General features: G+C 41.1%; 3 protein-coding genes across 3 annotated transcripts in view; 2 read left to right on the top strand and 1 right to left on the bottom strand.

Annotated features, from left to right (window-relative positions):
• The window catches only part of LOC101542729 (fetuin-B-like), an 11,764-nt gene extending 1,241 nt beyond the window's left edge, over window positions 1-10,523 (top strand). The window contains exons 3-7 of the mRNA XM_055124793.1: window positions 877-964; window positions 3,723-3,892; window positions 4,770-4,880; window positions 8,591-8,674; window positions 9,820-10,523. Of these exons, the coding sequence (XP_054980768.1) occupies window positions 877-964; window positions 3,723-3,892; window positions 4,770-4,880; window positions 8,591-8,674; window positions 9,820-10,164 (798 nt within the window). The 3' untranslated portion in view covers window positions 10,165-10,523. The remainder of the gene's footprint in view (window positions 1-876; window positions 965-3,722; window positions 3,893-4,769; window positions 4,881-8,590; window positions 8,675-9,819) is intronic.
• Window positions 10,524-28,084: 17,561 nt separating this feature from the next.
• Window positions 28,085-38,973, bottom strand: LOC101542466 (fetuin-B-like). The gene is made up of 7 exons (XM_012936204.2): window positions 38,735-38,973; window positions 38,276-38,392; window positions 35,752-35,839; window positions 32,365-32,534; window positions 31,369-31,476; window positions 29,611-29,694; window positions 28,085-28,728 (listed from the first exon to the last, which is right to left on the bottom strand). Exons 1-7 carry the CDS (start codon window positions 38,960-38,962, stop codon window positions 28,384-28,386), a joined length of 1,140 nt encoding a protein of 379 aa, XP_012791658.2. The 5' UTR covers window positions 38,963-38,973; the 3' UTR covers window positions 28,085-28,383.
• An 8,550-nt stretch (window positions 38,974-47,523) lies between these two features.
• On the top strand, window positions 47,524-59,823 carry LOC101542200 (fetuin-B-like). The gene is made up of 7 exons (XM_055126460.1): window positions 47,524-47,783; window positions 48,126-48,242; window positions 50,562-50,649; window positions 54,714-54,883; window positions 55,773-55,880; window positions 58,153-58,236; window positions 59,119-59,823. Exons 1-7 carry the CDS (start codon window positions 47,556-47,558, stop codon window positions 59,461-59,463), a joined length of 1,140 nt encoding a protein of 379 aa, XP_054982435.1. The 5' UTR covers window positions 47,524-47,555; the 3' UTR covers window positions 59,464-59,823.
• Window positions 59,824-72,089: the final 12,266 nt, after the last annotated feature.

The raw sequence follows: 72,089 nt of genomic DNA, 5'->3' as shown, positions 1-72,089 counted from the left end.
CAGTGATACAGTGACCACCAGAACCCATGCAGAGGTTCAAAGCCAGAGGGGAAAAACCCTTAGATGAACACATTCTATGTGTATGGTAAGATGATGGTAGAAGGCAAGAAGGTAGAGCTTATTTCTTTGATTTCTTTCGCTTGATTTTGGTCTAATGAATATGGATATGTGGTTTAGAGCTGTGGACCAAAAGGGTTGAGGATGAAGTTTCCAGATACGTCAGAGAATCTACAGGGCTACAGATTTCATCCCTTGACCAGGAGGCACAGTAAAAGGGTTGAGTGTGTGTTTTGCATGCTGGAGGCCCTGGCTGTGTGCCTGCCACCAACCCGTGAGTGGCAGTGCAACGACCTCCCAAGCAGAGGACGGGAACACTTCCAGGTGTGACCAAAATAAATTTTTGGTTTCTTTGGTATTTTTGTTTTGGATTTTGGGCCACACCCAGCAATTCTTAAGGGTTGTTCCTGGCTCTGCACTCAGGAATCACTCCTGGCATTGCTTGGGGGACCATCATGTTGGGTGGCCAGGATCAAAATCTGGGACTCATGTAAGACATGTGTCTTACCCACTGTATTACCTCTCTGGCTACTAAAAACTTTTCTAGGGGGCTGGAGCGATAGCACAGCGGGTAGGGCATTTTCCTTGCATGAGGCCGACCTGGATTCGGTTCCCAGCATCCCGTATGGTCCCCTGAGCACCGCCAGGGCTAATTCCTGATTGCAGAGCCAGGAGTAACCCTGGAGCATTGCTTAGTGTGACCCGAAAACAAAACAAAAAAAAGAATTTACTCCCCAAAAGCCAATTTTTCTTGGAGGGATTGAAAAGGTGCAGCTTTTTCTCATCTGTCTTAAAATGTTTTTGTTTTTTTTTTTCTAGGTTTATGGCCAATGCAAAGCATTAGTTTACGTTAACAAACCAAGAAGAGTTCTCTATACAGTGGCTTATAACTGTACTCTTCGACCAGGTAAAAAAAAAACTCTCTTATTTTTTTAATGAAGGTGTGGAGAAGGCACTGAAACAGCACGATCCCATGAGGTAGAGGAGATTCCTTTCCTAATTTCCACTACTGCAAGAGCAGATTCTTAAAACAATAAATATTTTCATTCTCTTTTCACACATAATGTTTCTGAGGTTTACCTGCTGCATGTACTGGATCTGAAATGCAAAATTTTTCAGCTGAGCTAAATGTCAGAGTTTTGCAACAGCTCCCCAGAGTAGCCGTCTTGCCATCTCTGCACTATTTCTCTCCCTGCGCCACCTAGTTTCAATTATCTGGACGCCTCAGTCGACAGATGTTACACTTCCCAATCCCTGTGTCTTTTTGTGCCTCTCCCTGTGAAGACAATGCTCTTCCTGATCATTTTGTCCTTGAAATTCATGTGAATCCCTTAGGGCTATTGAATGCCCTAGAATTCTTTCATAACTTTCTGCATTCAAAAAAATAATGTTGCTTTACTGTTCTACATTCCTACAACACTTTAGCCTAACCATTCATGGAGCACATACTTTTTTTAAATTTTATTGAATCACTGTGAGATAGTGACAAGCTTTCATGTTTGGGTTATAATCTCACAATGATCAAACACTCATCTGTCCTCCAGTGCACATTCCCCACCACCAATATCCCGGGTATACCCCCCCCCCTTTCCCACCCTACTTCTGCCTCCATGGCAGATAATATTCCCCAGACTCTTTCTCTACTTTTGGGCATATGGCTTGCAACACAGAGACTGAGAGTTCATCAGTTTGGTCCACTATCTACTTTCGGCATGCATCTCCCATTCCAACTGATTCCTTCAGCCATCATTTTCTTAGTGATCCCTTCTCTATTCCATCTGCCTTCTACCCTCTGCTCATGAAGTAGGCTTCCAGCTATGGGGCAATCCTTTTGGCCCTTGTATCTACTGTTCTTTGGTATCAATCTAGTGATATTATTCTAAATTCCACAAATGAGTGCAGTCCTTCTATGTCTGTCCCTCTCTTTCTGACTCATTTCAACTCATTTCACTTAGCATGATACTCTCCATGTGTATCCATTTGCAAGCAAATTTCATGACTTCATCTCTCCTAACAGCTGCATAGTATTCCATTGTGCAGATGTACCAGTTTCTGTTATAGGGCACTTGAGTTGTTTCAGAGCACATACTTCTTGACTTAGAGGCTTCTGCAATTATGAATATATTTTGGTAAATGTTTTCTTTATTCTTCCTCCCTTCAATATCTCTCTTATGGTTCGTTATGTGTAATAAGTCCATTGTGTTAGTTAGAACCGTAATGAATAAATGGATTACAATGAGTCTGAAACTAATGACATTTTGATCATCAGGATCCTTTCACACTGGGTGAGACAGCAGCATGAATGTCTTGGGGAAGCAAGATTTGGCTGCTCATCACATTATTATGTGCATGTGAATCCCTATGCTTATTTTGCTCAAGGGAAGATTCTAATTAATAGATTGGGGATGGGCTCTGACTTCTGCATTTCTACCAAGCACCAAATGATAACAGTGCTTGTCCTTTGAGTAACAGGAGAACAGAGAAAAGGTTTTATTAGCCATTTAAGATTCCTCCTGTCACACAAGACTTGCCCAAAAAAACCAGAGACACCCCGTCAAAAATATACAGACATCAATGAGTCTAAATATCTAGAGTCTATATATCTAGATATCTGGTACGTCATAGGTACTAGAGATATGGGAAGGCAGGAAGCAACCTCTAAGAATTGTGCCAGTTGTCCCAGGGTGTGGAATTCTCTAGCATAAATACAGTGAGCCCACAGTTGAGCGAAACAATGTATTTATTTTGTTTTGCAAAACAACGTTTTATTTTGCAAAATCAAATTCCGGACAAATTTTATAACCAGCATTCATATGAGGTTTTCCACGTCTTGTCTCATTACTGTCAGAAGTAGTAAGTATGTAGGAAGTGTAATTGTTCTCTCCAGTCACAGTGAGCTGACCAACACTTTTTCTGTCTTTTTGTATTTTCACTTCTTTCTATCTTCTTTTGTTTTGTGGGTCATATGGTGGTGGTGCTCTTGGCTCTGTGAAAGTTGCTCCTGCTGGTACTTAAAGGACTATATGTAGTGCCAAGGATCTAACCTAGACCTCCTGCAAACAGAGCATACGCCCAGAATATTGATGCATTTCAGCAGCCTCTCAGATGATTTTTTACCAAACAGCTAGTAATTCCATTCTCATTAAGTAATTCACACATCCATTCATCTAGATCAATGAATAAATCACTAAGTTGTGTGTAGTATGTTGGATGTTAGGGACTGAAAGGTAACTAAGACATGACAGTGCAAGATCTCAATTTTTAGAGATACTCAATCTGCCTTAAAGGAGCAGTATGATAAAAAGATACTGAGCTATTGAGGAATGAAGTGTTTCTGTTAAAATGTCACATAATGTGGATTTGAGTATAATTTATAGGGTACTTGTCTGAGTGAAAATATACTCCTTTTGTTTTTAAATTTTGAATGTATGTATGCTTATAGCACAGAAATCTTTGCTGAGTTAACTTTTCTTCAGAAAACAATCTTCTCTTTTTCCAAAATGACTTTCCCTCCATTTCCCTTCTTTCCAGGAAATGACTTTTCACTCTTTCCTAAAGTGACAATTTTATATTTTTATTCATCCTCTATGTTGGTCATTTTTACATGATTTGTAGAATATTGGAAATCATTATATGATACCATTCCATTTTCTTGGTATCAACAGTTTCTCGAAGATCAATCGTAAGGACTTGTCCTGACTGCCCCGGCCCCACCCCCATTGATGGTTCAGTTCCCAAGGTTTTGGAAGCTGCTACTGAGTCTCTTAAAAAATACAACGAAGCGAGCACCTCAAAGCAGTACTCGCTTATTGAAGTCACGAGGGCTTCTAGTCAGGTAAGATGAAAATATCCCAAATACACCATGTGTCTCTGAATTGCTTCGTAAGCTGAGGGTGATTGAGCTCTTGTTAAACAAATCAAGAGTATCTTCTTCATATTTTGCTTTGGCAGACCTTATGCATAAAAATCATGTTTTGGTTCTGGGTATTTTCATTTACTTTCCCCAAAGACAGAGATTTCTACACTTACCTTCATTGGCCTTAGGGCAAAAAAAAAAAATCTTCTTCCTGGTTATAGTACTTAAGCAACCTACTTAGAGATACATCCTCATTCCGGTGGACAGTGGATCAATTAGCAGACCAGCTTCTGCTCAATGCTAAGTCCTGGAGCAGAGGGATATTGGGGTTTTATGCACTGGGGAAAGGTAGGCTCATTTACACTGGATTTTGGTGATCTTAACAATTCTAAGGGAAACCTGATATAATCATAACGTGCTTGAGGAAAAATAAACCCAACCATATAAAGAATTTTCTGTGATGTTTTCTTGTTTTGTTTGGGGACCACACCTTGCAGTGCTCATAGCTTACTCCTGGCTCGGCACTCAAGAAACACTCCAGTGGGACTTGGGGGACATTTTGGGCACCAATCCAGATCCGGATCAGTTGCATGCAAGGCAAGCACCCTGCCCGCTCTAGTCCTAACCATGGCAAGATTCTCAGAGCCCATTCTAGTCTTTTAAAAGGGAAGAATGACATGATTTTTCAAAAGAATGAATCATAAAACAATCTTTGATCATGGTGAGTATCAAGAATAACTGGACACCTGTTTTAAAAATGACTCTGGGAATATGTAATTTAGTCAATATAGTGCTGTAAACAGTGACTCATTTCCGACACGCAAAAGATTGTTGTATCTCAACTCTTACCTTACAGCTGTCGATGATTGGTCCTACATTCGTTGTGGAATACTTGATCAAAGAGTCACCACAACCATGTACCAAATCCATGGATAGCACCTGCGCACTTCACTCTCCAGACCCAGTGGTGAGTGTTTCTGACTGTCTCAAAATATTATATTTATGTGCCAAGATTGATTGCATTTATTACATTTCTGAGTATATCTATGAGCATGAATTTTACATGAGGTGTTATTTTGCATGAGACCCTTTTATTACTTTGTAGAAATTGTGCTGCTCACAGGAATAAGTATTTATTTTTAGGGCAATTTGCTTCAGCAATGTCACATCTTTGCAGAAAAAAAATTGTCACAAGAGCCTGTGAGGTAGACATGAATCTCCTCAGTGGTTATGATGGTTCTGCTTCCATGGGAACAAAACCAGCTGCATTTAGAATACAGCCCAGTGTTCCTTTTCCTGCCTCACACCTCAGGAGAGCAAAGTCAAATGGGCCTTCAGTGTATCCAGCACAGGGCAGGTTGCCTTGCCACCGGTGAAACACACTGAGGAAATAGCATGGCAATTGGCCTGTGTGTTGTACCACAATGGAGGAAAATGCTTCAAGAGCCCCTCGAAACCCCCCTCACCCATTTACCTATTTAATAATTCACAGCCACAAACTTCATTCTCACTTGCATATTTTGTTGTATTTCTTTTGGTCTGGGGACCACACCCAGCATCCCTAGCCCTACTGCTGGCTCTGTTCCTAGGGATCACTCCAGGTGGGGCGTCGGGGACCATATGTGGTGCCGGTGATTATGCCTGGGAAAGATTCATGCAAGACAAATAGCCACTATGCTACCACTCAGGCCCATTACTTGCATATTTTAGTGAATTTTTTAGCATATACAAAACTTTTTAGCAGATACAATCACCACCATCTGATTTTACAATATTTTCTTCAGTCCCCAAAGAAACTCCATTACCTTTGTTAATTATTCCTCTTTCACTCTCACACAAAAAAATCTTTGAAACTGCTATTCTACTAATTTCCATCGTGTCTTCATAAAAAAATTCTTTTATAAGACATCAATACATGAAATCACACTGTATGTGTAGTTAGGGATCTACATTCATTCACTGAATATAAATATTTGTATTGAGGTCATGTTGGTGTTGGTGACAATATTTAGGGGTATAATTTCAAACCTCTTTAAAATATTTACCATCCCTTTCGCACCTTCTCACCACTGCTATCACTCTACTGGAGTTCACTGTGCTTCATCACCCTTTTATCCCCTTCACTCACCCTCTCTGGAAACCTTCATTGTGTTTATTTGATTTTGGGTATTTACTTTCTGTGCTTCTCTCTATTGCTGTATCAGTGAGATAGTGCAGTGCTTATCTTACTGTGGACTTATTTCACTTAGCATGGTATGCTCTGATTCCATCCACCTTGTTCCAAAAAAAGAAGACGTTTCATCTTTTCATTTCTTAGAGATGACTAGAACTTCATTGTGTGCATATACCACATTTTCTTTAGATTCTCATCTCTCAGGGGCCACCAAGTTGTTGTAGATTATACCTGACTTATGTAGATTTTGCTGCAATAAACATAGGTATGCATAAGTACATGTTAAATCTGTTATTTTGTGTTCTTCAGACAGTGAGTAGTGAAATTTCTGGATCTTACAGACTTCTCTTTAATATTTTGGGAATTCACTGTAATGTTTATCATAGAGAATGAGTGGGTTGCATTTGTACCAACCACGTCAAAGAGTTCCTTCCTCAAGGGTTCTAGACTGACCAAAATTTTTGTTTCTGGTATTTTTTTTAAGATTTATTTATTTATATTTAAAATTTATTATTTTTTTATTAATGAATCACCATGCAGGTACAGTTACAGACTTACATATTTTTGTGTTTGTGTTTCAGTCATACAATGCTCGAGTATCCATCCCTCCACCAGCGACCATTCTCCTCCACTTATGACCTCAGCATCCCTCCCACCCACCCCTCACCACCACCACACCCCGCTCTGTGGCAGGGCATTCCCTTTTGTTCTCTCTCTCCTTTTGGTGTTGTGGTTTGCAATGGAGGAATTGGGTGGCCATCATGTTCAATCTGTAGTCTGCTTTCAGCACATCTCTCTCATCCCAAGCGGTTCTTCCAACCACACTTTAGTTGGTGTTTCCTTCTCTATCTGAGCTGCTTTTTTCCTCAGCATGTGATGCTGGCTTTAAAGCCATGGAGCAAACCTCCTGGTACTTATTTATACCATTCTTGGGTGTTAGTCCATCATTGTGTTGTTTTATAATCCGCAGATGATTATATGTCTTCTATGTCTGTCTCTCTCTTCCTGACTCATTTCACTTAGCATGATACTTTCCATGCTGATCCACTTATATGCAAATTTCATGACCTCATATTTTCTGACAGCTGCATAGTAATACATTGTGTAGATGTACCAAAGTTTCTTTAACCAGTCATCTGTTCTTGGGAATTTGAGTTTTTTTCCCAAAATCTGGCTATTGTAAACAGTGCTGCGATGAACATACAAGTGCAGATGTCATTTTGACTATACCTTTTTGCCTCTCCAGGATATATTCCCAGACGTGGTATTGCTGGGTCAAATGAGAGCTCAATTTCTAAATTTTTTTTTTTGCTGTATGGGTCACACCTGGCAGTGCACAGGGGTTACTCCTGGCTCTGCAGGCACAATCACCCCGGCGGTGCCCAGAGGACCAAATGGGATGATGGGAATCGAACACGGGTCAGCCCAGTGCAAGGCAAAAGCCCTTCCTCCTTTATATTGCTCCAGCCCCAATTTCTAATTTTTTTGAGAGGCAACCATATTGTTTTCCAAAAGGGCTGAACCGTTTGGCATTCCCACCAGCAGTGTAAAAGGGTCCCTTTCTCCCCACATCCATGCCAACAAGGGTTGCTTTTGTTCTTTTGGATGTGTGCCTCTCTGTGGTGTGAGGTGGTATCTCATAGTTGTTTTGATCTGCATCTCCCTGATGATTAGTGATGAGGAGCATTTTTCCATGTGCCTTTTGGCCATTCTTATTTTTTCCTTGAGAAAGTTTCTGTTCATTTCTTCGCCCCATTTTCTGATAGGGTTGTTTCTGGTATTTTTAATATAGATCATTATCACAGTCTGTTTTCTCAAAACTAAATATCAATCTCCATGGAAAGTATGGTCCCTAACTCCAGAAGTCATAAGTTAAGTACATGCAGAAGCTCGATCTGTGAATTTTCTAACTAACACAATCTTAACGAATAATTTGCAAAAGTTCAGTATATCCAACCCAGGTTGTTATAGCCAAACTACAGAACCCATCCCTGCATTCTCTGCAAAAAAATTCTGAACCTTCTGCAACTTGTGGATAAAAAGGAGAGGAAAAGAGTGAGATATTCTTATTCCATAAGAATAACTTGCATTAATGATTTTTTTACCTTCAGAAAATTCTAACCTTCTCCTCATATGGTTTTGAGGCAGTAAAACAGAGTATAATTTGAGTAATCTGTCCAATTACAATTAGGAGAAGATACATTCTAAGTAATATTGATAAGGTGAGGTAAGAGTTTTATAGAAACAGATTTTGACCCACTATAAATAATTTTATACTATTCAAAATTTGGTAATCAAGTTCCTGGTTTCTTCTTATTCAACTTTTTAATTTTGTGTCATTATTTCCTATGAATGATCTGGACAAAATGAGCAATTTTGGCTTATTACATGGCAGGAACATAATGTTTTGATTGGCATGTGTCTATACAACTAAAAGAATATTAATTTCTATGTAAGACACCATAATTGTAATACTCATACACAATTATATTCTCTTTCCATAGCCTGTTGGTATTTGCCAAGGTTCTCTGTCACTCTTCCGGGGAAAAAGGACTGTTCGAGTGAACTGTGACTTCTTTGAACCACAGGTATATATATTTTCAGTCTAATCATTAACCTTTCTGAGAAGAACAAGGCAATTATTCACAGTTTTGCTGACACAATCCCATCGTCTGCTTTCATCTTCCCAACACTCTTGGTTACCATTTTATTTGGTGTGTCTTTCCCACAAACAAAGGGTAGATGTCAGAAACGATTAGGCTTCATTTTATTTGTTTGGCTAAATGATTTGTTTAGCTGTTGTCTCACAAATTAAGTTATTTTTAATTTTATTGAATCACCATGAGATAGTTACAAGCTTTCATGTTTGGGTTACAATCTAACAATGATCAAACACCCATCCCTCCACCAGTGCACATTCCTCACCACTGATATCCCGAGTATACCCCCCCTTTCCCATCCTCCCCCTGCCTCCATGGCAGACAATATTCCCCATACTCTCTCTCTACTTTTGGGTATTATGGCTTGCAACACAGACAGTGAGAGGTCATCATATTTGGTCCATTATCAAAAGGAAGTTATTCTTCACAATAGAGACCTGTTAACTTTGATGCCTCAGGTTTCTCAGGCAAAATATTCAGTGTTCCCAAGAACCTTATACTGACCAATACAGAAAAGCTCATGTTCTGGATATTTCTTCACTTTGCAGAGGATTTATTTAGCACTCCCATGAATCTGCCTAGGGGGAAGGTTGACATCAGCCACTTGGGTCTCAGTCCTGCTCCACCACCTGAGAGCTGTGTGACAAGGGCACATCCTGTCTCTCTGTGTCTCGGCTGCCTTCTGGGTAGTTGGGGATGGCAGCATCTCTGGGAGAAGCGCGTGCAAGGTCATGGGTGGTGAGTCTGAGTGCGCCCTGGGAGAGCAGAAACCATCACACAGTGGCTGCCATGGCTCTACTGGAGCAGGGAGGTGGCTCACTGGGGCCGGAACAGGCCACTGTCCTCTCCGGCCTGTTATTCAGATCTAAGTGCATGACACTCCATCAAGTTCTCAGTTGTTGGTGCTCCAACCTTTCCCCCCTTGCATTTATCGCTTTAAGCAGTGGCCCCTCCCCCAATCTGATCTCCCTGTGAACCTTCCCAATTGGAAGGCACAGCACAGCTTAGCCAGCTCCCAGGCAGGGCTGGAATTTCCCTGGGAGGCCCCTTATGTGAAAGTCTCTTTATTTCAGGACGCTGCTGCTGAAGGGGAAAAGGCTGTAAAGCTCCCCAAGGTGCAAGACCCCGAGCAGAAAGATGCTGAGGCCAAAAGAGGACCGAGAGGAACTGTCCAGAAACTGCCTGACTTGGGTGTTGAGAGGCCTGAACAGTCACAGGACGCGAGCGCAGTGGAGGAGTTCCCTGTGCATCTGGATCTGACCACGGATCCCGAGGGACAGGCCCTGGATGTCTCCTTCCTCTTCACTGGGCCTTTGGAGGAGAAGCTGCTTGTCCTACCTTTTCCCTCAAGGGACCAGCGCTCTTTTGAGTGTCCAGGACCAGCCCAGGATGCAAACGACCTTGTTCTTCCCCCATGAGAGCCGGAAAGGAGCAGAATCCCACAGCTGATGGTGGGGAGGGTGATAGAGATAAAGGAGATGTACAAAGTGTTAAATTAAAAGGTTACTATATTTGGTCTTGGCATATTGGCTGGAAGTGAAATACTGACACTACATTGTCCACTTGTATCCTGGGTTGATTCTAAGACCTCCAAGACCTCAGCCAAACATCAGGGTCTTGGTGGGCTTGATGGAAACTGGGGATATTGGTATTGGTGTGAAATGCACAGTGGTGAATGAATAGGTGTTGGAATATTATGTGACTGAAACCCAATCATAAACAACTCTGCAACTGTGTATCACACTGTAATGCAATTAATAAAAAAAAATTAAAGGCTATTGGGCTCTGTGTGTGTGCCTACTTCTCTCTCCCTCTCTCTCTCTTTGGTCTTCAATACTTCATATTTTTCTCCTTTCAGCTACATCTTTGTTGATAGATCTGTATGGAAGCAGTTTGTAGTGAAAGTTTACTTTCCCGAATATCAGAATTTAGAAGAAACTGAGTCCCAGCAGGGATTTCATCACTCTTATGACCTTTTCCACACAGGCTGAGTAGTACCTGAGGACTGATGCTCTTGTTATGTGGTTGAACATTTACCTTGGGTGTGTGAGACCTTGGGTTTAGTCTCTTGCACCAAACAAAATTGTCATGTCATGTCAGAAGTTCGAAATATGACCCATAAATATAAAGGCCATTCTGGTTTCCATCTGAGGAAATGGCGCAAAAATCTGAGGGATTTTGATTTTTGTCTGTTTTGTTTGTTTGTTTTTGGACACATCCTGCCATGTATAAGCATAACTCATGGCGGTGCTCAGGGGACCATGTATGGGGCCTGAAATCAAACCTGTTGGCTGTGTGCATGGGAAATGCCTTCACCTCTGTACTATTCGTCTGGTCCCTGAAGTGCATGTTTTGCACACTGGAGCCATACCTCCAAACCCTGCAACTACCAGGACACTGTACAGCACAGCCTGTACACAGAGTATTATTAATTGTGGCCCCTAAGCAAATAAAGAAAATATTAGCTGGGTATTCCCTCAGACATGACCAACCTTGATTGTTTCTGTCCCCCTGGTATGCTCTTGTTTTTAAACTGTGCAGCTCAGGGTTGGGGATATAAACAAACAAACAAACAAACAAATATATAAATAAAGCTACTATATTAAAAACCATCAAAGAAGGAAACTATTCAGCCCTTTTTGAGTATATTGTCATGGAACTGTGTCTGGTGCCTGTGGTAAACACAGTGGGAACACAGACCACAGGGATTTATCATGTAGATAAATATTGATCATTAATTTACAATGATCTTAAATTTATCTTCAACACCTATGAAAGAACACATCATTGCATCTATAAGAATTTTTTTTATTTGAAAAATTGAAGACAACAGGGTGAGAGAAATCTGTATATCAAAGCCAGGAGTGTTACTGCTACTGCAAACATGGGATCCAAACTTCAGTAATTCAATTTAAAAAGCAATTTTCCCACCAGAGTGGTTTGGAGAGCGATGGAGGAGGACTATGAAACACCTGTGCAGAGACTCTGGCTCTGGTGCTGGATATGGAGCTGGAACATTGTAAACCTGAAATTATTATTTAAGGGTTTTTTAAATCATGGTACCCATATTTTCTAAATAAATATATCAAGGGCACACTCACAAGTTTGGATGAGCCTCAGGCATGAAGGTTACCAGCACAGGAACCCAGGTGTGCGGTATCCGGGGCTGAGATTTCCAAGCCTGCTTGGATTTGGACTGAGCCTTCTCCATCCAGGCCCCCAATTTCCCAGTAGCTTGGCAGCCACACTCACAAACTGCTCCCAGAGCCTTGTGATCCCACCAACGGCCCACATTCAGAGACTATAAGACCAAACTCCCAGAAGTGAAGCACGTGGCCTTGTTCTTCTTGGAGAACCCGACAAGCTACCAAGAGTCTATTGCATGTATGGAGAGCCTGTAAGCTCCCCATGGCATATTTATATCCCAAATACAGTAAAAGATATATATATATATATATATATATATATATATATATATATATATATATATACCTCTCGGAGAGCCTGGCAAACTGCCAAGAGTATCCCGCCTGCACAGCAGAGCCTGGCAAGCTAACAGTGACGTATTCAATATACAAAATAGAGTAACGATAGGTCTCATTCCCCTGACCCTGAAAGAGCCTCCAATCGTTGGGAAAGACAAGTAAGGAGAGGCTGCTAAAATCTCATGGCTAAGTCCAATAGAGATTTTACTGGTGCCCGCTTGAGTAAATCAACAAACAATGGGATGACAGTGATACCATGACATATATACATATTTAATTTTTATTAGTGAATCACCGTTGGGTAAAGTTACAAACTTATGAACTTCCATGTTTGCATCTCATTTACATCCCTCCGCCAGTGCCCATTCTCCTCCACCAATGTTCCCAGTATCCCTCCCATCTCTCCCACCCCAACCCTCACCATCCCATCCTGCCTCTGCGGCAGGGCATTCCCTTTTGTTCTCTTTCCTATTGGATGTTGTAATTTGCAATAGTGGCCACCATGTTTGGTCTATAATCCACTTTGTTTTTTAAAAATTCAAATTACTTTTCATTTTGAAATTTAAGTTAGAAAGACATATACACATATAGACACTAGCAAGCACAAAGCTACATGAAGAATACATTTTTTTGTTTTGGAATAGAACTTGAAAGTGGGAGTTTTTTAAAAAAGAAGAAAGTGTGATTAATGGGGCCGGAGCAATAGCACAGTGGGTAGGGCATTTGCCTTGCATGCAGCTGACCCGTGTTAGATTCCCAGCATCCCTTATGGTTCCCTGAGCATCGCCAGGGGTGATTCCTGACTGCAGAGCCAGGAGTAACCCCTGTGCTTTGCCGGGTGTGACCCAAAAAGAAAAAAAATTACAAATTTATAAGAATTCTAGGGTTAAATTTATTTTGAGGTTAAATTTATTCTGATTCTAAAATTTTTATGTCATCTGAAAATAGTGAGAGTTTAACTTCCTCTTTTCCAATATAAATGTCTTAAATATCTTTATCTTGACTACTTGCTATGGCAAGGACTTTCAATACTATATTGAATGATAGTAGTGAGAGAGAGGACTACCTGTATTTTTCCTGATCTTAGAGGGAATGATTTCAGTGTTTCAACACTGAGTATGATGTTAGTTGTGGGTTCATGGTGGAAATTTTAATAACTGTATTTAGGAAATGTTCTTCTGTCTTCATTCTGTCGAGTATTTTAATTACAAATATTGTTGACTCTTATCAAATGCTATCTCTGCATCTATTGCTATTATCATTTTTTTATATTGATAGAATGTAAATTGGTTGACTTGCACATCTTAGGCGATCAGCTTTTGGAAGCTGTATGATATTTGCCTCACAGAAACTGTTTCTGCAGCTTTCTGGAATAGTCTGAAAAATCTTTAGTTCACTGCAGGAAATCTAATTGTATGTCCTGTGGATGTGAGTTAAGGAGCCATTGGATGGTGTTCTGGAACCAGTGAGAAAGGAGTCAGCCTGGGACAAATAGGCATCGTCTGATTCCAAGGCTCATCCAGTAGATGGGGGTGTTGAGGCAAGGTGGGGGACTCAGCACATAGAGACATGGAAGGGGAGGCACACCTTTGACCTACAACAAAGGTCCTTCAGAAGATGAGTCTTCAAATCCTTCAGATTCTGGGAGGGGAGAGAAAGGTTGGAGACTTAGTGGAAGATAGGGACATGGAGCTTTCATACATTTTGCATTGCATTTTGTTTATGGTATAAAATAGGAGTCCAGATTTCCTCCCTTCCTTCCTTCCTTCCTTCCTTCCTTCCTTCCTTCCTTCCTTCCTTCCTTCCTTCCTTCCTTCCTTCCTTCCTTCCTTCCTTCCTTCCTTCCTTCCTTCCTCCCTCCCTCCCTCCCTTCCTTCTCTTTCTTTCTTTCTTTCTTTCTTTCTTTCTTTCTTTCTTTCTTTCTTTCTTTCTTTCTTTCTTTCTTTCTTTCTTTCTTTCTTTCTTTCTTTCTTTCTTTCTTTCTTTCTTTCTTTCTTTCTTTCTTCCCTTCTTTCTTTCTTTCTTCCCTTCTTTCTCTTTCTTTTATTTTTTCTTTGCCTGTGGTTAAACAATTTTTTCAGTATCATTTGTTTTTTATTAGAATTTATTTATTTATTTATTTAAATTTATTTTATTGAATCACCATGTGGAAAGTTACAAAGTTCCCAGGCTTATGTCTCAGTTATACAATGCTCAAACACCTGACCCTTCACCAGTGCCCATATTCCACCAGCAAAAACCCCAGTATACCTCCCACCCCCCACCCCTGCCTGTGTAACTGATAAATTTCACTTCTTTTTCTCTTTACCTTGATTACATTCCATATTTCAACACAAAACTCACTATTGTTGTTGGAGTTTCCCCCCAAAAAGACCAGCCTTACTGACAGGGAAGCATTTGATAATTAGTTTTCCATTGCTGAGAATGGAGAGATATGAAGTCTCGTAGGATTTCTGTATTTTAGTGATTAAGTCCAGGGAGATTTATGTTAGAAATTGAATAATTTCCCTTCATTGTATGGGGCAATAGCTTAGTTCACACTCTAGAGACATGACTGCAAGCAGTTTCTGGGACCAAAAGTACTCTAGCTGGCCTCTGGATTATGGTCAATCAGCAGCAAAGCTGCCGAACCAAAATGTGTGGCCACCCAGTTCGAGTCACGGCGGAGCGCGAGCTGGTATTGGCCCCGACCCGAGACTGCTCAAGCGTCCCACTGTTCCAAGTACAAAACTCTCTCTTTTTTTTCTCCTTCCAGTGCCACCAAGTTCATATCTTCAGCATCATTTGTTGAAGGCTGTTTCCTTGCTCTACTTCATGCAATCAGTTTCTTATAGTTCCATTGTCCACATATCGGATCTGGGGTCTCAAATCTATTTTACCCATATGAGAATCAGTCTTTATTCCAGTACTAGTTTTTATTAATTTTTAAATAAAATTTTAAAAGATTTTAATAAAATTTAATTAATAAAAACAGTTTTTATTACTATAGCTTTATTGTAGAATTTATGGGGGGTTATGTGGAAAAAAGCCACCCATTTTCTTTTCCTCTTTTAATGAGGCAATTTTATTCCTTCATATAAATTTTAGTGGTATTTGTTTCAAGTTCCTAAAATATGTTATGGGAATGTAAGGGTCTGTATCGGATTTGTATATGACTCTGAGTAGGATGGTCATTTTAGCAATGTTAACTCTTCCAGTTAATCAACAAGGAATTTTTTTTTTTTGCTTTTTGGGTTACACCTGCAGATGCTCAGGGGTTACTCCTGGCTCTGCACTTAGCAATCACTCCTGGTGGTCCAGGAGGACCATATTGGGGCCATATGGGATGCTGGGGTTCGAACTCATGTAGGCCATGTGCAATGCAAATGCCCTACCCACTGTACTATTCCTCTGGCCCAGCAAGGAATATTTTTAAAATGTTATATCTTCTGGTTTATAAAGTGATTTATAGTTTTCTTTGTGAAAATACTCACCTCTTTGGTGGATTCCCAGGACTTTTTGAGAGGTACAACTGTACATCGGATTTATTATATTAAGCTTCTTTCTCTTTGACCTGATTGCTTGCATATGAGATACAAGGGAACTACTGAGTCAGATGGTGCCTGGTAATTTCTAGCAACAAGCTTACAGAGATGTTCCATCATGGAACACATGACCCGGTGGCACTCATCCCTCTCCATTGTGGTCAGGGATACCTGCCTCTTCTCTCTGCCCCCACAGCATCCAGGGGGGAGGGTGGACAGTACATGTTAGTTAATTTTCAATACTTTCAGATTCTATATATACAAATCAAACACTAAAATTTATTTGTAGAACCAAAATCAATATTTGAAACACATTGATGCTTTCAGAGACATGGTAAAAAGTTGAGTCTTTTACTGTGATGCATATTCCTAACTGAGGTCAAATAAGGCATTTTAAACTACTTCTTTCAGCTCTCTAGCTATATACCAATTCATGTTTTGTGTTCTATTTACTACCATATGTCTTGAAATTTTGTGCTTTCTGTTGATGATGTTGATGTGATAATTAATGTGATAATTAATCTCCAATCATAGCATGAAAACACTGTGTAATATTGTACATGACAAGAACTTCCTAAGAACAATGCTTTAAAACCATGTGTTGGATAAACTTTATTCAGGTATGAGGATAGTTAGGTATTAATGAATTACTAAAATGTATGAAAAATATTTAACCAGAATATGTTTAAACAGTAGAACATATTACATAATATTATCAAAATTTGGTGAAGTATTGTGACCTGAAGAGGCCCCCTAGACAAACACACACATACACACACTCACACACAGACAATGATGCAATTTTCTTCGTTCTCAGTGCTTTTCTCCTTGGTCTATCTGTAATTAATGGGTATGGTCAGGGCCCATAGCTCACGTCTCTCACTGCTTATTGTGGGGATGTCAACATAAAATTCTTTAGAATAAACCTAACTTAATTAAGCAAATGCCAACTCATAACTTTGATTTGTTCTCTCTGTTCGTACCAAATTAGGATTTGTGGTTTTGGTTCTCATGCTTTAAGAATAAGATCCTCAACTTCTATATTAAAGAGATTGGTATTTTATTAAGGAATTGGTTCATCTTACTTTTAAAAATAAGCTTTTGTGAAGTAAAATTAACGTTTTAATGTTGACAGCAGTCTCTAAATTCCAGGTGGCCTTTGCAAAAACTTGGTGGCTTACTTTTTTCCTTAGGTAGTTCACTGTGACTTCAGGGCTTCTGCCGTCAACTCAAAAAGTACTTTTTCTTCAGTCTTGACCTCTTGAATTTTGCGGTAACATGCATAGATTCTATATTTATACAATCACCTGGATTCCCTGCAGGCATTGAACTAACATTTATTCCAGCTCTGACTCTTCATCTTTCCCATCAAATCAACACTTTGGTACAACTCTGAAACTAAAACAAGAGAAAGTAGAAAGCCTGAACATATCAATTATAAGCAGGGAAATGAAAACAGCAAATATCAAGAACAAATGTCCTGGGGTTTACTGGTGAGTTCTATCAAACTTTCAGAGAATACTTACTGCCTTTACTTTTTTAAAAAAAAAATGTAATTTTTATTGAATCACCGTGCGATAGTTACAAGCTTTTATGTTTGGGTTACAATCTCACAATGATCAAACACCCATCCCTCCACCAGTGCACATTCCCCACCACCAATATCCCGGGTATACCCCCTCTTTCACACTCTCCCCCCTGCCTCTATGGCAGACAGTATTCCCCATACTCTCTCTCTACTTTGGGGCATTATGGCTTGCAACACAGATACTGAGAGGTCAACATGTTTTGTCCATTATCTACTTTCGGCATGCATCTCCCATCCCAACTGGTTCCTCCAGCCATCATTTTCTTAGTGATCCCTTCTCTATTCCATCTGCCTTCTCCCCTCTGCTCATGAAGCAGTCTTCCAGCTATGGGGAATTCACCCTGGCCCTAGTATCTACTCTCCTTGGGTGTCAGCCTTGTGTGATGTTACTTTCTACTCCACAAATGAGTGCAGTCCTTCTATGTCTGCCCCTTACTTTCTGATTGATTTCACTTAGCATGATACTCTCCATGTTTATCCATTTAAAAGCAAATTTCATGACTTCATCTCTCCTAACAGCTGCAAGTATTCCATCGTGCAGATTACTGCCTTTACTTCTTAAGCTTTTCCAAAATATTAGCGAAGCAGGAATCCTTCCTAACATCTTCTGTGAAGCTAACATTACATTAATACCCTAAGTATGTAGAGACAGTTCTAGAAAAAAAAGTTACACCAATCAAACATTAATTCAAAAATTCTCAAAAAAAACCCCACAGTCAATCAAATAGCATAGCAGCAACAAAACAAAAAAATCATACACCACAACCACGTGGAAATCATCCGAAGGAGACAAGGATAGTTCAACATAGGCAAATCAATTAACATACTCCATCACATCAACTCTCATTCATGCACATCTGTAAGATAACATTGGTTTGTGCTTTCTCCTCTTCACAAGGAGCTTAGGTTTACTGAGTAATACCCATTACAGTGCTTCTAAGCTCTCCCGTTTCCTTGGTATTCATCTTTTACTTCTCTGTGCTCTGCTTTCTCTACTTGTAAATCACTTATTTCTCATAAGCAGTACCTGAGACATGGAAAGTGACTTGTAAAGCCAAATTTCTCAGAAATCTCTGATTTTGTAAGTAAAATATTGCTTCTCTCCTTCCCTTATGTTCTTTGCATACTTTACTTCAGAGCAAAGCTCTTTTTGTATAGACACAGGAAGACAGTTAATGCTATAATTTTGCAACGTGGGAGCTAATTGACCTCAAATAATATTCACTGCTAGGCATCTGTTTTCTCAATTTACGCCTCAGTTTCCCTTAGTTCCTAGCACCCCCAAAGCAAGGTCCCTATGAGGGACTGGTTGGACCCAGGGAAAACTGTGAGCTACCCTGGCATCAAAACGGACCAGGTTAAGCGCCATATACTTAATTATAAGTTAAGAGCATGATCATGGACATATTCTGTCATTATCCAAAGAGTAACAACTGGATTAGGACCCTGGTAAGGTTAGGAAAGACTAATCTGGCCTGAACACTGTATTCTGGGATCTGTAGCGAGATGTCCCCAGGAGAGCCACCCTACAAACTTAATGTATCTCTTACTGTTTCCATGACTAATATTAGCAAGTAGAATTAAGATGAATGTTTAAAAGGTTGTTGAACTAAGGAAAGGAGAAACACACTCCTGAAGGTATTTAGCCCCTGAGCAGATCTCGTGGCTGTAGGAGATCTTTAGAAAAGCATCCCTGGAAGGAAGGGCTTTTGTTGATTGCACTCCCTCTCCTGTGTGGTTGCTACCCTAAATGCTTGTGATGCAGGCAGGAAGATAGGGAAAGGGCCTGGAAAATGAAACAGGTCAGCAAAACGTCTGAGAGGAAAATCCAGAGCTAATCCACTTTATGGATATGGATAAAACCTTCAGCAGCGGACTTGAGAAGATTGGACCCCTCCTCATGAAGGAAATTCATTGAATTCCCTCAGACCTCTCCCTCAATCTGATGAACTTTAGTGATTCGGCCCATAGAAGACCATCATTACTCCCAGCTTCCCGGGTAACCTCCTTAGCAACAGGACTTTTACCTAAGAAGAAGCCACACGGGGGCAGGTTGGAGAAACCCTATAAAAGCCACTGTGAACAAAGGAAGGGTGCACATATGCTGCCTGAGTCCTTGTGCGTTTTGCGCCCACGTGGCCAAGCACATGGTACCTGAGCACCTGTGTCACCCACATCTCACCTCTTTGATGTGTACTCTCATGCTTTTGTGCCTAATGCTAGGCTATACATAGGGGCTCTCTCCGCCCTTGGAGTAGCTCGTGTTTTCTCTTGAGTGTGTTACTCTCTGTCTCTCTGTCTCTCTATGTCTCTCTCACACTCTCTCTATCTCTCTCTCTTTCCTTCCACACCTTCAAAAACCCTACAAATAAAATCTATTTATTTCACTGCTAGTCTACTCCTGAAATTCTTTTCTGCGAGGCGAGACAAGAACCCAGAACCCTGGGTCACAGGTGGCAGAAGCAGATGGGGAGAAAGTGATCGTCTTTCTCCTCCCTGCTTCACATAAGTCACCTGTGGGGCCCACCGACATCACTTCGATGTTGGCTTGAGACCAGGGAGTGTGGGTGGGCAGACTAGCCTGGAGCACAGGGGCAATGGGGATGAGGGGCAGTGTGAGGTTGGAATGGGGCTCTTAGTGAGACTGGAACAGGCAAGTGGGGAGAATGGATTAGATGGCAACTGATCACCAACCAGTCCTGTTCCCTCCTTCATGTGTCTGTTGGTGGCAGCTGCAGGCCCGGGTAGGGGAAGTGGCTCATGGTCACCAAATGCATGTGGCGATGAGAGAGAGACCCCCCGCCACTGGCTGCCAGATTCACTCATCTAGTTTGTGATTGCACACACATCTATGTTAAATTATTAACTCATACTATTCCTGTAGTACTAATTAAATGTCAGTTTTCTTTGTTTTTCTCTTCCAAACTTGGAATCTGGGTACCCAAATAGCAAATGACAAAATCACTTGCTAAAACTACATGAAATAGATCATATATGTATAACCTACACTTTCCAACATGAATAAATAAATTTCCACTTTTTAAACTATGGGTCACAATCCCATGTGAGGTTACATCCCTGAATGTGGAGGTCACAAAAAGTTTGTCTGAATGCATGACCAAAAATTAATCAAAATTAATTGCTTGATGAGTCTGAGGTATTTCTGGCAACACTTGCCTAAGTTTCATTTCTCTGGCAAAAATAATGGCAAGTGGGAAAATTTTAAGAAACCTCAGAACAACATACCACATATAGTTTAATATTTTTCTGCATTGATTTTTTTGTTAGAGTGATAATGTACAACCAAGAATTTTGGTGATTTGTAACATTAGTTCTTCCATGTTTGGTGAGATACTCCTCACTTTTGTTGATCTTATCCAGATCCCTTTGTTCTCAACTTCATTGAGATATAATTGACACAAAACATTGGATGAGCTGAACTTTTTTAATATGTTTATTTGAAACACATATTAAAAAATGATTGCACAGTAGAAGCACTGTAGCACTGTCTTGTCCCGTTGTTCATAGATTTGCTCGAGTGGGCACCAGTAGCGTCTCCATTGTGAGACTTGTTACTGTTTTTGCCATATGGAATATACCACGAGTAGCTTGCCAAGCTCTGCCGTGTGGGCGGGATACTATCAATAACTTTCCGGGCTCTCCGAGAGGGATGGAGGAATCGAACCTGGCTCAGCTGCGTGCAAGGCACCCTACCCGCTGTGCTATTGCTCCAGTCCAAGATTTAATTTTTATGTATTTATTTTTTGGCTTTTTGCGGGGTCACACCTGACAATGCTCAAGGGTTACTCCTGGCCTTTCTCAGGGACTGTATTGCAAGCTATAATGCCCCAAAGTAGAGAGAGAGTATGGGGAATATTGTCTGCCATAGAGGCAGTGGGAGAGCATGAAAGGGGTGTATACCCAGGATATTGGTGGTAGGGAATGTGCACTGGTGGAGGGATGGGTGTTGGATCATTGTGAGATTGTAACCCAAACATGAAAGCTTGTAACTATCTAACGGTGACTCAATGAAACTTAAAAAAATTAAAAAGAAAAGAAGTAAAGGCAGTAAGTGTTCTCTGAAAGTTTGATAGAACTCACCAGTGAACCCCAGGACTTTTGTTCTTGATATTATTTACTGTTTTCATTTCCCTGCTTATAATTGATCTACTCCGGCTTTCTACTTTCTCTTGTTTTAGTTTCAGCGTTGTACCAAAGAGTTGATTTGATGGGAAAGATGAAGAGTCAGAGTTGGAATAAATGTTAGTTCAATGCCTGCAGGGAATCCAGGTGATTGTATAAAGATAGAATCTATGAATGTTACCGCAAAATTCAAGAGGTCAGGACTGAAGAAAAAGTACTTTTGAGTTAAAGACAGAAGCCCTGAAGTCATAGTGAACTACCTCAGGGAAAAAGTAAGCCATCGAGTTTTTGTATAGTGCCACCTGGAATTTAGAGACTGCTGTCAACATTAAAACGTTAATTTTACTTCATAATGCTTATTTTTTAAAATAAAATGAACCATGTCCTTAATGAAATACCAATCTCTTTAATATAGATGTTGAGGATCTTACTCTTATAGGATGAGAACCAAAACCACAAATTTAATGTGGTACAAACACAGAGAACAAATCAAAGTTATAAGTTGGCATTTGCTTTATTCAGTTAGGTTTATTCCAAAGAATTTCATGTTGATAGCCCCACAATAAACTCCTCGAGGAAACCAAGTGAAGAAATAGCTACATGGGATTATTGTGGGAAGTGTCCAATGAAGTGTGATTTATACATATTAGAAATTGGTCATTCCTTTAACCCACTCCTGCTGAGCACTTAGGTAATAAGCATAGAGATATGTGAGCTATGGGCCCTGACCATATTCATTAATTATTGATAGAATAAGGAGAAAAGCACTGAGAACGAAGAAAATTGCATTATTATCTGTGTGTGAGTGTGTGTATGTTTGTGTGTTTGTCTAGGGGGCCTCTTCAGGTCAAAATACTTCGCTAATTTTTGATAATATTATGCAATAAGTGCTACTGTTTAAACATATTCTGGTTAAATAGTTTTTTTATACATTTTAGTAATTCATTAATACCTAACCTCAAAACTGAATAAAGTTTATCCAACACATGGTTTTAAAGCATTGTTCTTAGGAAGTTCTTGTTATGTGCAATATTATACAGTGTTTTCATGCTATGATTGGAGATTAATTATTACATTAATTATCACATCAACATCATCAACAGAAAGCACAAAATTTCAAGACATATGGTAGTAAATAGAACACAAAAAATGAATTGGTATATAGCTAGAGAGCTGAAAGAAGTAGTTTAAATTGCTTTATTTGACCTGTTAGGAATATGCATCACAGTAAAAGACTCAACTTTTTACCATGTCTCTGACAGCAGCAATGTGTTTGAAATATTGATTTTTGTGTTACAAATGAATTTTAGTGTTTTATTTGTATATATAGAATCTGCAAGTATTGAAAATTGACTAACATGTACTGTCCACCCTCCCTCCTGGATGCTCGGGGGAAAGAGAAGAGGCAGGTATCCCTGACCACAATGGAGAGGGATGAGTACCAAGGGTCATGTGTTCCATGATGGAACATCTCTGTAAGCTTGTTACTGGAAATTACCAGGCAGTATCTGACTCAGTAGTTCCCTTGTATCTCATATGCAAACAATCAGGTCAAAGAGAAAGAAGCTTAATAAAATAAATCCTATGAGCATTTTCACCTCCCAAAAAAGACCTGGGAATCAACCAAAGAGGTGAGTATTTTTGCAAAGAAAACTATAAATCACTTTAAAACCCAGAAGATACAATTTGAAAAAATTCCTTGTTGGGCCAGAGCAATAGTACAGTGGGTAGGGCATTTGCCTTGCACATGGCCTACATGGGTTAGAGCCCCAGCATCCCATATGGCCCCAATATGGTCCTCCAGGACCACTAGGAGTGATTGCTAAGTGCAGAGCCAGGAGTAACCCCTGAGCATCTCCAGGTGTAACCCAAAAAGCAAAAAAAAAAAAAATTCCTTGTTGATTAACTGGAAGAGTTAACATTGCTAAAATGACCATCCTACTCAGAGTCATATACAAATCCAATACAGACCCTCACATTCCCATAACATATTTTAGGAACTTGAAACAAATACCACTAAAATTTATATGGAGGAATAAAATTGCCTCATTAAAAGAGGAAAAGAAAATGGGTGGCTTTTTTCCACATAACTCCCCATAAATTCTACAATAAAGCTATAGGAATAAAAACTATTTTTATTAATTAAATTTTATTAAAATCTTTTAAAATTTTACTTAAAAATTAATAAAAACTAGTACTGGAATAAAGACTGATTCTCATATGGGTAAAATAGATTTGAGACCCCAGATCCGATATGGACAATGTGGACAATGTGGACAATGGAACTATAAGAAACAGATTACTGCCGGGAACCAATGCCTGGGAACAGCCAGAAACTTATGCCTGGGAACCAATATGTCAGTACAAACTGACCTGTAACTAGGAAGAACCGCTTCTTGGAAAAGGTTGCAGAACAATGCCCAGAGAAACTGCCACCAGGGCCCACATCCAGTTTGGTTTAACGTTTGCATTCTTTGCTATTTTCCCATTCTGCCCACTTCCTCACATAATCAATTATAAAAGACTAGCTTAAGAGAAATAAAGTTGGAGCTTTCTCCCATTCTTGTGTCTGTCTGTGTCTGTCACTTTCTCTTTGCGTCTGTCTCCTTTTCATTCTCGCACTCTCTCCCTGCTACCCACGTTGAGCAAGACTCGTGGGACAAGACAGATTACAGGAACTAGAGCAAGGAAACAGCCTTCAACAAATGATGCTGAAAAAACTGTTTAACCACAGGCAAAAAAAAAAAAAGAAGAGAAAGAAAGAAAGAAAGAAAGAAAGAAAGAAAGAAAGAAAGAAAGAAAGAAAGAAAGAAAGAAAGAAAGAAAGAAAGAAAGAAAGAAAGAAAGAAAGAGAAGAAAGAAAGAAAGAAAGAAAGAAAGAAAGAAAGAAAGAAAGAAAGAAGAAAAGAAAGGAGGAAAGAAAGGAGGAAGGAAGGAAGGAAGGAAGGAAGGAAGGAAGGAAGGAAGGAAGGAAGGAAGGAAGGAAGGAGGGAGGGAGGGAGGAAGGGAGGGAGGGAAGGAAGGAAGAAGGGAAGAAGAATGGAAGAAAGAAAGAAAAGAATCTGGACTCCTATTTTATACCATAAACAAAATGTAATGCAAAATGTATGAAAGCTCCATGTCCCCACATTCCACTAAGTCTCCAACCTTTCTCTCCCTTCCCAGAATCTGAAGGATTTGAAGACTCATCTTCTGAAGGACCTTTGTTGTAGGTCAAAGGTGTGCCTCCCCTCCCATGTCTCTATGTGCTGAGTCCCCCATCTTGCCTCAACACCCCCATCTACTGGATGAGCCTTGGAATCAGACGATGCCTATTTGTCCCAGGTTGACTCCTTTCTCACCATTTCCAGAACACCATGCAATGGCTTCTTACCTTACACCCACAGGACATACACTTAGATCTCCTGCAGTGAACTGAAGATTTTTCATACTATTCCAGAAAGCTGCAGGAACAGTTTCTGTGAGGCAAATATCACACAGCTTCCAAAAGCTGATCGCCTAAGATGTGCAAGTCAACCAATATACATTATGTCAATATAAGAAAAAAAAAGTGATAATAGCAATAGATGCAGAGATAGCATTTGACAGAAGTCAACACCATTTGTAATTAAAACACTCGATAGAATGAATACAGAGAACATTTCCTGAATACAGTCATTAAAATTTCCACCATGAATCCACAACTAACATCATACTCAGTGTTGAAACACTGAAATCCTTCCCTCCATGATCAGGCAAAATACAGGTAGTCCTCTCTCTCACTATCATTCAATATAGTATTGGAAATCCTTGCCATAGCAAGTAGTCAACATAAAGATATTTAAGACATTTATATTGGAAAAGAGGAAGTTAAACTCTTACTATTTTCAGATGACATAAAAATATTAGAATCAGAATAAGTTTAACCTCAGAATAAATTTTTCCCTAGAATTCTTATACATTTGTAAATTTGTTTTTCTTTTTGGGTCACACCCGGCAAAGCACAGGGGTTACTCCTGGCTCTGCAGTCAGGAATCACCCCTGGCGATGCTCAGGGAACCATATGGGATGCTGGGAATCGAACACGGGTCAGCTGCATGCAAGGCAAATGCCCTACCCACTATGCTATTGCTCCAGTCCCATTAATCACACTTTCTTCTTTTTAAAAAAAACTCCCACTTTCAAGTTCTATTCCAAAACAGAAAAGTATCCTTCATGTAGCTTTGTGCTTGCTTGTGTCTATATGTGTATATGTTTTTCTAACTTAAATTTCAAAATGAAAAGTAATTTGAATTTTTAAAAAACAAAGTGGACTATAGACCAAACATGATGGCCACTCAATACCTCTACTGCAAATTACAACATCCAACAGGAGAGAGAACAAAAGAGAATGCCCTGCCGCAGAGGCAGGATGGGATGGTGGGGATTGGGGTGGGGGTGATGGGAGAGATACTGGAAACATTGGTGGAGGAGAATGGGCACTGGTGGATGGATGTAAATGAAATGCAAACATGGAAGTTGATAAGTTTGTAACTTTACCTCATGGTGATTCACTAATAAAAATTAAATATGTATATATGTCACGGTATCACTGTCATCCAATTGTTTGTTGATTTACTCAAGTGGGCACCAGTAAAATCTCTATTGGACTTAGCCATGAGATTTTAGCAGCCTCTCCTTACTTGTCTTTCCCAACGATTGGAGGCTCTTTCAGGGCCAAGGGAATGAGACCTATTGTTACTCTATTTGGCATTTTGAATACATCATGGTTAGCTTGCCAGGCTCTGCTGTGCAGGCAGGATACTCTTGGTAGTTTGTCAGGCTGTCCGAGAGGTGTGTATATATATATATATATATATATATATATATATATATTTTACTGTATTTGGGATATAAATAAATATGCCATGGGGAGCTTGCAGGCTCTCCATACACGCAGTAGACTCTTGGTAGCTTGTCGGGTTCTCCAAGAAGAACAAGGCCACGTGCTTCACTTCTGGGAGTTTGGTCTTATACTCTCTGAATGTGGGCCATTGGTGGGATCACAAGGCTCTGGGAGCAGTTTGTGAGTGTGGCTGCCAAGCTACTGGGAATTTGGGGGTCTGGATGGAGAAGGCTCAGTCCAAATCCAAGCAGGCTTGGAAATCTCAGCCCCGGATACCGCACACCTGGGTTCCTGTGCTGGTTCCTTCATGCCTGAGGCTCGTCCAAACTTGTGAGTGTGCCCTTGATATATTTATTTAGAAAATGTGGGTACCATGATTTTAAAAACCTTTAAATAATAATTTCAGGTTTACAATGTTCCAGCTCCATACCCAGCACCAGAGCCGAGTCTCTGCACAGGTGTTTCATAGTCCTCCTCCATTACTCTCCAAACCACTCTGGTGGGAAAATTGCTTTTTAAATTGAATTACTGAAGTTTGGATCCCATGTTTGCAGTAGCAGTAACACTCCTGGCTTTGATATACAGATTTCTCTCACCCTGTTGTCTTCAATTTTTCAAATAAAAAAATTCTTATAGATGCAATGATGTGTTCTTTCATAGGTGTTGAAGATAAATTTAAGATCATTGTAAATTAATGATCAATATTTATCTACATGATAAATCCCTGTGGTCTGTGTTCCCACTGTGTTTACCACAGGCACCAGACACAGTTCCATGACAATTTACTCAAAAAGGGCTGAATAGTTTCCTTCTTTGATGGTTTTTAATATAGTAGCTTTATTTATTTGTTTGTTTGTTTGTTTGTTTATATCCCCAACCCTCAGCTGCACAGTTTAAAAACAAGAGCATACCAGGGGGACAGAAGCAATTAAGGCTGGTCATGTCTGAGGCAATACCCAGCTAATATTTTCTTTATTAGCTTAGGGGCCACAAGTAATAATACTCTGTGTACAGGCTGTGCTGTACAGTGTCCTGGTAGTTGCAGGGTTTGGAGGTATGGCTCCAGTGTGCAAAATATGCACTTCAGGGACCAGACGAATTGTACAGAGGTGAAGGCATTTTCCATGCACACAGACAACAGGTTTGATTTCAGGCCCCATACATGGTCCCCTGAGCACCGCCATGAGTTATGCTTATACATGGCAGGATGTGTCCAAAAACAAACAAACAAAACAGACAAAAATCAAAATCCCTCAGATTTTTGTGCCATTTCCTCAGATGGAAACCAGAATGGCCTTTATATTTATGGGTCATATTTCGAACTTCTGACATGACATGACAATTTTGTTTGGTGCAAGAGACTAAACCCAAGGTCTCACACACCCAAGGTAAATGTTCAACCACATAACAAGAGCCTCAGTCCTCAGGTACTACACAGCCTGTGTGGAAAAGGTCATAAGAGTGATGAAATCCCTGCTGGGACTCAGTTTCTTCTAAATTCTGATATTCAGGAAAGTAACTTTCACTACAAAGTGCTTCCATACTGATCTATCAGCAAAGATGTAGCTGAAAGGAGAAATATATGAGGTATGAGGTATTGAAGACCGGAGACAGAGAGAGAGAGAGAGAGAGAGAGAGAGAGAGAGAAAAGCAGACACACACACAGAGCCCAATAGCCTTTAACATTTTATTTATAAATTGCATTACAGTGTGATACACATTTGCAGAGTTGTTTATGATTGGGTTTCAGTCATATAATACTCAACACCCATTCTTTCACAGGTGTACATTTCCCATGAATACCAATGTCCTCAGTTTCCACCCAGCCCACCAAGAGTCTGATGTTTGGCTGAGGTCTTGGAGGTCTTAGAATCAATCCAGGATACAAGTGGACAATGTAGTGTCACTATCTTACTTCCAGCCAATATGCCAACACCAAATATAGTAACCTTTTAATTTATCTCTTTGTACATCTCGTTTATCTCTATCACCCTCCCCACCATCAGCTGTGGGATTCTGCTCCTGTGCGGCTCTCATGGGGGAAGAACAAGGTCGTTTGCTTCCTGGGCTGGTCCTGGACACTCAAAAGAGCGCTGGTCCCTTGAGGGAAAAGGTAGGACAAGCAGCTTCTCCTTCAAAGGCCCAGTAAAGAGGAAGGAGACATCCAGGGCCTGTCCCTCGGGGTCCGTGGTCAGATCCAGATGCACAGGGAACTGCTCCACTGCGCTCGCATCCTGTGACTGTTCAGGCCTCTCAACACCCAAGTCAGGCAGTTTCTGGACAGTTCCTCTCGGTCCTCTTTTGGCCTCTGCATCTTTCTGCTCAGGGTCTTGAACCTTGGGGAGATTTGCGGCCTTTTCCCCTTCAGCAGCAGCGTCCTGAAATAAAGAGACTTTCACATAAGGGGCCTCCCCTGGGAAATTCCAGCCCTGCCTGGGAGCTGGCTAAGCTGTGCTGTGCCTTCCAATTGGGAAGGTTCACAGGGAGATCAGATTGGGGGAGGGGCCTCTGCTTAAAGGAATAAATGCAAAGAAAGAAAAGGTCAGAGCAGCAACAACTCCTGAAAACTTGATGGAGTGTCATGCACTTAGATCTGAATAAGAGGCTGGAGAGGACAGTGGCCTGTTCCGGCCCCAGTGAGCCACCTCTCTGCTCCAGTAGAGCCATGGCAGCCACTGTGTGATAGTTTCTGCTCTCCCAGGCAAATACTCAGACTCACCACCCAGGGCCTTGCACGCGCTTCTCCTAGGGATGCTGCCATCCCCAACTACCCAGGAGGCAGCCGAGACACAGAGAGACAGGATGTGCCCTTGTCACACAGCTCTCAGGTGGTGGAGCAGGACTGAGGCCCAAGTGGCTGATGTCAACTTCCCTATAGGCAGATTCATGGGAGTGCTAAATAAATCCTCTGCAAAGGGAAGGAATATCCAGAACATGACCTTCTCTGTATTAGTCAGTGTAAGGGTCTTTGGAACATTAAATGTTTGCCTGAGAAACCTGAGGCATCAAAGTTAACAGGTCTCTATTGTGAAGAATAACTTTGTGGGACCACAGCTAAATAAATAATTTAGCCAAACAAATAAAATGAAGCTGAATCATTTCTGACATCTACCCTTTGTGTGTGGGATAAGACACTCTGAATAAAATGGCAACCAAGAGTGTTGGGAAGATGAAAGCAGAGGATGGAATGGTGTCAGCAAAACTATGAATAATTCCCTTATTCTCAGAAAGGTAAATGATTAGACTGAAAATATATATACCTGTGGTTCAAAGAAGTCACAGTTCACTTCAACAATCTTTTCTATTACGTTGTGTAGCAGAGTACCATGGCAAAGACCAACAGGCTAAGGAAAGAAAACACAATGGTGTATGAGTATTACAGTTATGGAGTCATACATAGAAATTAATGCTCTTCTCATTGTATAGACACATGCCATTCAAAACTTTATGTTCCAGCCATATAATATGCCAAAAAGTGCTAATTCCATCCAGATCATTCTTAGGAAATGATATAACAAAATAAAATAACTTGATTAAGAAGAAACCAGGAACTTGACTACCAAATTTTGAATAATGTAAAATTATTTATACTGGGTAATAATCTCTTTCTATAAAACTTTCACCTCTCCTGAACAGTCATACTTAGAATATCTCTTCTCCTAATTGTAATTAGACAAATTACTGAAATTATACTCTTATGAGGAGAAGGTTAGAAAATTCTGACGGTGAAAAAATCATTAATGCAAGTTATTTTTATGGAATAAGAATATATCAGTCTTTTCCCTCTCTTTTTTACCCAAAAGTTGCAGAAGGTTCAGAAATTTTTGCAGAGAATGCTGGGATGGGTTCTGTAGTTTGGTATAACAACCTGGGTTGGATATACTGAACTTTTGCAAATTATTGATTAAGATGGTGTTGGTTAAAAGGTTCACAGACAGATTTTTGCATGTACTTAACTTGTGACCTCTGGAGTTAGGGACCATACTTTCCATGGAGATTGATATTTCTTAGTTTTTAGAAGAAAACAGATTGTGATAATGATCTATATCAAAAATACCAGAAACAAACCCTTCAAAAAATGGAGCGAAGAAATGAATGAAAGCTTTCTCAAGGAAGAAATAAGCATCGCCAAAAGGTATATGAAAAAGTGCTCTTCGCCACTAATCATCAGGGAGATGCACATCAAAGCAACAATGAGATACAATCTCACATCACAGAGACTGGCACACATCCAAAAGAATAAAAGCAACCATTGTTGGCATGGATGTGTGGAGAAAGGGACACCCACAAGTAATGGGCCTGAGTGGTAGCATAGTGGCTATTTGTCCTGCATGAATCTTTCCCAGGTATGATCACCGGCACCACATATGGTCCCCGACGCCCCACCTGGAGTGATCCCTAGGAACAGAGCCAGAAGTAGGCCTGAGGATGCTGGGTGTGGTCCCCAGACCAAAAGAAATACAACAAAATATGCAAGTGAGAATAAAGTTTGTGGCTGTGAATTACTAAATAGGTAAATGGGTGAGGGGAGTGCGAGGGCCTCTTGATGCATTTTCCTCCATTGTGGTACAACACACATGCCAATTGCCATGCTATTTCCTCAGTGTGTTTCACTGGTGGCAAGGCAGCCTGCCCTGTGCTGGATACACTGAAGGCCCATTTGACTTTGCTCTCCTGAGGTGTGAGGCAGGGAACGGAACACCGGGCTATATTCTAAATGCAGCTGGTTTTGTTCCCATGGAAGCAGAACCATCATAACCACTGAGGAGATTCATGTTTAACTCACAGGCTCCTGTGACAAGTTTTTTTGCAAAGATGTCACATTGCTGATGCAAACTGCCCTAAATATAAACACTTGCTCATGTGAGCTGGCACAATTTCTACAAAATAATTAAAAGGTCTCAGTCAAAATTACACCTCATGTAAAATTCATGCTCAAAGTTATACTCAGAAATGTAATAAATGCAATCAATCTTGGCACGTAAATATAATATTTTGAGACAGTCAGAAACACTCACCACTGGGTCTGGAGACTGAAGTGCGCAGGTGCTATCCATGGACTTGGTACACGGTTGTGGTGACTCTTTGATCAAATATTCCACAAAGTAAAAAGGACCAGTCACCAACTGTTATGAGATAAGAGTTGAGATAAAACAACAATCTTTTGCATGTGGGAAATGAGTCACTGTTTACAGCACTATATTGACTAAATCACATATTCCCAGAGTCATTTTCAAAACAGGTGTCCTGTTCTCCTTAATACTCACCATGATCAAAGATTTTTTTATGATTCGTTCTTTTGAAAAATCATGTCATTCTTCCCTTTTAAAAGACTAGAATGGGCTCTGAAAATCTTGCCATGGTTAGGACTAGAGCGGGCAGGGTGCTTACCTTGCATGCAACTGATCTGTGTCTGAATTGGTGCCCAAAATGGACCCCCAAGCCCCACTGGTGTGATTCTTGAGTGCCTAGCAAAAGTAAGCCCTGAGCACTGTAAGGTGTGGTCCCCAAACAAAACAAGAAAACAACACAGGAAATTCTTTCCATGGTTGAGTTTATTTTTCCTCAAGCATATTATTATTAGATCAGGTTTCCCTTAGAATTGTAAAGATCACCAAAATCTAATGTAAATGAGCCTACCTTTCCCCTAGTGCATAAAACCCCAATATCCCTCTCCTCCAGGACTTAGCATTGAGCAGAAGCTGGTCTGCTAATTGATCCACGGTCCACCAGGAATGAGGATGTATCTCTAAGTAGGTTGCCTAAGTACGATAACCAGGGAGAAGATTTTCTTTTTTGCCCTATGTCCAATGAAGGTAAGTGTAGAAATCTCTGTCTTTGGGAAAAATAAATGAAAATACCCAGAACCAAAACATGACTGTTATGCATGAGGTCTACCAAAGCAAAATATGAAGAAGATACTCTTGATTTGTTTAACAAGAGCTCAATCACCTTCAGCTTGCCCAGCAGTTCAGAGACACATGGTTGGTGTAATTGGGATATTTTCATCTTACCTGACTGGAAGCCCTCGTGACTTCAATAAGTGAGTACTGCTTTGAGTTGCTCTCTCTGTTGTATTTCTTAAGAGACTCAGTTACAGCTTCCAAAACTGCGGGATCTGAACCACTAATGTCGCTGGGCCGGGGGCAGTAAGGACAAGTCATTAGAATTGATCTTCGAGAAACTGTTGATACCAAGAAAATGGTATCATATAATGATTTCCAATATACTACCAATCATGTAAAAATGACAGACATAGAGGATGAATAAAAATATAAAATTGTCACTTTAGGAAAGAAGTGAAAAGTCATTTCCTGGAAAGAAGTGAAAAGGAGGGAAAGTCATTTTGGAAAAAGAGAAGATTGTTTTCTGGAGAAAAAGTTAACTGTCAGAAAAGATTTCTGTGGTAAAAGCATACATATATTCAAAATTTAAAAACAAAAGTAATATATTTTCATTCAGACAAGTACCCTATAAATTATACTCAAATCCATGTTAGATGACATTTTAACAGAAACACTTCATTCCTCAATAGCTCAGTATCTTTTTATAATACTGCTCTTTTTTAAAATTTTATTTATTTTTATTACTGCTCGTTTTAGGCAGATTGAGTATCTCTAAAAGTTGAGATCTTGCACTGTCATGTCTTAGTTACCTTTTAGTCTCTAACATCCAACATACTATCCAAAACTTAGTGACTTATTTATTCATCTAGATGAAGGAATGTGTGAATTATTTAATGAGAATGAATTACAAGCTGTTTGGAAAAATTCATCTGAGAGGCTGATGAAATGCATCAATATTCTGAGTGTATGATCTGTTTGCAGGAGGTCTGGGTTAGATCCCTGGCACTAAATAGAATCCTTTAAGTGCCAGCAGGAGCAACTTTCACAAGGCCAAAAGCATCCCCTGAGCATCCCCACCATGTGACCCACAAAACAAAAGAAGATAGAAAGAAGTGAAAATGCGAAGAAGACAGAAAATATATTGGTCAGGTCACTGTGACTGGAGAGAATAATTATACTTCCTACATACTCACTACTTCTGACAGTAATGAGGCAGGAGGTGGTGAATCCCATATGAATGCTGGTTATAAAACTTGTCTGGAATTTGATTTTGCAAAGTAAACAAATTGTTTTGCTCTACTGTGGTCTCACTTCATTTACACTAGAGAATTCCACACCGTGGGACAACTGGCACAATTCATATAGGCTCTTCCTGCCCTCCCATATCTCTAGTACCTATGACGTGCCAGATATCTAGATATCTAGACTCTAGATATCTAAACTCATTGATGTCTATATATTTTTGAGGGGGTGTCTCTGGTTTTTTTGGCAAGTCTGTGTGACAGGAGAAATCTTAAATGGCTAATAAATCCTTTTCTCTGTTCTCCTGTTACTAAAAGGACAAGCACTGTTATCACTTGGTGCTTGGTAGAAATGCAGAGCCCATCCCCAATCTATGAACTAGAATCTTCCCTTGAGCAAGATAAACATAGGGATTCACATGTACATAATAATTTGATGAGCAGCCAAATCCTGCTTCGCCAAGACATCCATGCTGCCATCCATCTCACCCAGTGTGAAAGGATCCTGATGATCAAAATGTCATTAGTTTCAGACTCATTGTAATCCATTTATTCATTACAGTTCTAACTAACACAATGGACTTATTACACATAACTAACCATAAGAGATATATTTAAGGGAGGAAGAAAAAAGAAAACATTTATAAAAATATATACATAATTACATAAGTCTCTAAGTCAAGAGTATGTGCTCCAAAACAACTCACGTGCCCTAGAACAGATGACTGGTTAAAGAAACTTTTGTACATCTACACAATGGAATACTATGCAGCTGTTAGGAGAGATGAAGTCAAGAAATTGGCTTACAAATGGATACACATGGAGAGTATCATGCTAAGTGAAATGAGTTGAAATGAGTCAGAAAGAGAGGGAGAGATATAGAAGGACTGCACTCATTTGTGGAATATAGGATAACACCACATGAGGCTGACACCCAAGGACAGTAGATACAAGGGCCAGGGGGATTGCCTCATAGCTGGAAGACTGCTTCCTGAGCGGAGGGGAGAAGGCAGATGCAATAGAGAAGGGATCACTAAGAAAATGATGGCTGGAGGAATCAGTTGGGATGGGAGATGTGTGCCAACAGTAGGTAATGGACCAAATTGAGACCTCTCAGTGTTTGTGTTGCAAGCCATATGCCCAAAAGTAGATAGAGAGTCTGGGGAATATTATCTGCCAAGTAGGCAGGGGTACGGTGGGAAAGAGGGTATACCGGGGATATTGGTGATGGGGAATGTGCACTGGAAGAGGGATGAGTGTTTGATCATTGTGAGATTATAACCCAAACATGAAAGCTTGTAACTATCACAGTGATTCAATAAAATAAAAAAAAGTATGTGCTCCTTGAATGGCTAGGCTAAAGTGTTGTAGGAATGTAGAACAGAAAAGCAACATTCTTTTTTATTTTAATTTTATTGAATCACCGTGAGATAGTTATAAGCTTTCATGTTTGGGTTACAATCTCACAATGATCAAACACCCATCCCTCCACCAGTGCTCATTTCCCACCACCAATATCCCCAGTCTACCCCCCTTTCCCACCCACCCCCCTACCTCTGAGGCAGACAATATTCCCCATACATTCTCTCTACTTTTGGGCATTATGGCTTGCAACACAGACACTGAGAGGTCATCATGTTTGGTCCATTAACTATTTTCGGCATGCATCTCCCATCCCAACTGGTTCCTCCAGCCATCATTTTCTTAGTGATCCCTTCTCTATTCCAGCTGCCTTCTCCCCTCTGCTCATGAAGCAGTCTTCCAGCTATGGGGCAATCCCCCTGGCCCTTATATCTACTGTCCTTGGGTGTCACCCTCATGTGAAAAGCAACATTCTTTTCTTGAATACAGAATGTTATGAAAGAATTTTAGGTCATTCAACAGCCCTAAAGCATTCACAAAAATTTCAAGGACAAAGTGATCAGGGAAAGCATTGCCTTCACAGCGAGAGGCACAAAAAGACATGGGGATTGAGAAGTGTAAGGTCTGTCGACTGAGGCGTCCACATAACTGAAACTCAGGTGACAGAGGGAGAGAAATAGTGCAGAGATGGCAAGACAGCTACTCTGGGAGCTGTTGCACAACTATGACATTTAGCTCTGGTGAAAAATTTTGCATTTTAGATCCAATACATGCAGCAGCTAAAACTCAGAAACATTATGTGTGAAAAGAGAATGAAAATATTTATTGTTTTAAGAGTCTGCTCTTGCAGTAATGGAAATTAGGAAAGGAATCTCCTCTACCTCATGGGATTGTGCTGTTTCAGTGCCTTCTCCACACCCTTATTAAAAAAATAAGAGATTTCTTTTTTTACCTGGTCGAAGAGTACAGTTATAAGCCACTGTATAGAGAACTCTTCTTGGTCTGTTAACGTAAAATAATGCTTTGCATTGGCCATAAACCTAGGGGAAAAAAAAAACATTTTAAGACAGATGAGAAAAAAACACCTTTTTCAATCCCTCCAAGTAAAATAGACTTTTTGGGAGTAAAATTTTTTTTGTTTGGTTTTATTTTGGGGTCACATTCAGCAATGCTCCGGGATTACTCTTGACTCTACACTCAGGAATACTCCTGGCTGTGCACAGGGGATCATGTGGGATGTGGGATAGAACCCGGGTCTGCTGCATGCAAGGCAAACACATCCTTGTATATGTATGGTAAATTCTATATGTATGTATCTTTATTTTTTTGATTTAAAAGCTTTTATTTAAAAATAAGTTTTTAATGAGGTAATGTTGGTAACAGAAACAGAAATGTTTCTAAGCTTTAGGTTATACTGTTGCCTCACCATATCCAAAATGAAAATGCTAGTATTCTTCCACCACAGTGCATTGGTACTTCATTAATTAATTTACCAATCAGTTCTTTACTTGGTTTTGGGACCAGACTTGGTGGAACCAGGAGCTACTCACAGGTGAGTGCTTGAGAGCCATACGGGGTCAGGACTCCTACAACAAGTGTCCCAGTGCAAACAGGTGACTTGAATTCAAAACTAAAAGGTTCAGTTTGAGCAATTTAATTATATAAGTAAAATTGATAGGTGAAATGAATATTTTACCATTGAGCACAATACTGGACCTATAAATGTTTATTAACTGATATAAATCTAATAATAATTGCGAATAAAATGAAAACTTTTTTTTTCAGTTCACTTGGAGTTATCAAGAGGCTAAATTCAGTTCTTTGGGGCAGCAGAGTGGGGGTTTCCCTAGAGATACTTAGGAAGGCATGAAGGTCCCTCCTGACAAAACCCAGACAAATGGAAACAAGAGGGTGAATGTGAGGGCCAGAGGATGTGATGCTGCTTAGGCCTCTTCTTGTGTGGATTGCCTGGGACTCCCTGGAGATGTTTGAGGACATCCAGGGCCCGACCCAGCTGTGCCTGGGAGCCTCCAGTGCTGCAGCCAGAGGCAACTAGGGACCACTGTCTGGGGATGAAACTGGGCTCTGCCCAAGGTGTGTGTTGTAATCCCTGTATGGTCTCTCCAGCCTCAATTTTAAACATTTGTTTATTTAGAATAAGTTTTTTTCTTTTTTTTTCTTTTGGGTCACACCTGGCAATGCACAGGGGTCACTCCTGCTCTGCACTCAGAATTACCCCAGGTGGTGCTCAGGAGACCATATGGGATGCTGAGAACTGAACCCAGGTCGGCCACATGCAAGGCAAATGCCCTACCCGCTGTGCTATCGTTCCAGCCCCCTAGAATAAGTTTTTAGCAGCCAGAGAGATAATACAGGGGGTAAGACACATGTCTTACATGAGTCCCTGATTTTGATCCTGGCCACCCAACACTATGGTCCCCCAAGCAATGCCAGGAGTGATTCCTGAGTGCAGAGCCAGGAGCAACACTTAAGCATTGCTGGGTGTGGCCCAAAATCCAAACCAAAAATACCAAAGAAACCAAGAATTTATTTTGGTCACACCTGGCATGTTCCCGTCCTCCGCTTGGGAGGTCATTGCACTGCTACTCACAGGTTGGTGTCGGGTGCACGGCCAGGGCCTCCAGCATGAAAACACACACTCAACCCTTTGAGCTGTGCTTCAGGGTCAAGGGATGAAATCTGTAGCTCTGTAGATTCTCTGACTTATCTGGAAACTTCATCCTCAACCCTTTTGGTCCACAGTTCTAAACCACATATCCATATTCATTAGACCAAAATCAAGCGAAAGAAATCAAAGAAATAAGCTCTACCTTCCTGCCTTCTACCATCATCTTACCACACACATAGAAAGTGTTCATCTAAAAGTTTTTCCCCTCTGGCTTTGAACCTCTGCATGGGTTCTGGTGGTCACTGTATCACTGTCACTGTCACTGTTGTTCGTTGATTTACTCTAGTGGGCACCAATAACGTCTCTATTCCTCCCAGCCCTGAGATTTTTTAGCAGCTGCTCCTCATCCATCCTCCTCAATGGAGGCTCTTCCAGGGTCAGGGGAATGCGACCTATCATTATTGTATTTTTTTGCATATCAAATACGCCACGGGTAGCTTGCCAGGCTCTGCCTGTATGGGTGGGATACTCTTGGTAGCTTGCCAGGCTCTCTGAGAGGTATGTGAGTAATATATATATATATATATATATATATATATGATTTGTTGCCTCCATCTGAACTCCATGTTGTGGAAAGCAAATTTTATGATGACTTTTCAGTGCCATCCCAGAAAGCTCTCCAGTTAGTTCAGTTCAGTGTCATCTATAGGACTGGAATTAGTACACGGGCCCCAAGACAAGGAGCTTTCAGTGAGGCTGTTTCACTTATGCCCCATGCTGAGAAATGTGCATTCAGCAGACTGAGGCACCAGTTTCTCCCTGGAAGACCCCAGACTCGGGCACTTACTATCTCATGCAGGGTCTTGCCCTCACAGTCCTTCCAGGACTTCCGGCTGAGCACATGACAGTTGGTCTCTAGCACGTCCAGGGTGAGATAGAACAGAGAGCCCCCGGGTTCGTCATCCTGTGGGCAGGGTGAAGAATTAGAGCACGTTCCCCATGAAGCACAAACCCCAAATGATGAGTCCCCAAAGGTTCTGTTCAAATGACAAAGTCAAGCCCATGATGTTTGTGAAACTTCCTCTCAACTCTGGGACACCAGACGAGTGTCAAGTCGGATAAATAAATACCAGCACTTGTCCCCAAGAACAGTCCCCGAGAGATTTTTGCAGAGGAGACCAGAAACTTCTGTGTGTCTCCCCAATTTGGGAGCATCTGCCCACACATGTCTCGGGGTTCCCCTCACTCTGACACCCCCGGTCCCCAAACCTGTGCGACACCCGCCTAAAGAGGGGCCTCCACTTACCTGTCTCTGTTCACGGACATCGCTCACTCGGTTGAGGCTGAGGATGTAGCCATCCTTTCGGTCCTTGTTGATGTCCTCCAGGGCAGAGCCAGCAAAGGACAGCACATCCGAGTCATTGCAGCCACGAGAGAGGAAAGGGAAGAGGTTTTTGGTGGTCTGCTGAGCTGGGAAGGCAGCGCTGTAGCTTGTGACCAGGGCGCAGAGTGCCAAGGGGAGCAGTAGACCCATCCTGTAGGGAGCACGGCCTGGGTCGTGTGTGGAACCTCACGAAGTGGTTGTTTATAAGGCTCTTGTGGACCTACTGAGCAGTTTTGTAATTTCCGCTGAACTAGTGACCCGGATCTGAAACATAATGTTCTCTTGTATCTCCTTGTAATCTCGACGTGGATTTCCCTGAGTCAGTTCCTGGGGGTAGGGTTTGCCAATTTTCCTGACCTTGGACCCCATGGGCACTCTATAAATACGTCCATGTAAACATATTTGTTTCCTAATATTTTCCCAGGAACTCAAAATACACACATTGATCAAGGCTATTGGGAGGTCATGGTTATATTCTGACTTGTGTTCAGGGCATATTCTGTGTTAGAATATATGGGTTTGTATTTTCTCTCTCTTTTTTGAAAAAAACTTAAAATGAAAATTTTTTTTGGCTTTTCGGGTTACACCTGGAGATGCACAGGGGTTAGTCCTGGCTTTGCACTCAGGAATTACTCCTGGCGGTGCTCAGGGGCCACATGGGATGCTGGGAATTGTACTCAGGTCGGCCGTGTGCAAGGCAAACACCCTACCCACTGTGCTATCGCTCCAGCCCCAAAATTAAAAATTTTTAACAAAATATTGTTAATCACACTTTTTCTGTGAACATAAGTCCAAACCAGGCCCAGCATCAGAGAATCTACTTCCCTCCACCTACTAGTATCTCAAGGACCCCTCCAACACTCCCATTCCTCACCCCATAAATACTCAGTTCAATACACAGAATTTTCAATTCCAATGAGATTGACCATTTGTTGTTCCTTTGCTCTTCCCCTTTTCCCCCAACCTTTTGTCAGAGCAAACTCTATGAGTGTGTGTGAAGGTGGTGACATCTATACCAGGTAGATGAACAGACCTAATCTCCTGAAATTCCACAAACTCTATATCACTGTCACTGTCATCCCGTTTCTCATCGATTCGCTAGAGTGGGCACCAGTAACATCTCCATTGTGAGACTTGGTGTTACTGATTTTGGCATATCAAATATGCCACAGATAGCTTGCCAGGATCTTCCGTGTGGACGAGACACTCTCAGTAGCCTGCTGGGCTCTCTGAGAGGGGTGGAGGAATCAAACCTGGGTCGACCGTGTGCAAAGCAAACACCCTGCTGCTGTGCTAGAGTTCCAGCCCTACAAAACTGTATATCAAGTTTTTTATTCAAAAACTAAACTTTTAGAGACAAATTAATGTAAAGGCTATTATGGATGATAATTCTGTGCTAAGACACTTTAGAGTTTACATAGAAATAGGTAAATTATTTTTTTTAGTTTTATTGAATCACTGTGAAATAGTTACAAGCTTTCATGTTTGGGTTACAATCTCACAATGATCAAACACCCATCCCTCCACCAGTGCACATTCCCCAACTCCAATATCCCGGGTATACCCCTCCCCCTTTCCCCACCCTAACCTGCCTCCATGGCAGATAATATTCCCCATACTTTCTCTGCTTTTGGACATTATGGCTTGCAACACAGACACTGAGAGGTCATCATGTTTGTTCATTTAACTATTTTCGGCATGCATCTCCCATCCCAACTGGTTCCTCCGGCCATCATTTTCTTAGTGATCCCTTATCTATTCCAGCTGCCTTCTCCCCTCTGCTCATGAAGCAGTCTTCCAGCTATGGGGAAATCCTCCTGGCCCTTGTATCTACTGTCCTTGGGTGTCAGGCTCATGTGATGTTATTTTATACTCCACAAATGAGTGCAGTCCCTCTATGTCTGTTCCTCTCTTTCTGACTCATTTCACTTAGCACAATACTCTCCATGTTTATCCATATATAAGCAAATTTCATGACTTCATCTCTCCTAACAGCTGCATAATATTCCATTGTGTAGATGTACCAAAATTTCTTTAACCAGTCATCTGTTTTAGGGCACTCGGGTTGTTTCCAGATTTTGGCTATTGTGAACAGTGCTGCAATGAATATATAGGCACAGATGTCATTTCTACTGTGCTTTTTTGTATCCTCGGGATATATTCCCAGAAGTGGTATTGGGGTCATATAGAAGCTCAATTTCTAGATTTGGAAGGACTGTCCATATTGTTTTCCAGAAAGGCTGGACCAGTCCACAAGAAATAGGTAAATTCTATAAATGTAACATTTAGTAGAGTGAAGAGAATTAAACAAATGTAAAGGGGTGAAAAATGAAAGGCTAAAATCTGAACAGGCCTATGAAAGTATTAGCTGTGTTTTATCCCATAAAAGGGAATATTATAAAATATTACATTGTAGATACTGTTTAGATGCATGCATTAGGTAAAAGATTTAATTTAAAGTTGCTGGATATATGAAAGAGTCTTAATAATACAGAACATTCTATATAAACATTCTATATTAATGAGACATTAATTTGATATTGAAAGTGTGTAAAATCCTTTATTAGGCTTGAAGTAAACATACCTTTCTCAATCTAGTCAAGAGCCACCATAGGTGAGGCTCATAGTGCCACATTCTGGTAAGTTTGAAACTTGGGGATTTAAGGAGATTGTAGTGATAAAGAAAAAAGATGTGGTTTAAAGATGAGAGAATGAATCAAGGTGTCAAAGACACAAATGTCCAGTTATCAGAGGTCTTACGATCTAATGTATAAATGGTAACTGACATTCACAGTCTTTAGCGAATATTGGAAATGTGAAAAGAAGTTGATCTTAATGTTCTCTACACATGCACATGAAAAAATGGTTCTGTGAGGGGCCGTAAACAAAGGGGCTGGAGAGATAGACAGTACAGCAGCTCGGGGGCACTTGCTTTTGATGCTAGGTTAGATCCCCTACACTCTATATGAACCCCAAGTCCGCCAGAGTGATCTCTGAGCTGAAAGCCATGAGTAAGCCCTGAACATAGTTGAGTGTGGTCCAAAAAGAAAAGAAAAACAAAAGTTAAATTAAAAAAAAAACCCAAGCAATAGGATCAAAAAGAGAAGGCATTAGAGCGAGAGGGCTAGTACAGCAGGTAGGGTGTTAGTCTTGCAAGCAGTTGACCAAGTTCAATCCCTGGAATTCCACAGAATCCCCTGAGCCTGCCAGGAGTGATCCCTAAGTGCAGAGCCAGGAGTATGCATTGAGCAGTATTGAGCATATGCACCCCTCACCTACACCCCCCAAAGAGAGACAAGGCACTGATAAGGATGGTGAGCCATGCTGAGATCACCATCCGAAGCTGGTAGTTTTGCATGAACTGCTCCATTAATGCCCGATACCAGAAGATTCTTTCTCTCCTACCTACTGTTGTCTACTCTTGTGGCATGAGCAGAGGAATAATTAAGGGTTGATGTGAGTATACGGAAATGATTCTATAAGAGATTCTCTAATCTCTTCAGCGAAAGATTAACTTGCACACCTCACCCCCACATTCCCTTGGCCAACTGTATTTCGCCTCACAGGACAAACAGGAAGACTAACTGAGGCATACTGATGGAATAAAAACATGGACATCTAAGCATCAAGCCCAGATGGAAGAAATTGCTTTGGAATAAAGCAATGGAAAAATCTTGCACTTTCTTTTCTTCTTACGTTTGTCCTTTGTCATGGCATTTGGTGTCAGGCAGGACTAGTGGGATACACTATTATGCAGTATGCACTATTTTGTTTGTCTGTGTGTTATAAATGGAGGGAACTTATGTGTTATAGCAGATATGTTTCATATATTCATAGAAAATTCAAAAATCTTATGGTTACAGCGGGTAACCACATACTGTCTTGCACATAGCTGACCCGGTTTGATCACTGGCATCCCATAGGGTCCCCTGAGCACTGCCAGAGAAATTCCTGATTTCGGGGCCAGGAGAAACCCTTGAGCATTGTCAGGTGTGACCCCGCAAAAAGCCAAAAAATAAATACATAAAAATTAAATCTTGGACTGGAGCAATAGCACAGCGGGTAGGGTGCCTTGCACGCAGCTGAGCCAGGTTCGATTCCTCCATCCCTCTCGGAGAGCTCGGAAAGTTATTGATAGTATCCCGCCCACACGGCAGAGCTTGGCAAGCTACTCGTGGTATATTCCATATGGCAAAAACAGTAACAAGTCTCACAATGGAGACGCTACTGGTGCCCACTCGAGCAAATCTATGAACAACGGGACAAGACAGTGCTACAGTGCTTCTACTGTGCAATCATTTTTTAATATGTGTTTCAAATAAACATATTAAAAAAGTTCAGCTCATCCAATGTTTTGTGTCAATTATATCTCAATGAAGTTGAGAACAAAGGGATCTGGATAAGATCAACAAAAGTGAGGAGTATCTCACCAAACATGGAAGAACTAATGTTACAAATCACCAAAATTCTTGGTTGTACATTATCACTCTAACAAAAAAATCAATGCAGAAAAATATTAAACTATATGTGGTATGTTGTTCTGAGGTTTCTTAAAATTTTCCCACTTGCCATTATTTTTGCCAGAGAAATGAAACTTAGGCAAGTGTTGCCAGAAATACCTCAGACTCATCAAGCAATTAATTTTGATTAATTTTTGGTCATGCATTCAGACAAACTTTTTGTGACCTCCACATTCAGGGATGTAACCTCACATGGGATTGTGACCCATAGTTTAAAAAGTGGAGATTTATTTATTCATGTTGGAAAGTGTAGGCTATACATATATGATCTATTTTATGTAGTTTAAGCTAGTGATTTTGTCATTTGCTATTTGGGTACCCAGATTCCAAGTTTGGAAGAGAAAAACAAAGAAAACTGACTTAGGGAACAGGACTGGTTGGTGATCAGTTGCCATCTAATCCATTCTCCCCACGCGCCTGTTCCAGTCTCACTAAGCGCCCCATTCCAGTCTCAGGAATTTCTCTGGCAGTGCTCAGGGGACCCTATGGGATGCCAGTGATCAAACCGGGTCAGCTATGTGCAAGACAGTATGTGGTTACCCGCTGTAACCATAAGATTTTTGAATTTTCTATGAATATATGAAACATATCTGCTATAACACATAAGTTCCCTCCATTTATAACACACAGACAAACAAAATAGTGCATACTGCATAATAGTGTATCCCACTAGTCCTGCCTGACACCAAATGCCATGACAAAGGACAAACGTAAGAAGAAAAGAAAGTGCAAGATTTTTCCATTGCTTTATTCCAAAGCAATTTCTTCCATCTGGGCTTGATGCTTAGATGTCCATGTTTTTATTCCATCAGTATGCCTCAGTTAGTCTTCCTGTTTGTCCTTGAGGCGAAATACAGTTGGCCAAGGGAATGTGGGGGTGAGGCGTGCAAGTTAATCTTTCGCTGAAGAGATTAGAGAATCTCTTATAGAATCATTTCCGTATACTCACATCAACCCTTAATTATTCCTCTGCTCATGCCACAAGAGTAGACAACAGTAGGTAGGAGAGAAAGAATCTTCTGGTATCGGGCATTAATGGAGCAGTTCATGCAAAACTACCAGCTTCGGATGGTGATCTCAGCATGGCTCACCATCCTTATCAGTGCCTTGTCTCTCTTTGGGGGGTGTAGGTGAGGGGTGCATATGCTCAATACTGCTCAATGCATACTCCTGGCTCTGCACTTAGGGATCACTCCTGGCAGGCTCAGGGGATTCTGTGGAATTCCAGGGATTGAACTTGGTCAACTGCTTGCAAGACTAACACCCTACCTGCTGTACTAGCCCTCTCGCTCTAATGCCTTCTCTTTTTGATCCTATTGCTTGGGTTTTTTTTTTAATTTAACTTTTGTTTTTCTTTTCTTTTTGGACCACACTCAACTATGTTCAGGGCTTACTCATGGCTTTCAGCTCAGAGATCACTCTGGCGGACTTGGGGTTCATATAGAGTGTAGGGGATCTAACCTAGCATCAAAAGCAAGTGCCCCCGAGCTGCTGTACTGTCTATCTCTCCAGCCCCTTTGTTTACGGCCCCTCACAGAACCATTTTTTCATGTGCATGTGTAGAGAACATTAAGATCAACTTCTTTTCACATTTCCAATATTCGCTAAAGACTGTGAATGTCAGTTACCATTTATACATTAGATCGTAAGACCTCTGATAACTGGACGTTTGTGTCTTTGACACCTTGATTCATTCTCTCATCTTTAAACCACATCTTTTTTCTTTATCACTACAATCTCCTTAAATCCCCAAGTTTCAAACTTACCAGAATGTGGCACTATGAGCCTCACCTATGGTGGCTCTTGACTAGATTGAGAAAGGTATGTTTACTTCAAGCCTAATAAAGGATTTTATACACTTTCAATATCAAATTAATGTCTCATTTATATAGAATGTTCTGTATTATTAAGACTCTTTCATATATCCAGCAACTTTAAATTAAATCTTTTACCTAATGCATGCATCTAAACAGTATCTACAATGTAATATTTTATAATATTCCCTTTTATGGGATAAAACACAGCTAATACTTTCATAGGCCTGTTCAGATTTTAGCCTTTCATTTTTTCAGCCCTTTACATTTGTTTAATTCTCTTCACTCTACTAAATGTTACATTCATAGAATTTACCTATTTCTTGTGGACTGGTCCAGCCTTTCTGGAAAACAATATGGACAGTCCTTCCAAATCTAGAAATTGAGCTTCTATATGACCCCAATACCACTTCTGGGAATATATCCCGAGGATACAAAAAAGCACAGTAGAAATGACATCTGTGCCTATATATTCATTGCAGCACTGTTCACAATAGCCAAAATCTGGAAACAACCCGAGTGCCCTAAAACAGATGACTGGTTAAAGAAATTTTGGTACATCTACACAATGGAATATTATGCAGCTGTTAGGAGAGATGAAGTCATGAAATTTGCTTATATATGGATAAACATGGAGAGTATTGTGCTAAGTGAAATGAGTCAGAAAGAGAGGAACAGACATAGAGGGCCTGCACTCATTTGTGGAGTATAAAATAACATCACATGAGGCTGACACCTAAGGACAGTAGATACAAGGGCCAGGAGGATTTCCCCATAGCTTGAAGACTGCTTCATGAGCAGAGGGGAGAAGGCAGCTGGAATAGATAAGGGATCACTAAGAAAATGATGGCTGGAGGAACCAGTTGGGATGGGAGATGCATGCCGAAAGTAGTTAATGGAACAAACATGATGACCTCTCAGTGTCTGTGTTGCAAGCCATAATGTCCAAAAGCAGAGAAAGTATGGGGAATATTATCTGCCATGGAGGCAGGGGAGGGTGGGGAAAGGGGGAGGGGTATACCCGGGATATTGGAGTTGGGGAATGTGCACTGGTGGAGGGATGGGTGTTTGATCATTGTGAGATTGTAACCCAAACATGAAAGCTTGTAACTATTTCACAGTGATTCAATAAAACTAATAAAAATAATTTACCTATTTCTATATAAACTCTAAAGTGTCTTAGCACAGAATTATCATCCATAATAGCCTTTACATTAATTTGTCTCTAAAAATTTAGTTTTTGAATAAAAAACTTGATATAGTTTTGTAGGGCTGGAACTCTAGCACAGCAGCAGGGTGTTTGCTTTGCACACGGTCGACCCAGGTTCGATTCCTCCACCCCTCTCAGAGAGCCCAGCAGGCTACTGAGAGTGTCTCGTCCACTTGGAAGATCCTGGCAAGCTATCTGTGGCATATTTGATATGCCAAAATCAGTAACAACAAGTCTCACAATGGAGATGTTACTGGTGCCCACTCTAGCGAATCGATGAGAAACGGGATGACAGTGACAGTGATATAGAGTTTGTGGAATTTCAGGAGATTAGGTCTGTTCATCTACCTGGTATAGATGTCACCACCTTCACACACACTCATAGAGTTTGCTCTGACAAAAGGTTGGGGGAAAAGGGGAAGAGCAAAGGAACAACAAATGGTCAATCTCATTGGAACTGAAAATTCTGTGTATTGAACTGAGTATTTATGGGGTGAGGAATGGGAGTGTTGGAGGGGTCCTTGAGATACTAGTAGGTGGAGGGAAGTAGATTCTCTGATGCTGGGCCTGGTTTGGACTTATGTTCACAGAAAAAGTGTGATTAACAATATTTTGTTAAAAATTTTTAATTTTGGGGCTGGAGCGATAGCACAGTGGGTAGGGCGTTTGCCTTGCACATGGCCCACCCGGGTACAATTCCCAGCATCCCATGTGGCCCCTGAGCACCGCCAGGAGTAATTCCTGAGTGCAAAGCCAGGACTAACCCCTGTGCATCTCCAGGTGTACCCCGAAAAGCCAAAAAAAAATTTAAGACAGAGAGAAAATACAAACCCATATATTCTAACACAGAATATGCCCTGAACACAAGTCAGAATACAACCATGACCTCCCAATAGCCTTGATCAATGTGTGTATTTTGAGTTCCTGGGAAAATATTAAGAAACAAATATGTTTACATGGACGTATTTATAGAGTGCCCATGGGGTCTAAGGTCAGGAAAATTGGCAAACCCTACCCCCAGGAACTGACTCAGGGAAATCCACGTGGAGATTACAAGGAGATACAAGAGAACATTATGTTTCAGATCCAGGTCACTAGTTCAGCGGAAATTACAAAACTGCTCAGTAGGTTCACAAGAGCCTTATAAACAACCGCTTCCTGCGATTCCACACAGGGACCCAGCCCGTACTCCCTACAGGATGGGTCTACTGCTCCCCTTGGCGCTCTGCGCCCTGGCCACAAGCTACAGCGCTGCCTTCCCAGCTCAGCAGACCACCAAAAACCTCTTCCCTTACCTCTCTCGTGGCTGCAATGACTCGGATGTGCTGTCCTTTGCTGGCTTTGCCCTGGAGGACATCAACAAGGACCGAAAGGATGGCTACATCCTCAGCCTCAACCGAGTGAGCGATGTCCGTGAACAGAGACAGGTAAGTGGAGGCCCCTCTCTGGGCAGGTGTCGCACAGGTTTGGGGACCGGGGCTGTCAGGGTGATGGGAACCCCGAGACGTGTGTGGACAGATGCTCCCAAATTGGGGAGACACACAGAAGTTTCTGGTCTCCTCTGCAAAAATCTCTCAGGGACTGTTCTTGGGGACAAGTGCTGGTATTTATTTATCCGACTTGACACTCGTCTGGTGTCCCAGAGTTGAGAGGAAGTTTCACAAACATCATGGGCTTGACTTTGTCATTTGAACAGAACCTTTGGGCACTCATCATCTGGAGTTTGTGCTTCATGGGGAACGTGCTCTAATTCTTCACCGTGCCCACAGGATGACGAACCCGGGGGCTCTCTGTTCTATCTCACCCTGGACGTGCTAGAGACCAGCAGTCATGTGCTCAGCCGGAAGTCCTGGAAGGACTGTGAGGGCAGGACCCTTCATGAGACAGTAAGTGCCCGAGTCTGGGGTCTTCCAGGGGAGAAACTGGTGCCTCAGTCTGCTGAATGCACATTTCTCAGCATGGTGCATCAGTGAAACAGCCTCACTGAAAGCTCCTTGTCTTGGGGCCCGTGTACTAATTCCAGTCCTGTAGATGACACTGAGCTGAACTAACTGGAGAGCTTTCTGGGATGGCACTGAAAAGTCATCATAAAATTGTATCCCACCCATACAGGCAGAGCCTGGCAAGCTACCCGTGGCGTATTTGATATGCAAAAAAATACAATAATGATTGGTCTCATTCCCCTGACCCTGGAAGAGCCTCCGTTGGGGAGGATGGGTGAGGAGTGGCTGCTAAAAAATCTCAGGGCTGGGAGGAATAGAGACGTTACTGGTCCCTGCTAGAGTAAATCAACGAACAACAGTGACAGTGACAGTGATACAGTGACCACCAGAACCCATGCATAGGTTCAAAGCCAGAGGGGAAAAACTTTTAGATGAAGCACTTTCTATGTGTGTGGTAAGATGATGGTAGAATTCAGGAAGGTAGAGCTTATTTCTTTGATTTCTTTCGCTTGATTTTGGTCTAATGAATATGGATATGTGGTTTAGAACTGTGGACCAAAAGGGCTGAGGATGAAGTTTCCAGATAAGTCAGAGAATCTACAGGGCTACAGATTTCATCCCTTGACCCTGAAGAACAGCTTAAAGGGTTGAGTGTGTGTTTTCATGCTGGAGGCCCTGGCTGTGCACCCGACACCAACCCGTGAGTAGCAGTGCAATGACCTCCCAAGCGGAGGATGGGAACACTTCCAGGTGTGACCAAAATAAATTCTTGGTTTCTTTGGTATTTTTGTTTTGGATTTTGGGCCACACCCAGCAATGCTTAAGTGTTGCTCCTGGCTCTGCACTCAGGAATCACTCCTGGCATTGCTGGGGGACCATAGTGTTGGGTGGCCAGGATCAAAATCAGGGACTCATGTAAGACAAGTATCTTACCCACTGTATTATCTCTCTGGCTGCTAAAAACTTATTCTAGGGGGCTGGAACGATAGCACAGCGGGTAGGGCATTTGCCTTGCATGTGGCCGACCTGGGTTCAGTTCTCAGCATCCCATATGGTCTCCTGAGCACCACCTGGGGTAATTCTGAGTGCAGAGCAGGAGTGACCCCTGTGCATTGCCAGGTGTGACCCAAAAGAAAAAAAAAGAAAAAAACTTATTCTAAATAAACAAATGTTTAAAATTGAGGCTGGAGAGACCATACAGGGATTACAACACACACCTTGGGCAGAGCCCAGTTTCATCCCCAGACAGTGGTCCCTAGTTGCCTCTGGCTGCAGCACTGGAGGCTCCCAGGCACAGCTGGGTGGGGCCCTGGATGTCCTCAAACATCTCCAGGGAGTCCCAGGCAATCCACACAAGAGGAGGCCTAAGCAGCATCACATCCTCTGGCCCTCACATTCACCCTCTTGTTTCCATTTGTCTGGGTTTTGTCAGGAGGGACCCTCATGCCTTCCTAAGTATCTCTAGGGAAACCCCCACTCTGCTGCCCCAAAGAACTGAATTTAGCCTCTTGATAACTCCAAGTGAACTGAAAAAAAAAGTTTTCATTTGATTCGCAATTATTATTAGATTTATATCAGTTAATAAACATTTATAGGTCCAGTATTGTGCTCAATGGTAAAATATTCATTTCACATATCAATTTTACTTATATAATTAAATTGCTCAAACTGAACCTTTTAGTTTTGAATTCAAGTCACCTGTTTGCACTGGGACACTTGTTGTAGGAGTCCTGACCCATATGGCTCTCAAGCACTCACCTGTGAGTAGCTCCTGGTTCCACCAAGTCTGGTCCCAAAACCAAGTAAGGAACTGATTGGTAAATTAATTAATGAAGGACCAATGCACTGTGGTGGAAGAATACTAGCATTTTCATTTTGGATGTGGTGAGGCAACATAACCTAAAGCTTAGAAACATTTCTGTTTCTGTTAACCAACATTACCTCATTAAAAACTTATTTTTAAATAAAAGCTTTTAAATGAAAAAATAAAGACAAATACATATAGAATTTACCATACATATAAAAGGATGTGTTTGCCTTGCATGCAGCAGACCCGGGTTCGATCCCACATCCCACATGATCCCCTGTGCATAGCCAGAAGTATTCCTGAGTGTAGAGTCAAGAGTAATCCCCGAACATTGCTGAGTGTGACCCCAAAACAAAACCAAACAAAAAAAATTTTACTCCCAAAAAGCCTATTTTACTTGGAGGGATTGAAAAAGGTGTTTTTTTCTCATCTGTCTTAAAATATTTTTCCCCTAGGTTTATGGCCAATGCAAAGCATTAGTTTATGTTAACAGACCAAGAAGAGTTCTCTATACAGTGGCTTATAACTGTACTCTTCGACCAGGTAAAAAAAGAAATCTCTTTGTTAGTGAACATTATTCTCTTTGGGCTAGGTTCTATACATTTCACTACAGAAAAATGAGATTCATTGTTTATATTCACTAACACATTTAAATTTTCCTTTCATTTTTTTAGCCATAAAAATTTATCACAAAGTGAAGCTTGATGCTATAGCGAACACCTCTTACTCATCTCAACTATCATGCTTTTTATTCCTGGCTAATTTTATTGTTTAGTTTTAACTCATTTGAAAGTTTAATTTTATTTTAAAAAGTTATTTTTCTACTTGGGAAGAGAGTGCTTTCTTTCCAGAGTCTAAGTAATAATCTTTATCAATGTATTACTTATTTCTCCCAAGGACCAGGATATTTTAGGCATATTAAGATACTCTTTCATAACACAAAGTTTTAAAAATTATCAAAAATATGTTTATAAAATTTATATTAGTTAAATCTATAGTTTAACAGGCTTACTGGAAACCTGAAGTCTGAAAGTAGGGATTAGTATCCATTTTCTATAATATATTTAATGACCATAAATGTTGGCTTATTACTGAAATAATCACTTATAATGTATTCACCCAAGTATAATAAAATATGACATTTAAAAAAAAAAAGAAATCTCTTATTTTTTTAATTAAGGTGTGGAGAAGGCACTGAAACAGCACGATCCCATGAGGTAGAGGAGATTCCTTTCCTAATTTCCATTACTGCAAGAGCAGACTCTTAAAACAATAAATATTTTCATTCTCTTTTCACACATAATGTTTCTGAGTTTTAGCTGCTGCATGTACTGGATCTAAAATGCAAAATTTTTCACCAGAGCTAAATGTCATAGTTGTGCAACAGCTCCCAGAGTAGCCGTCTTGCCATCTCTGCTCTATTTCTCTCCCTCTGCCACCTGAGTTTCAGTTATGTGGACGCCTCAGTCGACAGACCTTACACTTCTCAATCCCCATGTCTTTTTGTGCCTCTCGCTGTGAAGACAATGCTCTCCCTGATCAATTTGTCCTTGAAATTTATGTGAATGCTTTAGGGCTGTTGAATGACCTAAAATTCTTTTATAACTTTCTGCATTCAAGAAAAGAATGTTGTGGGGCTGGAGCGATAGCACAGCGGGTAGGGCGTTTGCCTTGCACGTGGCCCACCCGGGTTCGAATCCCAGCATCCCATATGGTCCCCCGAGCACACCCAGGGGTGATTCCTGAGTGCATGAGCCAGGAGTGACCCCTGTGCATCGCCGGGTGTGACCCAAAAAAAGCAAAAAAAAAAAAAAAAAAAAAAAAAGAATGTTGCTTTTCACATGAGGGTGACACCCAAGGACAGTAGATATAAGGGCCAGGGGGATTTCCCCATAGCTGGAAGACTGCTTCATGAGCAGAGGGGAGAAGGCAGCTGGAATAGAGAAGGGATCACTAAGAAAATGATGGCTAGAGGAACCAGTTGGGATGGGAGATGCATGCCGAAAGAAGATAATGGACCAAACATGATGACCTCTCAGTGTCTGTGTTGCAAGCAATAATGCCCAAAAGTAGAGAGAAAAAATGGGGAATATTGTCTGCCTCAGAGGTAGGGGGTAGGTGGGAACGGAGGGTACACTGGGGATATTGGTGGTGGGGAATGAGCTTTGGTGGAGGGATGGGTGTTTGATCATTGTGAGATTGTAACCCGAACATGAAAGCTTATAACTATCTCACGGTGATTTGATAAAATTAAAATAAAAAAGAATGTTGCTTTACTGTTCTACATTCCTACAACACTTTAGCCTAACCATTCAAGGAGCACATACTTTTTTTTTATTTTATTGAATCACCGTGACAGTTACAAGCTTTCATGTTTGGGTTATAATCTCACAATGATCAAACACTCATCCCTCTTCCAGTGCACATTCCCCATCACCAATATCCCCGGTATACCCCCTTTCCCACCGTACCCCTGCCTACTTGGCAGATAATATTCCCCCGACTCTCTCTCTACTTTTGGGCGTATGGCTTGCAACACAAACACTGAGAGGTCTCAATTTGGTCCATTCTTACTTTTGGCACACATCTCCCATCCCAACTGATTCCTCCAGCCATCATTTTCTTAGTGATCCCTTCTCTAATCTATACGCCTTCTCCCCTCCGCTCATGAAGCAGTCTTCCAGCTATGGGACAATCCTCCTGGCCCTTGTATCTACTGTCCTTGGGTGTCAGCCTCATGTGGTGTTATCCTATATTCCACAAATGAGTGTAGTCCTTCTATGTCTCTCCCTCTCTTTCTGACTCATTTCAACTCATTTCACTTAGCATGATACTCTCCATGTGTATCCATTTGTAAGCAAATTTCATGACTTCATCTCTCCTAACAGCTACATAGTATTCCATTGTGTAGATGTACAAAAGTTTCTTTAACCAGTCATCTGTTCTAGGGCACATGAGTTGTTTTGGAACGCATACTTCTTGACTTAGAGAGTTATGTATATATTTTTGTATATATATTTTTATATATTTTTGTATATATATTATGTATATATTTTTTAAAATATTTTCTTTTTTCTTCCTCCCTTCAATATCTCTCTTATGGTTCATTATGTGTAATAAGTCCATTGTGTTAGTTAGAGCTGTAATGAATAAATGGATTACAATGAGTCTGAAACTAATGATATTTTGATCATCAAGATGCTTTCACACTGGGTGAGATGGATGGCAGCATGGATGTCTTGGGGAAGCAGGATTTGGCTGCTCATCAAATTATTATGTACATGTGAATCCCTATGTTTATCTTGCTCAAGGGAAGATTCTAATTCATAGATTGGGGATGGGCTCTGCATTTCTACCAAGCACCAAGTGATAACAGTGCTTGTCCTTTTAGTAATAGGAGAACAGAGAAAAGGATTTATTAGCCATTTAAGATTCCTCCTGTCACACAGACTTGCCAAAAAAACCAGAGACACCCCCTCAAAAATATATAGACATCAATGAGTTTAGATATCTAGAGTCTAGATATCTAGATATCTGGTATGTCATAGGTACCAGAGATATGGGAGGGCAGGAAGCAGCCTATATGAATTGTGCCAGTTGTCCCACGGTGTGGAATTCTCTAGTGTAAATGAAGTGAGACCACAGTAGAGCAAAACAATTTGTTTACTTTGCAAAATCAAATTCCAGACAAGTTTTATAACCAGCATTCATATGGGATTCACCACCTCCTGCCTCATTACTGTCGGAAGTAGTGAGTATGTAGGAAGTATAATTATTCTCTCCAGTCACAGTGACCTGACCAATATATTTTCTGTCTTCTTTGCATTTTCACTTCTTTCTATCTTCTTTTGTTTTGTGGGTCACATGGTGGGGATGCTCAGGGATGCTTTTGACTTTGTGAAAGTTGCTCATGCTGGCACTTAAAGGATTCTATGTAGTGCCAGGAATCTAACCCAGACCTCCTGCAAACAGATCATACGCTCAGAATATTGATGCATTTCATCAGCCTCTCAGATGAATTTTTCCAAACAGCTTGTAATTCATTCTCATTAAATAATTCACACATTCCTTCATCTAGATGAATAAATAAGTCACTAAGTTTTGGATAGTATGTTGGATGTTAGAGACTAAAAGGTAACTAAGACATGACAGTGCAAGATCTCAACTTTTAGAGATACTCAATCTGCCTAAAAGGAGCAGTAATAAAAATAAATAAAATTTTAAAAAGGAGCAGTATTATAAAAAGATACTGAGCTATTGAGGAATGAAGTGTTTCTGTTAAAATGTCACCTAACATGGATTTGAGTATAATTTATAGGGTACTTGTCTGAATGAAAATATATTACTTTTGTTTTTAAATTTTGAATATATGTATGCTTTTACCACAGAAATCTTTTCTGACAGTTAACTTTTTCTCCAGAAAACAATCTTCTCTTTTTCCAAAATGACTTTCCCTCCTTTTCTCTTCTTTTCAGAAAATGACTTTTCACTTCTTTCCTAAAGTGACAATTTTATATATTTTTATTCATCCTCTATGTCTGTCATTTTTACATGATTAGTAGCATATTTGAAATCATTATATGATACCATTTTCTTGGTATCAACAGTTTCTCGAAGATCAATTCTAATGACTTGTCCTGACTGTCCCGGGCCCAGCGACATTAGTGGTTCAGATCCCACGGTTTTGGAAGCTGTAACTGAGTCTCTTAAGAAATACAACAGAGAGAGCAGCTCAAAGCAGTACTCACTTGTTCAAGTCACGAGGGCTTCCAGTCAGGTAAGATGAAAATATCGCAATTACACCAACCATGTGTCTCTGAACTGCTGGGCAAGCTGAAGGTGATTGAGCTCTTGTTAAACAAATCAAGAGTATCTTCTTCATATTTTGCCTTGGTAGACCTCATGCATAACAGTCATGTTTTGGTTCTGGGTATTTTCATTTATTTTTCCCAAAGACAGAGATTTCTACACTTACCTTCATTGGACATAGGGCAAAAAAGAAAATCTTCTCCCTGGTTATCGTACTTAGGCAACCTACTTAGAGATACATCCTCATTCCTGGTGGACCGTGGATCTATTAGCAGACCAGCTTCTGCTCAATGCTAAGTCCTGGAGCAGAGGGATATTGGGGTTTTATGCACTAGGGGAAAGGTAGGCTCATTTACATTAGATTTTGGTGATCTTTACAATTCTAAGGGAAACCTGATCTAATAATAATATGCTTGAGGAAAAATAAACTCAACCATGGAAAGAATTTCCTGTGTTGTTTTCTTTGTTTTGTTTGGGGACCACACCTTACATTGCTCAGGGCTTACTTTTGCTAGGCACTCAAGAATCACACCAGTGGAGCTTGGGGGTCCATTTTGGGCACCAATTCAGACACAGATCAGTTGCATGCAAGGCAAGCACCCTGCCCGCTCTAGTCCTAACCATGGCAAGATTTTCAGAGCCCATTCTAGTCTTTAAAAAGGGAAGAATGACATGATTTTTCAAAAGAACGAATCATAAAACAATCTTTGATCATGGTGAGTATTAAGGAGAACAGGACACCTGTTTTGAAAATGACTCTGGGAATATGTAATTTAGTCAATATAGTGCTATAAACAGTGACTCATTTCCCACATGCAAATGATTGTTGTTGTATCTCAACTCTTATCTCATACCAGTTTGTGGCTGGTCCTTTTTACTTTGTGGAATATTTGATCAAAGAGTCACCACAACCGTGTACCAAGTCCATGGATAGCACCTGCGCACTTCAGTCTCCAGACCCGGTGGTGAGTGTTTCTGACTGTCTCAAAATATTATATTTACGTGCCAAGGTGATTGCATTTATTACATTTCTGAGTATAACTTTGAGCATGAATTTTACATGAGGTGTAATTTTGACTGAGACCTTTTAATTATTTTGTAGAAATTGTGCTAGCTCACATGAGCAAGTGTTTATATTTAGGGCAGTTTGCATCAGCAATGTGACATCTTTGCAAAAAAACTTGTCACAGGAGCCTGTGAGGTAGACATGAATCTCCTCAGTGGTTATGATGGTTCTGCTTCCATGGGAACAAAACCAGCTGCATTTAGAATACAGCCCGGTATTCCGTTCCCTGCCTCACACCTCAGGAGAGCAAAGTCAAATAGGCCTTCACTGTATCCAACACAGGGCAGGCTGCCTTGCCACCAGTGAAACACACTGAGGAAATAGCATGGCAATTGGTATGTGTTTTGTACCACAACGGTGGAAAATGCATCAAGAGCCCCTCGCACTCCCCTCACCCATTTACCTATTTAGTATAGAAACTCTTATTACAGTATAATTCACAGCCACAAACTTTATTCTCACTTGCATATTTTGTTGTATTTCTTTTGGTCTGGGGACCACACCCAGCATCCTCAGGCCTACTTCTGGCTCTGTTCCTAGGGATCACTCCAGGTGGGGCGTCGGGGACCATATGTGGTGCCAGTGATCATACCTGGGAAAGATTCATGCAGGACAAATAGCCACTATGCTACCACTCAGGCCCATTACTTGTGGGTGTCCCTTTCTCCCCACATCCATGCCAACAATGGTTGCTTTTATTCTTTTGGATGTGTGCCAGTCTCTGTGATGTGATATTGTATCTCACAGTTGCTTTGATGTGCATCTCCCTGATGATTAGTGGCGAAGAGCACTTTTTCATATACCTTTTGGCGATTCTTATTTCTTCCTTGAGAAAGCTTTCGTTCATTTCTTCGCTCCATTTTTTGAAGGGTTTGTTTCTGGTATTTTTGATATAGATCATTATCACAATCTGTTTTTTTCTAAAAACTAAGAAATATCAATCTCCATGGAAAGTATGGTCCCTAACTCCAGAGGTCACAAGTTAAGTACATGCAAAAATCCGTCTGTGAACCTTTTAACCAACACCATCTTAATCAATAATTTGCAAAAATTTCAGTATATCCAACCCAGGTTGTTATAGCCAAACTACAGAACCCATCCCAGCATTCTCTGCAAAAATTTCCGAACCTTCTGCAACTTTTGGGTAAAAAAGCGAGAGAAAAGACTGAGATATTCTTATTCCATAAAAATAACTTGCATTAATGATTTTTTCACCGTCAGAATTTTCTAACCTTCTCCTTATATGGTTTTGAGGCAGTAAAAGAGTATAATTTCAGTAATTTGTCTAATTACAATTAGGAGAAGAGATATTCTAAGTATGACTGTTCAGGAGAGGTAAAAGTTTTATAGAAACAGGCCATCTTCCCACCTTCAACAGAGAAGAGGCCAGGCAGTCTGGTGAGCAACGCAGCCGGAGAAATGCTCCGGACCCGAATCCGGGCCAACACACCAGGGATCCAGACGGAGGAGGTACAGCTGGTACACCTTCTCCGGATGGGGCCCTGGCGACACTGCACAGCAACTAACACGGCTCCGGGTTGCGGGACTGGAGCCGCGCGACCTTTTCTAAAAACTGAAAACATACAATCTTTTAATGACAAACCAATTATCAAATGCTTCCTTAGTAGGGCTGTCTTCCTTGGGGGGAAACTCCAACAATAGTGAGTTTTGTTTTGCAATATGGAATGTAATCAAGGTAGAGAGAAAATGAAGTGAAATTCATCAGTTATACAGTTGGGGGGGGCTATGGCGGGGGGTATACTGGGGATTTTGGTGGTGGAATATGGGCACTGGTGAAGGGATGGTGTTTGAATATTGTATAACTGAGACATAAACCTGAAAACTTTGTAACTTTCCGCATGGTGATATAATAAAAATTTTTAAAAAAATAAAAAAAAGTTTTATAGAAACAGATTATTACCCAGTATAAATAATTTTACATTATTCAAAATTTGATAATCAAGTTCCTGGTTTCTTCTTAATCAAGTTATTTTATTTTGTTATATCATTTCCTAAGAATGATCTGGATGGAATTAGCACTTTTTGGCATATTATATGGCAGGAACATAAAGTTTTGAATGGCATGTGTCTATACAATGAGAAGAGCATTAATTTCTATGTATGAGTCCATAACTGTAATACTCATACACCACTGTGTTTTCTTTCCTTAGCCTGTTGGTCTTTGCCATGGTTCTCTGCTAGACAACCAAATAGAAAAGACTGTTGAAGTGAACTGTGACTTCTTTGAACCACAGGTATATATATTTTCAGTCTAATCATTTGCCTTTCTGAGAAGAATAAGGGAATTATTCATAGTTTTGCTGACACCATTCCATCCTCTGCTTTCATCTTCCCAACACTCTTGGTTGCCATTTTAATCAGCGTGTCTTATCCCACACACAAAGGGTAGATGTCAGAAACGATTCAGCTTCATTTTATTTGTTTGGCTAAATTATTTATTTAGCTGTGGTACCACAAAGTTATTCTTCACAATAGAGACCTGTTAACTTGGATGCCTCAGGTTTCTCAGGCAAATATTCAGTGTTCCTAAGATCCTTACACTGACGAATACAGAGAAGGTCATGTTCTGGATATTCCTTCCCTTTGCAGAGGATTTATTTAGCACTCCCATGAATCTGCCTAGGGGAAAGGTTGACATCAGCCACTTGGGCCTCAGTCCTGCTCCACCACCTGAGAGCTGTGTGACAAGGGCACATCCTGTCTCTCTGTGTCTCGGCTGCCTCCTGGGTAGTTGGGGATGGCAGCATCTCTGGGAGAAGCGCGTGCAAGGCCCTGGGTGGTGAGTCTGAGTGTTGGCCTGAGGGAGCCGAAACCATCACACAGTGGCTGCCATGGCTCTACTGGAGCAGGGAGGTGGCTCACTGGGGCCGGAACAGGCCACTGTCCTCTCCAGCCTGTTATTCAGATCTAAGTGCACGACTCTCCATCAAGTTCTCAGTTGTTGGTGCTCCAACCTTTTCCCCCTTTGCATTTATCGCTTTAAGCAGAGGCCCCTCCCCCAATCTGATCTCCACGTGAACCTTCCCAATTGGAAGGCACAGCACAGCTTAGCCAGCTCTCAGGCAGGGCTGGAATTTCCCTGGGAGGCCCCTTATGTGAAAGTCTCTTTATTTCAGGACGCTGCTGCTGAAGGGGAAAAGGCCGCAAAGCTCCCCAAGGTTCAAGATCCCGAGAAGAAAGATGCTGAGGCCAAAAGAGGACCGAGAGGAACTGTCCAGAAACTGCCTGACTTGGGTGTTGAGAGGCCTGAACAGTCACAGGACTCGAGCGCAGTGGAGGAGTTCCCTGTGCATCTGGATCTGACCATGGATCCCGAGGGACAGGCCCTGGATGTCTCCTTCCTCTTCACTGGGCCTTTGGAGGAGAAGCTGCTTGTCCTACCTTTTCCCTCAAGGGACCAGCGCTCTTTTGAGTGTCCAGGACCAGCCCGGAATGCGAACCGCCTTGTTCTTCCCCCATGAGAGCCGCACAGGAGCAGAATCCCACAGCTGATGGTGGGGAGGGTGATAGAGATAAAGGAGATGTACAAAGTGTTAAATTAAAAAGTTACTATATTTGGTGTTGGCATATTGGCTGGAAGTAAGATAGTGACACTACATTGTCCACTTGTATCCTGGGTTGATTCTAAGACCTCCAAGACCTCAGCCAGACATCAGACTCTTGGTGGGCTGGGTGGAAACTGAGGACATTGGTATTCATGGGAAATGTACACCTGTGAAAGAATGGGTGTTGAGTATTATATGACTGAAACCCAATCATAAACAACTCTGCAACTGTGTATCACACTGTAATGCAATTAATAAATAAAATGTTAAAGGCTATTGGGCTCTGTGTGTGTCTGCTTCTCTCTCTCTCTCTCTCTCTCTCTCTCTCTCTCTCTCTCTCTCTGGTCTTCAATACCTCATACCTCATATATTTCTCCTTTCAGCTACATCTTTGTTGATAGATCTGTATGGAAGCAGTTTGTAGTGAAAGTTACTTTCCCGAATATCAGAATTTAGAAGAAACTGAGTCCCAGCAGGGATTTCATCACTCTTACGACCTTTTCAGCACAGGCTGAGTAGTACCTGAGGACTGATGCTCTTGTTATGTGGTTAAACATTTACCTTGGGTGTGTGAGACCTTGGGTTTAGTCTCTTGTACCAAACAAAATTGTTATGTCATGTCAGAAGTTCGAAATATAACCCACAAATATAAAGGCCATTCTGGTTTCCATCTGAGGAAATGGCTCAACAATCTGAAGGGCTTTTGATTTTTGTTGGTTTTGTTTGTTTGTTTTTGGACACATCCTGCTGTGTTTAAGCATAACTCATGGCAGTGCTCAGGAGACCATGTAGGGGGTCTGAAATCAAACTTGGGTCGCTATCTGCAAGGAAAATGCCTTCACCTCTGTATTATTTGTCTGGTCCCTGAAGTGCATATTTTGCACGCTGGAGCCACACATCGAACCCCTGCAACTAGCAGGACACTGTGCAGCACAGCCTGGACACTGAGTATTACTCAGTGTGGCCCAAAGCAAATAAAAATTTATTAGCTGGGTATTGCCTCAGACATGACCAACCTTGATTGGTTCTGTCCCCCTGGTATGCTCTAGTTTTTAAACTGTGCAGCTTAGGGTGGGGATGTAAATAAAGAAATACATAAATACATAAATTAATTAATCAAGCTACTATATTAAAAACAAACAAGGAAGCAAACTATTCAGCCCCTTCTGAGTGAATTTTCATGGAACTGTGTCTGGTGCCTGTGGTAAACACAGTAGGAACATAGACACAGGGATTTATCATTTAGATAAATATTGATCACCAATTTACAATGATCTGAAATGTATTTAAACACCCATGACAGAACCCATCATTGCATCTATTAGAATTTTTTTTTATGTTTGAAAACTTGAAGTCAGCAGGGTAAGAGAAATCTGTATATCCAAGCCAGGAGTGTTACTGCTACTGCAAACTTGGGATTCGAAATTTAATAATTCAATTTAGAAAGCAATTTTACCACCACAGTAGTTTGGAGATTGAAGAGCATATGAAATAGCACAACCGCTGTCTCGGTTTTGGATTTCTGGTATTTAGTAATTAAGTCCAGAGAAATTTCTGCCAGAGGTTGCTTCACTGCAAGCTCGTACCTCTGGTTAGTGGGCTCTATAAGATGGTGGTCGCCATGCCACCACCGCCGCCAAAAGGAAAGGCTGAGAGAGAAAAACCTTTCCCCTCCTGGGGTGGCATGGGGCCGTAGCTCAGTTCACAGTCTAGAGGCATTTCTGCACATTTAGGAACCTTTGAGTTCTGATGTTTCCAGAGATGCAACTCAATGGCAACTCACCTCAGAGTTCTCACACAAAGAGGTGCTACTCAGATTGTCCTTGTCTGAGGCCAGGGCCAGATTGACTCAAGTGAAACCAAATTCATTCCTGAGGGACTCTGGTTTCTGTTGTAAGTCCAGGGATCCTTGTATTTGTAGGAATTAGATCAAACTGTGGAGGTGTGTATTGACTTTCCCTGTGGTAGTTAATGGGTAATTGTTTGTTCCTCTGAGTTATTGACTTAGTAAGATCCTTGAAAAAGAACAACAAATACCACCCACTCAGTGAGAAACGACTGGGTTTGGGGTTTGGAGTTAAAATCTGATTGGTTGTGTGGTTTCAGGCACGTCATTTATTTTCTCAGGATTGTCATTTACAGAAATGGGCTTGGTTTGCCCAATCCAAAGATCACTTTGGTCTTCAATGGTCTAGGATTCTGTGATAAAATACAACCACACACAACATGTAGAAGGGAATCTCACAGGAAGGTATTTTAAATTATAGTCATCATCTCTTTTGTAGTATAGGAAATAATTAGTTTGGTGGAGTCTCATATGTTTACTTTCGTTTGTTTCCTTAGCCAATGGCATTGATTCATTGAAGATACACCACAAGTCTACATCATGGAAAGTTCTTTCTTTAATTTCTCTGACATATTTTATAGATCCTGGTCTAATATCAAGGAATTTCATACAAGAAAGCATTCTTATTTTAGTCACCATTATTTATAATGCTGTCAATGATAGAGTTTCATGTACACATGTCCCAACTCCATATCCCCTGCCATGGTGTTTGTTTTTCTCCACCATTGTCTCAGGGTTCACACACACATGCACACACACAATACACACACACACACACACATACTCAAACCCTTATTTTCTCATTATGGTAAACTCAGTTCTGTACACCACTTCACAGAACCTGGAATGTTTTATTCCCTCACTCTGCTTCTTTCTACCGCACACATGTGAGGGGTGATAATTCTGCACCTGTCCCTCTCCTTCTGGATGATACCACTCAGCGTGTGTCCTCCAGTTCCACCCACATAGTGGAAAATTGTATGATTATTTTTGTCTTTTCTGATAACAGGGAGGTATTCCATTCTTGCAACATTTGAATATTTTTTAAAAAAGCTTTACAAAAAAAAGCTCACATAAATGATTGTGAGCAGTCATAAACAAGGTTTAACTCGTGTAATTCTTCTTTTTGATTTTGTTTGTTTTGGAGGCCATACTCAGGGTGTTCAGGGGTTACTCTTGGCTCTGCATTCAGAGATAACTCCTGGCAGTGCTTGGGGAATCTGGGGTGCTGGAAATTGAACTTGGGTTGGTTGAATGCAAGGCAAGCACTCTGCCCACTGTACTGTCACTCCTCCCTGCCTCCCAACAGGTCTCATTTTTATGCTATTTTCTTCATAAAAGAAGATTTGGACCAGAGTGATAGCACAGCGGGCAGGGCGTTTGCTTTGCAAGTGGCCGACCCCGGTTTGATTCCAATGTCTCTCTTGAAGAGCCTGGCAAGCTACTGAGAGTATCCCGCCTGCACGGCAGAGCCTGGCAAGCCACCCGTGTTGTATTCAATATACCAAGAACAGTAACATAAAGTCTCACAATGGAGACGTTACTCATGCCTGCTCAAGCACTGAAGGATTTCAGTGTTTCAACACTGAGTATGATGTTAGTTGTAGGTTCATGGTGGAAATTTTAATAACTGTATTGAGGAAATGTTCATCTGTCTTCATTCTATTTAGTGTTTTAATTTTAAATGATGTTGACTCTTGTCAAAAGCTATCTCTGCATCTATTGCAATTATCATTGTTTTTTTCTTGTATTGATAAAATGTACATCAGTTGACTTGCATATACTAGGCTATCAGCTTTTGGAATCTGTGTGATATTTGCCTCATAGAAACTGTTCTTGCAGCTTTCTGGAATAGCCTGAAAAATCTTTGGTTCACTGCAGGAGGTCTAAGTATATGCCCTGTGAGACGTGAGGTAAGGAGTCAATGCATGGTGTTCTGGAAATGGTGAGAAAGGAGTTAGACTGTGAAAATAGGCATCGTCTGATGGGCAGGCTCATCCAGAAGATGGGGGTGTTGAGGGAAGGTGGGGGACTCAGCACATAGAGACATGGGAGGAGAGGCACGCCTTTGACCTAGAATAAAGATCCTTCAGAAGATGAGTCTTCAAATCCTTCAGATTCTGGGAGAGGGGCAGGAAGGTTGGAGACTTAGCTGGAAGGTGGGGACATGGAGCTTTCATACACTTTGCATTACATTTTGTTTATGGTATAAAATAGGTGTCCAGATTCTTTTCCTTCCTTCCTTCCTTCCTTCCTTCCTTCCTTCCTTCCTTCCTTCCTTCCTTCCTTCCTTCCTTCCTTCCTTCCTTCCTTCCTCCCTTCCTTCCTTCCTTCCTTCCTTCCCTCCTTCCTCCCTCCCTTCCTTCCTTCCTTCCTTCCTTCCTTCCTTCCTTCCTTCCTTCCTTCCTTCCTTCCTTCCTTCTCCCTCCCTCCCTTATTTCCTTCCTTCCTTCCTTCCTTCCTTCCTTCCTTCCTTCCTTCCTTCCTTCCTTCCTTCCTTATTTCCTTCCTTCCTTCCTTCCTTCCTTCCTTATTTCCTTCCTTCCTTCCTTCCTTCCTTCCTTCCTTCCTTCCTTCCTTCCTTATTTCCTTCCTTCCTTCCTTATTTCCTTCCTTCCTTCCTTCCTTCCTTCCTTCCTTCCTTCCTTCCTTCCTTCCTTCCTTCCTTATTTCCTTCCTTCCTTATTTCCTTCCTTCCTTCCTTCCTTTCTTTCGTCCTTTCTTTCTTCCTTCCTTCCTTTCTTTCGTCCTTTCTTTCTTCCTTTCTTCCTTCCTTCCTCCCTCCTTACCTCCCTCCTTTCCTCCCTCCCTCCCTCCCTCCCTCCCTTCCTTCCTCCTTCCTTCCTTCCTTCCTTCCTTCCTTCCTTCCTTCCTTCCTTCCTTCCTTCCTTCCTTCCTTCCTTCCTTCCTTCCTCCTTCCTTCCTTCCTTCCTTCCTTCCTTCCTTCCTTCCTTCCTTCCTTCCTTCCTTCCTTCCTTCCTTCCTTCCTTCCTTCTTTCTTTCTTTCTTTCTTTCTTTCTTTCTTTCTTTCTTTCTTTCTTTTTTTCTTTCTCTCTCTCTCTCTTTTTCTTTTGTTTCTTTTTGCCTGTGGTTAAACATTTTTTTAAGCACCATTTGTTGAAGGGCGTTTCCTTGCTCTACTTCATGCAACCAGTTTCTTCTCATAGTTTTACTGTCCACATATCTGATCTGGGCTCTCAATATTATTTTTTTTCTTTTGCATTTTGGGTCACACCCGGTGATTCACAGGAGTTACTCCTGGCTCTTCACTCAGGAATTATTCCTGGCGGTGCTAGAAGGGCCATATGGGATGCTGGGAATTGAACCCGAGTTAGCCACGTGCAAGGCAAACGCCCTACCTGCTGTGCTATTGCTCCAGCCCCTCTCAATTCTATTTTATCCATATGAGAATCAGTCTTTATTCCAGTACTAGACAGTTTTTATTACTATAGCTTTATTGTTTAATTTATGGGGAGTTATGGGGAGAAAAGCCACTCATTTTCTTTTTTCTCTTTTAGTGAGGTCATTTTATTTCCTCCATATAAATTTCAGTGGTATTTGTTTCAAGTCCCTAAAATATGTTATGGGAATGTGAGGGTCTGTATTGGATTTGTATATGACTCTGAGTAGGATGGTCATTTTAGCAATGTTAACTCTTCCAGTTAATCAACAAGGAAATTTTTTTCTTTTTGGTTCACACCCGGAGATGTTCAGGTGTTACTCTTGGCTCTGCACTCAGGAATTACTCCTGGTGGTGCTGAGAGACCATATTGGGGCCATATGGGATGCTGGGGCTCGAACCCATGTAGGCCACGTGCGAGGAAAATGCCCTACCCACTGTACTATTGCTCTGGCCCAACAAGGAATTTTTTCAAATTGCATCTTCTGGTTTTTAAAGTGATTTATACTCTTTAGTAGTAGGTGAGTAAAAATAAATACTCACCTCTTTTGCTGATTCCCAGGTCTTGAAAAAAAAACCCGCTCAGGAAGGGCTCCCCCACCCCTGAGTGTCCATTTCCCAGAGGCACTGAAACCAATCTCGGAACACAGTGGCTGCTGGCAGATATACTCCTTGACTGTCAACTAAGCCACTGCCCTGTGCAGCCCCAGGAGGGAAAGGGTTTCTGTCCCTCGGCCTTTTCCCCTTTGCAGCAGCATGGCGACCACCACTGTTCAGAACCAACTGGACAGAGTGGTAGGAGCTTGCAGTGATAGGATGCATGGGGAATCTCAATGGTCGGGGCAGAACCGGCCTTGCCTACTGCCCAAATGAGACCCCGAGTGGTCGTCCACAAAAGCTCCTCCATTCCTGAACAGCCATGATCCCAGCGCCACAGAAACCAATCTCCGAATGCAGCGGCTGCTGGCAGAAATACCTCTGGACTTAATACCAGAATCCAAATACTGGGTGGCCACTTTCGCAACCGTGCATCATCTGCTCTTTGTTATTGACAAGAGAAAACATACGATCTAATGATGCCATTCCGACAGGTCTGACTATTGGGAGAAAAACTTCAAATAATGATAGTGAGTTTTATGTCTAAAATTGAATGTAATCAAAGTAAGGAGAGAATAAAGTGAAAATCATCTGCCACACAGGCAGAGGGGGAGTTGGAGGCTGGGTATGCTGGGATTATGGGTGGTGGAACATGTGCACTGGTGAAGGGATGGGTGTTTGAGCATAGTATGACTGAGACTTGACCCTGAAAGCCCAGTAACTGTTCTCACAGTGACTTAATTTTAAAAATTAATTATTTAAAATAAAATAAAAATAAATAAAATAAATTAAAATAAACTTCTTCTTTCAGCTCTCTAGCTATGTACCAATTCATTTTTTGTGTTCTATTTGCTACCACATATCTTGAAATTCTGTGCTTTCTGTTGATGATGTTGATGTGATAATTAATGTGATAATTAATCTCCAATTATAGCATAAAAACACTGTATAATATTGCACATAACAAGAACTTCGTAAGAACAATGTTTAAAAAGCATGTGTTGGATAAACGATATTCAGGTATGAGGATAGTTAGGTATTAATGAATTAGTAAAATGTATGAAAAAATATTTAACCAGAATATGTTTAAACAGTAACACATATTACACAATATTATCAAAAGTTGGTGAAGTATTGTGACCTGAAGAGGCCCCCTAGACAAATACACACATACACATACTCATACACACACAATAATGCGATTTTATTTGTTCTCAGTGCTTCTCTCCTTAGTCTACCTGTAATTAATGGGTATGGTCAGGGCCCATAGCTCATGTCTCTCTCTGCTTATTATCTAAGTGCTCAGCAGGTGTGGGTTCAAGGAATGACCAATTTCTAATGTATATAAACCACACTTCATTGGACACTTTCCACAACAATCCCATGTGGTTATTTCTTCACTTGGTTTCCTCAAGGAGTTTATTGTGGGGATGTCAACAAGAAATTATTTGGAATAAGCCTAATTGAATAAAGCAAATGCTAACCCATAACTTTGATTTTTTCTCTGTGTTTGTCTCAAATTAAGACTTGTGGTCTTGGTTCTCATACTGTAAGAATAAGATCCTCAACTTCTATATTAAAGAGATTGGTATTTCTTAAGGACACTGTTCATCTTATTTTTAAAAATAAGCTTTTGTAAAGTAAAATTAATGTTTTAATGTTGACAGCAGTCTCTAAATTCCAGGTGGTACTATACAAAAACTCAGTTGCTTACTTTTTCCCTTGGCTAATTCACTGTGACTTCAGAGCTTCTGTCATCAAAAAGGTTTTTTTCTTCAGTCCTGACCTCTTGAATTTTGCAGTAACATGCATATAGATTCTATCTTTGTACAATCGCCTGGATTCCCTGCAGGCATTGAACTAACATTTGTTCCAACTCTGACTCTTCATCTTTCCGTCAAATCAACTCTTTGTACAACTCTGAAACTAAAACAAGAGAAAGTAGAAAGCCTGAACAGACCAATTACAAGCAGGGAAATAAAAACAGTAATTAATATCAAGAATATAAATCCTGGACGCTGAGATGTGATCCCGGGAGCCGCACGTGTGCAGCCTCTCCACAGCTGCATGAGCATGACTCTAGAGGCCAGCTAAACTACTTTTGGTATCGGCAGCTCCTTGCAGAATGTCTCCTGACTGAGAACTAAGTCAGGGCCCCAGCCCTGCCCAGGAGGGGAATGGTATTTCTCTCTCTTGCCTTGTCCTTTCCGGGGTGAAGGGCGTGGCGACCGCCATATTATGAGGACCACAGATGAGATTTACAAGCTTGCAGTGACCCAATATCTGGAAGAAATTTCCCTAGACTTAGTTGCTAAAATACAGAAATCCAAAACCACGTGACCTCATATCTCCTCACAACAGGTCTGACTCTAGCAAGGAACTCCTAACAATAATAGTGAAGTTTTTGTTGAAATACTGAATGTAACCAAAGTAAAGAGAAAGTAAATTGAAATTTATCAGTTACGGGGTGGGGGAAAAGAGGTATACTGGGTTTATGTTTTTTTTTTTTTTTGGTGGTGGAATGGGCACTGGTGAAGGGATGGTTGTTTCAGCATTGTATAAACTGAGACTTAAGCCTGAAAGCATTGTAATTTTCCACATGGTGATTCAATAAAATAAAAAAAATTTAAAAAAAGAACAGAAATCCTGTGGTTCACTGGTGAGTTTTTTTTTTTTTGCTATTTTGGTCACACCCAGTGATGCACAGGGGTTACTCCTGACTCTGAACTCAGGAATTACCCCCGGGAAGTGCTCAGGGGACCATATGGGATGCTGGGAATCGAACACGGGTCAGCCGCGTACAAGGCAAACACCCTACCGCTGTGCTATTGCTCCAGCCCCTCACTGGTGAGTTTTATCAAACTTTTAGAGAAGACTTACTGCCTTAACTTCTTAAGCTTTTCCAAAATGTTTGAGAAACAAGAATCCTTCCTAACATCTTCTATGAAGCTAACATTACATTAATACCAAAAGCATATAGAGATAGTTCTAGAAAAAAACAGGTTAGACCAATCAAACATTAACTCAAAAATTCTCAAAAAAAACAGTCAATCAAATAGCATAGCAGCAACAAAACAACAAAATCATACACCACAACCACATGGGATTCATCCGAGGGATATGAGGATAGTTCAACATAGGCAAATCAATTAACATACTCCATCACATCAATTCTCATTCATGCACACCTGTAGGATAACATTGGTTTGTGCTTTCTCCTCTGCCACAAGGAGCTCAGGTTTACTGAGTAATACCCATTACAGTTGCTCCCAAGCACTCCCGTTTCCTCGGTACTCATCTTTAACTTCTGCTTTCTCTACCTGTAAATCACTCATTTCCCATAAGCAGTACCTGTGACATGTAAAGTGACTTGTAAAGCCAATTCCTCAGAAATCTGTTTTTGTAAGTAAAAGGTTGACAAAGGAAAACAGTTAATGCTATGCTTTTGCAATTTGGGAGTTAATTGACTCCAGAAAATATTCACTCCAGGGCATCTGTTTTCTCAACTTAAGTCTCAGTTGTCTTTAGTTCTAGCACCCCCAATGCAGGGTCCCTAGGAGGGACTGGATGAACCCAGGGCAAGCTGTTAGCTACCCTGGCATCGAAACGATGAGGTCAAGCGCCATAATACTTAACTATAAGTTATGAGCATGATCATGGACAAATTCTGTCATGATCCAAAGAGTAACAACTGGATTAGGACCCTGTTAGGGTTAGAAAAGACTAATCTGGCCTGAGCACTGTATTCTGGGATCTATAGTGAGATGTTCCCAGGTGAACCACCCTACAAGCTTAATGTATCTCTTACTGTTTCCATGACTAATATTAGGAAGTAGAATTAAGATGAATGTTTAAATTGTTGAAGTAAAGGGAAAGGGAAAGGAGAAACACACTCCTAGATGGTATTTGGCCCCAGAGTGGATCTCGTGGCTGCAGGAGATCTTTAGAAAAGCTTCCCCAGAAGGAAGGGGTTTTGTTGATTGCACTCCCTCTCCTGTGTGGTTGCTACCCTGAATGCTTGTGATGTGGGCAGGAAGATAGGGAAAGGCCCTGGACAATGAAACAGGTCAGCAAGACTTCTGAGAGGAAAATTCCAAGGCTGATCCACTTTGTGGATATGGATATGACCTGAGGAGATTGGACCCCTCCCCAGGAAGGAAATTCCTCGAATTCCCTCGGACCTCTCCCTCAATCTGATGAACTTTAGTGATTCGGCCCAAAGAAGACCATCACCACTCCCAACCTCCCTGGTAACGTCCTTAGCAACGGGACTTTTACCTAGGAAGAAGCCCCACGTGGGGGCAGGTTGGAGAAACCTTATAAAAGCCACCTTGAACAAAGGAAGGGCTCGCATATACTGCCTGAGTCCATGTGCTTTTTTGCACCCACATGGCCAAGCATATGGTGCCAAAGCACATGTGTTGCCCACATCTTCCCTTTGAGATGTGTATTTTCATGCTATTGTGCCTAATGCTAGGATAAACAGAGGGGTTCTCCCCACCCTTGGAGAAGCTCATGTTCTCATGTTCTCTCTTCAGTGTGTTACTCTATCTATCTCTCTCTCTCTCTCTATCTCTCTCATGCACTCACTCACTCTCTTGCCCTCCACACCTTCAAAACCCTCCAAACAAAATCTATCTATTTCACTGCTTGTCTACTCCTGAAATTCCTTTCTGTGAGGCGAGACAAGAACCCAGAACCCTGGGTCCTGAGTGGCAGAAGCGGATGGGGAGAAAGTGTTCGTCTTTCTCCTCCTCGCTTCACATAAGTCACCCATGGGGCCCACTGACATCACTTGGAGATTGGGTTTGAGAGCAAGGACTGTGGACAGACTAGCCTGGAGGATAGGGGGCGATGGGGATGAGGGACAGTGTGAGACTAGAATGGGGTGCTTAGTGAGACTGGAACAGGTGCGTGGGGAGAATGGAACAAACGGCAGCATATCACCCCTGTTCCCTCCTTCATGTGTCTGTTGGCGCGGCTACTGGCCTGTGTAGGGGAAGCGGCTCATGGTCACCGAACACACGTGGTGGCGAGAGAGACTGGAATGTCAGTTACCATAGTGTACATTAGATCCTAAGTCCTATGATAACTGGAAATTTGTATCTTTGACCACCTTGATTCATACTCTCACCTTTAAACCACATCTATTTTTTTATCATTACAGTCTCCTTAAATTCCTAAGTTTCAAACTTGCCAGAATGTGGCACTATGATATTTGCTCATGATGCTAATTTTGGCCCTACACTAGATTAGTGTAGAAAGGTATTTTTACTTCAAGCCCGGTAAAGGATTTTACACAATTTCAATAACAAATTAATGTCCCATTTATATTGAAAGTTCTGTCTGATTATGATCCTTTCATATCCAGAGACTTTTATTTAAATCTTTTACTTAGGGGCTGGAGCGATAGCACAGTGAGTAGGGCATTTGCCTTGAACGAGGCCAATCTGGGTTTGATTTCCAGCATCCCATATGGTCCCCTGAGCACCGCCAGGGGTAATTCCTGAGTGCAGGGCCAGGAGTGACCTTTGTGCATTGATGGATATGACCCAAAAAGCAAAAAAAAAAATCTTTTACTTAATGCATGCATCTAAACAGTAGCACTGTAGCACTGTTGTCCCATTGTTCATTGATTTGCACGAGTAGGGACCAGTAAAGTCTCCATTGTGAGACTCGTTACTGTTTATGGCATATCGAATATGCCACGGGTAGCTTGCCAGACTCTGCCCTGTAGGCAAGATACTCTCGGTAGCATGCCAGGTTCTCCGAAAGGGATGGAGGAATCCCTGGGTCAGCCACGTGCAAGGCACACACTCTACCCGTTGTGCTATAGCTCCAGTCCTAAATTGTAGGTCCAGTTCTATTGTAGATCTAAATAGTATCTACAATATAATAATTTCTAATATTTCCTATCATAGGGTAAAACACAGCTAATACTTTTATAGACCTGTTCAGATTTTAGCCTTTAATTTTTTTAACCCCTTCAAATTTGTTTAATTTTCTTCACTCTACTAAATGTTACATTTGAAGAATTTACCTATTTCTACGTAAACTCTAAAATGTCTTAGCACAGAATTTTCATCCATAATAGTCTTTAAATTTATTTGTCTCTAGGGCTGGAGAGATATCATAGGGGGTAAGGTGTTTGCCCTGCACACTGCCAACCCGGGTTCGATTCCCAGCAACCCATATGGTCCCCTGAGCACCGCCAGGAGGATTTCCTGAGTGCAGAGGCAGGAGTAATCCCTGTACACCTCCAAGTGTGCCCTAAAAGCAAAAAAAAATATTTGTCTCTAAAAAATTTAGTTTTGCAATAAAAACTTAATATACAGTTCTGTGGAATTTCAGGAGATTAGCTCTGTTCATCTACATGGTATAGATGTCACCACCTTCACATACACGCATAAAGAGATCTCTGTCAAAAAGTGTGTTGGGGGAAATAGTAAGCGAACAACAAATGGTCAAACTCATTGGAACTGAAAATTTTGTGTATTGAACTGAGTTTTCATGGGGTGAGGAATGGGAGTGTTGGGAGGGGCCCTTGAGATACTAGAAGGTGGAGGGAAGTGGATTCTCTGATGCTGGGCCTGATGTTGGATTGATGTATACAGAAAAAGTGTGGCTAACAATGTTTTATTAAAACATTTTAATTTTAAGGTCTTTTTTTAAAGAGAGAGAGAGAATACACACCCATAT

The sequence above is a fragment of the Sorex araneus genome, chromosome 2 (assembly GCF_027595985.1).
Source record: "Sorex araneus isolate mSorAra2 chromosome 2, mSorAra2.pri, whole genome shotgun sequence".
In the NCBI taxonomy this organism is placed as follows: Eukaryota; Metazoa; Chordata; class Mammalia; order Eulipotyphla; family Soricidae; genus Sorex; species Sorex araneus.
The sequence above is the reverse complement of the archived record's forward strand: the minus strand, read 5'-3'. Positions and strand labels throughout refer to the sequence as shown.

Coding starts and splice junctions, on each gene's coding strand:
- LOC101542466 (XM_012936204.2), bottom strand. CDS start 38,962: ATGGGTCTACTGCTCCCCTTGGCACTCTGCGCCCTGGTCACAAGCTAC. Junction 32,535..35,751: donor TAACTGTACTCTTCGACCAG/GTAAAAAAAGAA, acceptor TGGTATCAACAG/TTTCTCGAAGATCAATTCTA. Junction 29,695..31,368: donor TTCAGTCTCCAGACCCAGTG/GTGAGTGTTTCT, acceptor TTCTTTCCTTAG/CCTGTTGGTCTTTGCCATGG.
- LOC101542200 (XM_055126460.1), top strand. CDS start 47,556: ATGGGTCTACTGCTCCCCTTGGCGCTCTGCGCCCTGGCCACAAGCTAC. Junction 47,784..48,125: donor ATGTCCGTGAACAGAGACAG/GTAAGTGGAGGC, acceptor CCGTGCCCACAG/GATGACGAACCCGGGGGCTC. Junction 50,650..54,713: donor TAACTGTACTCTTCGACCAG/GTAAAAAAAGAA, acceptor TGGTATCAACAG/TTTCTCGAAGATCAATTCTA.